This window comes from Homarus americanus, unplaced genomic scaffold (assembly GCF_018991925.1).
Source record: "Homarus americanus isolate GMGI-L3 unplaced genomic scaffold, GMGI_Hamer_2.0 scaffold24260, whole genome shotgun sequence".
Classification (NCBI taxonomy): Eukaryota; Metazoa; Arthropoda; class Malacostraca; order Decapoda; family Nephropidae; genus Homarus; species Homarus americanus.
Genome location: NW_024721079.1, coordinates 2,799,594 through 2,871,682, shown reverse-complemented (window position 1 = coordinate 2,871,682; position 72,089 = coordinate 2,799,594).

Genomic DNA, 72,089 nt, shown 5'->3' with positions numbered 1-72,089 from the left:
TGTATATATGTATATATACTAAAGCATAGAGGCAACGCAAATATAAATCATAAACAAGTATTATCACAACTCACCTGACACTATAAACATCAACAGACTCAAAGGTCATAACACAAACACAGAAACAGTACAAGGGAGAATAAACGAGAACACAGTAGGGGAGGGTGATAAAAGTTGGAGACCCCGGGAGGGACAACAAGGGTGACGAACTATCACCACCTGGGCCCTGTTGGTCACCACGAGGGAGAGGGGCATGGTAGAAAGATTCCCCCCCCCCCCACACACACACTACCAGCTCCTCATTCCCACACAACTCACGATACGCATGGCAGTCACCACCACTCTACCACACCTCCACCACACTAATACTCTGCTACACATCACCACTCTACCACACCTCCACCGTTACCATATCACAGATTAAATTTCTTCCTGTGGTAGAGAGTTTACTTACTGTAGTGTGGTCTTGATTCATTCCTTCATAAACCTGTCCCCTTCATTATTCGATGTTTGTGTTAGAATATATTGATAAATTTTTTTACTTTAAGATCTATCAGTTCAGTTTCGTTTAGATTATTTGGCTTTGAATTATTATACGAGATTAATTATAATGTTACAGTATTATCGAGTAACCTTATAGAGGAAAATGAGAAAGCTGTATTGTTTTATTACTGAGGTATTTAATTTACATATTTCTAGATTGTTCTCCTATTTATCCCACTCAAAATACAGGAAGTTATTCACCTGACATGACTTGTAATCTGTTTTTGATAATGTGTGATAAAACATATGATTGTTTTATGTATTTCATGAGGTCGTGGATGAGGAACATAGTAGGTAAGGGAAGAGAGGCTACTGTAGACAACTCCTGAAGGTCATACATGTAGTGGGGGAAAATTATCAAGTTTAACAGAAACCATAACTGGAAAATATTGACGATAAACATTGAAAGGGGCCATAACATTTACTCTCACCCTTACTGACAGATTTCACATAAAACTCATTAACCATATATATATATTTTACAAACTTTTCTGCTGTTCACTGAGTAATCTGTTATCTAAATCATCACATATAAACAGATAAACTATAGATATAAACTGTATTTTCACCATTATCTGCTGGACGATGTCATAAGAGTACCCTGGTGGGGGGCAACAAAGCGGCAGGTACTACTACATGCATAACATAGCCAATATTCACTGCAGGAGCAAGCGACGTCTCGAGAAATTGAAATTACTTTTTGTGAATCTAAAGTGTTTTCCTTTTTTAATCTGGGTCGTTTGGTGTGAGAATAAGTTATATGTATGAGACTTAAACAGCCTCTGGAGTTGTGTTTTATTTGATATATTTTTTTTTATAATTTTTGCATTTATGATTAATGTATTTTTTTATTATTTATATATATGGGATATTCCTTCTGTTTACTTTTCCCTGTAGCCTACCTTCACCCTTGCTATACTCCCTTACCCTACACCCTATTCTCTTACCCTACATCCTACTCCTTTACCCTACACCCTACACCCCCACCCCTTCACCCTCACCCTTGCCTTCACCCTAACCTTACTCCCTTACCCTACACCCTACTCTCTTACCCTACACCCTACACTCTCACCCCGTCACCCTCACCCCGTCACCCTCACCCTACACCCTCACCCCTCACTCTCACCCTTACCCTACACTCTCACCCTCCTCAACATATTCGGACATATTTAGACGTCAAAGTCAATTCTTCACCAATTTCGTACTAAGTGGTTGAATGTGGGTGCGTCGAGTCCGTAGACTTGCTAGTGCTAGGTGGTGGTGTCATCACTACGTTATAACTTTACTTCCCACTTATCATTGTGTGAGTGATGGTCATGTTACAATTGACCCGAGTTATGTACTGTGTCATAGTTTAGCATTGTTCCTTCTTCTTCTTCTTCTTTTTCTTCTTCTTTATCTCACTGCCCAGGACGTTTATTGTTGTATGTATTGATTTCTCCATCCCTTCCTGGCTCCACCCTTTATCATTGTGTCTTGTTGTATTGTTTCCATTGATCGCTTTACACCCGTCCTCTTCCACCCTCCCTCCCTCCCTCCCTCCTTGAACAGTGTTACCAAACCTCACTGGCAAGACTCCTTTGATTATCTTCAGACTCTGTGGTTGTACATCTCACAAGACTCATTAGTGAGATGATTGATTACAGGTAGCAGGGGGGAGCGTGGTGTGAGGGCTGACCCGAAACTTACCTTGAGTTTTGTTCGTCTGAATTAAAAAAAAATGAAAAGAAATTAATATAAAAATACAGTGTTTTCTTTTTTGCGCGCTAGGGCTTTTGTTTATGAACTGTATATAATGTTTTTGATACAATAATTAGGTTGAAGTATACACACACACACACACACACACACACACACACACACACACACACTTATTTTTTTTTACTAATATCTTTCCTTCCTTTATAATGTCACATAAGTAAGCCAGTGGAGAGTGAGTTATCATCTATTGGTATTCACGTCTGAAAATCACATCTCAGTTCGAAATCTCTTAATCCAATGATATCTCTCTAACTGGTTACACATCACAAATGGAATGGCCTAGGAGGAAGAGGAAGGGGAAGGGGAAGAGGAGGTGGGAGGAGGTGAGTGGAGGAGATGAAGAGATGGGGAAACAGTTAACTGTTCCTTGAAGATATAAAATGACTTCTTAAACCCACAAATTTCTCCATTTAATTAGTAACCTTCGCCTAAGTCACTAAATGAACCTCCCCTCAGAGTTAACCTATGGCCCCTTGGAGAAGACAGAGAGAGAAGGCGAAGATAAAGAAGATAATGAGGAAACACAAAGCCTTTCAAGACAATAATTATGAAGAGCGTTATAATAATAATAATAATATAATAACAACAACTTTTCCACTCCCTCAAGCCTCTAGTCCCGCAATGGTGAAGGGTGGCTGGAATCAAGAGTAAACACACACACACACACAGTAATACTAATAACCAACATAACAGGGAAAAAAGGATACGAAGTGTGTGTGTGGGGGGGAAAACGCTTCAGTCGGATTCACAGCTTTCTGAAGACACGGATGAACCCCCAGACTGAGGGAAAGAAATAGCTCCCATAACTAACACACTGATACGTACCCTTGAAGAAATGTGAGTTCCTTAGTGGTGAGAGGAAAGCGATTGAGATTGAGTGAAAGAGGGAAAAGAGGAAAAAAAGAGAGAGAGAGCGAGAGAAAGAGGAAAACAGATGTGCAAATTTTCCTCCGATGTCATTCCTTGCTTGCACCTTTCCTTCAATGTGGTTCCTTCCTCTTGGTTTGTTATGTAGATTCGATTATTTTGATGTCACCCTTTCATGGCTTGGCGTGTTCTGCATTAAGCATTGGATCTCCTTCTCTTCACATGATGATCGACCAGTAATGTAAAGTGAGGTCTTAGGGCTATAAACCAGACATATATACCCAGACACATCGTCGGTGCAGTGGTCGTGTCCCCACAGCTCAGGCCGTGTGTAATTGTCACTTAACTCACGCTAGATATTATTGTTGATGTCAAGCTTAGAGCAGCGACCTGTTCACAAGTATCTTCCCTCTCACTACTCTGTCTGGTATAGGAAGAACGACAGACGTACAACCGGACTTTGATTTATTATCCGTCTCAAGTCCTTCTGTCACCTACATCTCCATCTCCTTCTTCTTGTGATGCTAAGATGTTCAGAGGATAGTTAACCATATGTGTATATTGTATAAATCCCGGCCAAACTTACTTTAGAGCTAATTAATTCATTATAGGAGGCTTCACCACCAGACTCAAGGATCAAATGTATTGTAGTCATTGATCAGTACAAGTCAGATGATGAATTTTGCAACATCACTCATGGATCAAGGTATTCACAAAGTGTTAATTTTTCCCCTTTTATATTATAGACAACATCACTTCCTAGACCCCCAATATTTCTTGTTTACGACACTTCATGACCTAATAATCGAGTCTGTGAAGTTCCAGTATGTAATATATTGTCTTGTAAAGGGGTAGTAGACCATAATATTCCACGCTATAAATCTTTCACTTTCTAGTCCCATGCATGAACTATGACACTCCCAAGCCTAAAATAACAGTATGTACCTCTTATCACAACTAACATGGTTCCACAAGACCTAATAGGCTAATAATCTGACAATTTAATATTTTCCTGTCTACCTCGATAGACCTATGTCGTTCTCAAGCCATGATACAAAGTTTATATCATTCTAGAAACCGAATATATTTCAGGTTATTTGTGGCTCTGAATCATTTTATCATCACAGTCTGTTTTGTTCCAAAGCTCAAGTGTATAGTAAGCTTCTTAGAGACTCGTATATATTTTGTGTGTTGTTTTAAGCTTAATGTTACACTCTACATCACTCAAGAAGTAAAGCAGTAGTAGTAGGAGTAGTAGTAGTAGTAGTAGTAGTAGGAGTAGTAATAGTAGTAGTTGGAGTAGTAGTCGTAGTAGTAAGAGGAGTAGAAGGAGGAGGAGAAAGAGGTAATTTTTAGCTCAGTTGAGAAAAAAAAGTTACACTTACACGATACATAAGTACACAAGGTCACTTCCACACATATCACAGGTCATGGTACACAGGCCACGGTACACAGGTCACGGTACACAGGTCACGGTACACAGGTCACGGTACACAGGTCACGGTACACAGGTCATGGTACACAGGTCACAGGTCATGGTACACAGGCCACGGTACACAGGTCACGGTACACAGGTCACGTACACAGGTCATGGTACACAGATCACGGTACACAGGTCATGGTACACAGGTTACGGTACACTGGCCATGGTACCCACAGGTCATGGTACATAGTTCACGGTACACAGGTCATGGTACACAGATCACGGTACACAGGTCATGGTACACAGGTTACGGTGCACTGGCCATGGTACCCACAGGTCATGGTACATAGGTCACGGTACACAGGTCAAGGTACACAGGTCATGGTACACAGGTCACGGTACACAGGTTACGGTACACTGGCCATGGTACCCACAGGTCATGGTACACAGGTCAAGGTACACAGGTCATGGTACCCACAGGTCACGGTACACAGGTCAAGGTACACAGGTCATGGTACACAGGTCATAGTACACAGGTCTGTACACAGGTCAAGGTACACAGGTCATGGTACACAGGTCACGGTACACAGGTCACGGTACACAGGTCAAGGTACAGGTCAAGGTACCCACAGGTCACGGTACACAGGTCAAGGTACACAGGTCATGGTACCCACAGGTCACGGTACACAGGTCAAGGTACACAGGTACACAGGTCACACAGGTCAAGGTACACAGGTCACACAGGTCAAGGTACACAGGTCAAGGTACACAGGTCATGGTACCCACAGGTCACCACAGGTCAAGGTACAGGTCACGGTACACAGGTCACAGGTCACACAGGTCACGGTACACAGGTCAAGGTCACACAGGTCACGGTACACAGGTCACAGGGTCAGGTACACAGGTCACGTACACAGGTCACACAGGTCACGGTACACAGGTCACACAGGTCACGGTACACAGGTCACGGTACACAGGTCAAGGTACACAGGTCACGTACACAGGTCACGGTCACACACGGTACACAGGTCACGGTACACAGGTCAAGGTACACAGGTCACGGTACACAGGTCAAGGTACACAGGTCACGGTACACAGGTCATGGTACACAGGTTACGGTACACAGGCCACGGTACCCTCAGGTCATGGTACACAGGCCGATATACAACCACGGAGGGTAACACACCTATCGAAAGTTAATTCATATAAACAAAATTCATAGACACATTATTACTTTACTTAATTTCAAGAGAGTCCAAGTCACGGACACATAGGGCAACTGACACACATAATCACGGACACACTCACACACAACCACGGACACACACGCACACACAACCACGGACACACACACACACAACCACGGACACACTCACATACAACTAAGGACACAGACAACCGCAGACACGCACACACACAACCACGGACACACAAACCACGGACACCTTTCTTCAGCCCAAAATAGATCAAGGACTCAGCAGCCGATGGTAAATGTCATCAGGAATTGGTTTAGTGTCGCTAAGTGTGACCCGCCAGTCAAGGATGGAGGCAAAGATCAAATCACGGCGATTGTCACTCATACTTACCCCACGACGACCATGACCCCCCTTCCTCCTCTTCCCCCCCTCAGCGACGAGAACACCCCTCTCTTCCTCCTTCAGGGATGAGAACATCTTCCTCCTGCTCTTCCTCCTCCAGCAATGACGACTCACTATGTACCACCAGAGAGGGACACCATCCACTAGCTGGCCACAGGGAAATATGCAAATTAACTTGAGTCTACTTAAGGCTTGGCTGAGAGAGAATTTCCCATCCCTCCCTCCTCCCCTCTCCCTCCCCTCCCCTCTCCTCTCCCCTCCCTCCCCTCCCCTCCCTCCTCCCCTCCAGACGTTCACCCTGGCCAAACATCCCGCCTCCTCCTCCTCCTCCTCCCTCTGCTGCCCAGGACGCTTGATTTTTTTTTTTCTCTTGCGCTATTTGTTTTCTTGTTTTTTAACCCTTTATATCTGCTTCCTATTCGTAACGCTTTTCATTTCTAGCATTTCTCTTTGTTTTCCTTTTCTCTTTTTTGTTTTTTATTTCCATTTATTTTTCGTTTTATTTTTCCCTCTTGTTTTATTTCACCTAGCCTACTCCAGCTGCCGCCCAGGAAACTCGACTTTTTTTTTTGACTTTTTTTTTTTACTTTATCTCCTTTTGTTTCACTGGTTTTCTGATTTTTTTCTCACATCTTTCCCCTTTTTTCACCATGTTTTCGGTTCATGTATTTCCATATTGTGTTTTCTCATCTCTTGTGTATTACTTCTAGAGTGGATACAACTCTTGCTTCTTATCCTTAGGGTCATTGGTTCACTTAGGGCTGTATGTACTGTACCCGGCGCCACAGTGACTCTTCTGTGCTAACGACTTTATCTTTACTGTACTGTATCCGTGTAGACAAGCTTCACTTTAATTATTTTTCCTTTCTTTTGTCTTAAGTTTAAAATTTGTCTGTGTCATGTTCTGTTATTTTGATCGTAAAACTTAGGATAAGTTAGTTAGGTTACTAGAAAAACTTCCTTAAGTTCTCGTAACCAGGAAAAGATCTTTTGAATCAATATTAAAAGATATAGAATTAAACCTGGCTTATATTCCTCCCTCCACGGGCCAGCCATGAACACACCCTCACCAGGAATTGATAGATTGTAGTGAACGAAACTTCCTCACTAGGACATGACAAAATCATCAAAATACAGTTATGGAAAACACCTACAATATTGAAGACTATGACTGTTTCCACCCTTACCACTCTGTATATATATTCATTAAATCAGTTTGCATATGGGTGATCACAATACCTAGCACCTAAGATTTTCACAAACTACAAAAAGATGATGGTAATTTGAACTTAATAAAATTTACTAATGTCTCACATGTAGTTGCAAATTCCTAAATATTCAAACGCGATTTCTGGGGAGAGCAAACTTCCCATGGCAATTTCATCATATTCCATAACAGCAGTACTCAGGTATTCCCACCAGACCAGTTTATCTTTTTCCGGGAAATTCTCGCCAATAATAATCTTCCCATCATATCTGCATGAGCGTCAGGATTGGCTGCCAAATACGTGGTGATGAGCCGATTCACAGTCTTGCTCCTGTATACTGATGAATTTGACTGGTGCAATGTTTAGTGAGGTGAATGGTGTGTGTAATGGTGTGTGTGTGGGTGTTTAGTTAGGTTATGTGTGAGATGTCTCTACTACTACTACTACTTATAATAATAATAATAATAATAATAATAATTATAATAATAATAGTAGTAACAAAAATAATAATAATAATAATAATAATAATAATAATAATAAACAATTAATATACGTGTGTGCACTCAAAGGCTGAAAATGTTAAGTCAATTTGCAAAATACTTGTGTACCCGACAACAAGAAATTAACAGTAAGACTACAAAGGAAGTTTATTAAAGGTAATTAGATTATTGTTTATAATTAAACTGCATGGTGATGTTTGTGTTAATGGGATATGATGATAAAAATATTTACTGGTATTATTTTACAACAGAAGGAATAACACTGTTTGTGGCTAATGGTCATACTCTTGGTCCCTGGGAGGCGTTTCAATCGGCAATGTCAATATTTCAGTAACTCTCGCGATGGTCGAGTTACTGGAAGTCTTTGCTTGTTAAGGTTTCTGCAACTAAAATCCAGAACACTAACGAGGTGAATTCTGACACTTGTAACATCTTCCTGGTCTTAAGCCGAAGCCGGATTAACCCTCAGATCTGATTAGTGATAATGACAATGGGTCTCAGGTTCAAGATTGATTAAAAATTCATCTTCTTGGCTATTGATGAAAGCTGTGATGTCCCCCAGTGTGTTAATGATGGAGAATAGTGGCCAGGTAAACAGGTGTGACGTAATGTTTCACCTGATGTCTTTGAAGTTGTCTAATGATATAAAAATGTTTCAAGGATGGCAGTCGAGTGTGGAGAGGTTATGATAGATGGTTACAGAATTATTGTTGATTTGTTGAACACCTTCGTCCTCGGGTTGATGAGGGAGTCGGGGGAAGAAAGATGAGATCCTCTGGTTAAGTTATGTCAAAGGTTAATAATGTAGTGTGTTAATAGTTGAAGTTAGGTTGAGGTGGGGTGTGTGTGTGTGTGTGTGTGTGTGTGTGTGTGTTTTTCAGAAGAATAAAGGGATCTCAAATAAGGACACTGATGAAGTATTTGTTAGGATGTGTAATGAGATGTGATGAGGTGTGCTATGAAGGGTGAGTTCGGGTATGTGATGGAGTGCTATGAGGTGTGTAGTATGAGATATGTGATGAGGGGTGAGAGCCTTTATCACCTTCACACATGGTAGCACATCACAACACCTAACCCGCTTAATTACCGTGAGAAAATAAAACATACCTGACGCATTCATCTTTCCACCGATAATGACATACACTTAATTCTTCGGTCTAATTATGTTCATACTTGTAAAACAATAGACAGACTTCCTAAGGACGTTAACAGACCATATAACTGTAGTTGGCAGAGATAAACAACAGTTCTCAATCACTCCAAAAGAGACTTGAGATAGGACAAACGTCAGAGCTCTCAAACCATAAGATGGAACCACGATAGGGCAGAGAGAACTCATTGTGAGGAGAGTTACAAGAGACAGTGTGAGGGCATAGTCGTAGTGATAATACCTAAGGAAGTGCTTAATATTCTTCTCCAGGAGGTGCGGGTAGCTTATTAAACCATACTTATGAAGAATAAATGTTCGAGCTATAGAAGATGGAGGACCAGTTTTATAGCGCGCGCGTGCACACACACACACACACACACATACGAGGTGTGTGTGTGTGTGTGAAAACATACTAACAAGGTTCAAACACAGCTTTATTTTAATTAAGTCAGTAAACAAGCAGGGTTTGGAGTTAATTACATTACCGTTGATCACTTTTCAGGTTGCCCACTAATTATATCAGTTATATGATATACAATCGCTATCATAATCTGTGTGTTTAATTGACATTTAAAATTAATTTTGATTCAGTAAATGTGATTTTTATCATTACTGCTTTGAAGAGTCAGAGTTGTTAAGACACCTGTATTAACATTATTAGGGACAGGTAAAGGTATTCTATATGTACAGTCACGTTACAGGTGAGGTAGTGGAGAAGGACCGTGTTAAGGGTACATCTTTATCTACAATTATAGAAAAATTGAGAGAAGTTTCAAATTTATCCTGGTGGGAAGAAACACCTGTTAACGACCATGACAACTACCCAATTACCCTTTCTCTTACTGGCTGTATAATGGAACTAATATTAGACCATACAAGGATATAAATAAATAACACAAGAACCGAGGGAAGTAAATTTGACCAAACCATTCAACCCCCAAGAACTTACAAACATTAAATTTCCAATGGTATAAATATCTAATCGAAAGGACAAAAAATTAAAATAAAACGAAGAAACTAACAGGTGTCAAACTTTTCTCAATTAACTAAAACCTTCCATCACCCACTGTCTGTAACGAAGGGTCTATACGACAACGTTCATACAACTTTTGATTGATGGATTGAAAGCAATAATTAAACAAAACCTCCACCACCATTCAAAGAACCATCGAAATATACCATAACTAAAGTGAAAAAAAGTAAACTTGTAAATTCAGGTAAAAAATCATTATAAACAGAGGGAGGGAGGGAGGTGAAGTGTTAGTGGATTATGATGTATATAATGTAGGAGAGGAAAACTAACAGTTGACTCAGATCATTGACTGAATTCCACAAAGAAACAACTGAATAAACAATAAAATCAATTATATAAACATTTAATTTAAAATTTTTGATGTCACAAGTACTGAATCGAGTCACGTAATCAACATAATTATAGATATTCAATTCAGGTGTTGGCTGCTGTGTTACTAGTTCACGCCGCGGTGATGGAGCAGTGTGTCATACCTCTCATTCCTGCTCCCCTTACAGGAGTGATTCAGTGGTTTGAATACCTCCAGCGCCGTTCCATTTAGAGCATCGGTGAAAGCCTCGTATCGTTGTCTTTTGTCGTACACCGTGATTGCTTACGAGGAATAGAGTTTGTGAAAGAACACACGGCTGGAAATCTTTTTTTTTTATTAAGTAAGGGAGCGGCTTTTTTTTTTTTATACTTTTGTCCTGCAACGGTGAGGATGCTATTCAAACATTCACAACGGGACAACGCCTTTGACTATTGTACTCTATTGTTCCTGGTGGTACATACTGTATGTCTCTGTCTGTCTGTCTCTTTCTCATGTCATCTGGAAATAATATGAAAAAGATGGATACCAGAGAATGGATGACTGTTCTCTGTCCCAGTTAGGTACGCGTTAAGTGACTATAAGTGAGTATTAGCAACAGAACTCACTCTTAAAGGCTTGCCACCATCCCCCAGCGAGTCGTCCAAATGGAATTATCGAAAAGTAAACCTCATAGGGACAGCCAGTGCAAAAGTTTCGTTATAAAAATCTCTTAACTGAAGCATCACCAGTAATAACCCTTCACGATAGCTCTCCAAGGAGGAACACCCCCAACAGACCAGCAGGTCTCACCAAGAAGAATTTTCATAACAACCGGCTGTAGTGGGACACATCTATCAGACTAGACCAGAAAGATTTGTGACCGGTTCACCGCTAAACATTTCTCAACTAGCTCACCTAAGATTGATCTTTCCAGTTCAGCGTTGAGGAGATCTCCCCAGCAGGAGCGACTTCACATTAGTCACTACGTTCCGCGTGAGAGCCTCTACTGTGGGTCTGACGAAGGAGTTCTCTATTTTATAGTAATAAGCATGATGAGATATATGTGGCAGTTTTTATTACTACCTGGATTAGGACAAGGGATCACTAAATTATAAGAGTTGTTAATGCTTATTGATGTATATTTCAAATGACTAAAGTTTAATTAAAGGTGAACATGCGACGGAAAAGGTCGAAAATTGTGTATTGCAATTCACAACATCATCAGCGAAGTATATAGCATCGGTAATGTTGGTGTTGAAAACGATGACGTACTGGAAAGTGACGAAAAGGTGAAGAGAACATTGGTAGGACAAAATAATATTAGAGTTGAAACACTAGAAAGAAAGTTGGAAAAAAAAATGGGGTGAAGATAAGAGGGAAGGGTGGGGGGGAGGAAGTAAGTGAGAAACAGTAACAAAAAACGAGTAAAAGAGATTGACAGAAAACGAGTGTAGGTTGGTAAACAAGACGCCAGAGGACGGAGTGGCTGGTCTAATGGGCTTGAATCCTAATGCACTTCAGTCCCAACAGGTCCTAGTATTACTAAGCTCAAGTCAACATGGTTACTAAACCTAATGGGCCATGGGCCACTGTCGTAATGGATGTCAATCCCAATGGGAACCAATCCTGATGGACAGCAATTCCAATGTACAGCATTGCAGGGAGCTCAATCCTAATGAGCTCTGATGCTTATGGCCCTAAATCCCGTTGGAAGAGCTCAGCCAGGTGACGACAGGACCGGCACAAACCTCTAACATAATTCATATTTTATGACACTCACTCAGTGCATAATACGAATCAGCTATTTCAAATGGAGAAAATTGTAGAACGTCATAATTACAAATGAAAATTTAATGCGTTCAATCATCCTATTGACAGACATTCTTTCATCTGAATATCACCAAAAATGAGAATGTAATTACCGGACAGCTCAGACTTTAAGCCGCATATTTTATTCATGGGTAAGATTTGCCTGATGAAATTTAGTGCAAATTTTAAAAACATTTACACGGGCAGACAAATTTTTTTTAACTTGTTAAACCTCGAACCAGGAGGAAAAAATAGTTAAACTCATTAAACCTCAATCAAGGAAGAAACAAGACTATTAAACTATATTAATCCTCTACACAGGCGGGAACACATCAGTGTATGTATATATATATATATATATATATATATATATATATATATATATATATATATATATATATATATATATATATATATATATATATATATATATATATATATATATATATATATATATATATATATATATATATATATATATATATATATATATATATATATATATATATATATATATATATATATATATATATATGCACGCGTGGCTTGTGTTTACTTCATATAAACATAAATTTTATAAAACTACGTAAAATTTTATAAGAGACAGAGAGAGTGGAGGACAATAGCATAACACATCTGTCACACCAGCTGTAGAGAATGAATGCCGGCGGATAAAGGGAAGGTCTGTTTCTGTCTTGATTTATGCCACTCTTGGCCATGGTGGGGAGAACTTGCAAGTCAGTGGGAACACACACACACACACACTCTCTCTCTCTCTCTATATATATATATATATATATATATATATATATATATATATATATATATATATATATATATATATATATATATATATAAAATATATATATATATATATATATATATATATATATGTGTGTGTGTGGTGAGACATACTGCTGCAGGACCGTCAAACATAGGCACATAGGCTGATTAATATGTAAATTAACTCATTTAAGCTGAAAATTTTTTTCGGTTAGGCAGGATCATGTGGTAACGTCATTATAATAATGTGTTCAAATGAGCGAAGGTGTTTTGCAAAAAGAGGCTTTGCATAGTACTGAGACAGACGGGCGTGAGGAACATATATGGCAGACTTGTGACGTTTTCTGGAGATTTCTTTGAATATGCATGAGTTCATATACTGTATAAACAGTTTATATATACACTTAAAATAGCTGGCCTTTCAAATCGATCGAGTAGCCAGTTGTTCTGTAAGACAGTGTTGTGGTCACCCCAGAGGACAGATGATAGTCATTAAACCACAGTAACTCCCACCAGTAAGTCTCAAACACCACCCTAGTGAGTAAGAGCCAGAGGTGCCGCCACTGAGGTAATGAACACATATAAGTACTCAACTGTATAACCTTTTATGCATATGTCATTTACTTTTATCGGGAACCAACTTATCCTTTCCTGACACAATGATAATCTTTTGTTTTTTATAACAAATCTCTTCTATTTACTTGTACATTTATTGTTTAAAATAATTGTAAATTCATTCTTTTTTGTGCAGTTTTATCACTGCTACTGTTCACTCAATGACAAGATAGATGCATTTTAGTATCGTACACAAATAACACCGACAAATTTGGATATTACGTGACGTGGATTCCGAATCAAGATTTTGAAAGTTTTAAAATAAAGTTTCTACGAGTGAATGATAAAAGACTGTAAATCGCAGTAGACTTAAACAGTAGCAAACGATTTCCTCTATACAGGTGTTATTGGTGAGAGAAATGTCTACCATCTACAGTACGTCACCTGGTGTTTACTTAAGCTCATCCCCTTTTACTTCAAACATTCTACTTAATCCATTCCCTCAAAAACCCTTCCTCCCTCCTTTCCAGACCTTCCCTTCTCTCCCTCCCTGCGCTTGGTCACTCCCCTCCTCCTACACCCGGGCCAGGAGGAGGCAGGTGGGTCATACTCACCTGGATTCAACTTAAAGTGCACCACCACCTTCATGTAAGCGGCCTCGCCTCCTCAACTTTAATTTTTTCTCCCCCTTAACCATTTCATTGGGTCGAGCAAGCACTAAGAGAACTTAATTTGTGCAAAGAAATGGATATTGCAGTCTGTCTGCTATTGTATCTGAGAGTTTTATTGTCGATCGTAACTGCTGAGTAGCATTACAGTTGCCAACCCTCAATGGTATTGGAAATTTTCGAAATGTTTGAAAACTCTTACAGGAAAATCTAGGAATCTTTTACAGTCCTGCATCTCTTTACTGTGGTAGTGTGTCCTCTTTACTGTGGTGTTGTGGTAGTGTGTCCTCTTTACTGTGGTGGTGTGTCCTCTTTACTGTGGTGGTGTGTCCTCTTTACTGTGGTGCTGTGGTAGTGTGTCCTCTTTACTGTGGTGCTGTGGTAGTGTGTCCTCTTTACTGTGGTGCTGTGGTGGTGTGTCCTCTTTACTGTGGTGGTGTGTCCTCCTTACTGTGGTGCTGTGGTAGTGTGTCCTCTTTACTGTGGTGTTGTGTGTGGTATGTCCTCTTTACTATGGTGCTGTGGTGGTGTGTCCTCTTTACTGTGGTGTTGTGGTGCTGTGGTGTGTCCTCTTTACTGTGGTGGTGTGTCCTCTTTACTGTGGTGCTGTGGTAGTGTGTCCTCTTTACTGTGGTGCTGTGGTAGTATGTCCTCTTTACTGTGGTGCTGTGGTGATGTGTCCTCTTTACTGTGGTGTTGTGGTGGTGTGTCCTCTTTACTGTGGTGGTGTGGTGCTGTGTCCTCCTTACTGTGGTGCTGTGGTGGTGTGTCGTCCTCACTGTGGTGACGAGTGGGTGGAGAAGTGGGTTGATGACCAATGGGTGGGGAAGGTAGTGGAGGTATGGTTGGGGGGGTGGCAATCATCACACTAAGTCAGCAAGTTATTGGCGGCACCACCAAGGTGTTGTCAGTACATCACCTTAACTTACTTCTTATCCTGGAGGCAGGTGAATTGTGTCTCTTGTTCATATCCCTTTAATGCTGTGTTGTCGCTTGGCTGATTCTTTGTGTGGGAGTCCTTCATTATTATCTCCTCCCATCTGACCTGCTGCTGTCCTCTCTGGCACTGTTTACTTCTGCTGCTGCTGTTCTCTCTGGCACTGTTTGCTGCTGCTGCTGTTCTCTTCTGCACGGTTTACTGCTGCTGCTGCTGTTCTCTCTCACTGTTTGCACGTTTGCTGCTGCTGCTGTTCTCTTCTGCACGGTTTACTTTGCTGCTGCTGTGTTCTCTCTGGCACTGTTTGCTGCTGCCTCTCTGGCACTGTGTACTCTGCTGCTGCTGTTCTCTCTGCACGGTTTACACTGTTTGCTGCTGCTGGCACACTGTTCTGCTGCTGGCACTGCTGCTACTGTTTGCTGCTGTTCTCTCCTGTGCTTCTCTGGGCACTGTTTGCTGCTGCTGCTGTTCTCTCTGGCACTGTTTGCTGCTGTTCTCTCTGGCATTGTTTGCTGCTGCTGCTGTTCTCTTCTGCACGGTTTACTTCTGCTGCTGCTGTCCTCTCTGGCACTGTTTGCTGCTGCTGCTGTTCTCTTCTGCACGGTTTACTTCTGCTGCTGTTCTCCCTGGCACTGTTTGCTGCTGCTGCTGTTCTCTTCTGCACGGTTTACTTCTGCTGCTGTTCTCCCTGGCACCTTACTTAGCACCAACACCTGGTCAGGTCCAGTACCTAACACCTGCTCCACTAGCACGTCTTACCCTGAAAACCTAATCCTCACAACCTTAACTGCCATATGCTTACAGTTCTCTCGAATCCAATTTTGTGTTTTTACGAAAGACTTGTAAGACCCTACGTGACCTGGCGAGGAGCTCCTGCCGAGGGTGGCTAGTGATCACTGCCCCGCTATTTCCTGCCGCTAAGAGGATGGCGATTGTTCCCGGATAATTACCTCTCATTTGTTGGCGACTGTGAGAGGCGAGGGCTGCGCCACAGGAGGGAACCTTTTGTACATTTTATGATAGTTCGATTACCTCCGTCCTCTCACCGTTTCTTTGTCGTTCTCTTTATATTTTATATAATGAAGATAAGTCCCTAGGCCTGACGGGCCGGTAGGGAGAATGTAAGAACCGAGTTTTATCTCTTATTAATTGTTGATGGACTACTATAATAACAAACTTTTTGTCTGCAGTTAAAGACCTGAGTTGTTGAAGCGATAGTAATAACAGTACACCATCATGGGACAGTGTGGATCCAGTTAACTCTATACGAAGTCTTCGGAATTCATGGCGGTAACGAAGCAACCACTTCACTGGACCGCTTTCACTTCACTAACTGTACACTTAGGTACCCAATGACAGCTAGGAGACCTATATTCCTCACTAACCTCTCATGTAATCCTCACTCACCTCTCATATAATCCTCATTCACCTCACATGTATTCCTCACTCACCTCACATGTATTCCTCACTCACCTCACCTGTATTCCTCACTCACCTCACCTGTATTCCTCACACACCTCTCCTGTATTCCTCACTCATCATCCTATAACCATTCTCATCAATTCTCATTAACCGTAAACTCACCTCCACACATCATGTTTCATCACATTATCTTCACTCTCATCTAAGTTTCTTTATGATCGTCTTCCCCTTCTACTTTCCCTTCTTTATCATCTATTCCTTCCTTCTTCCTACACTGAATAGTCATGGTATATTTCCTCTTATTGGTGGCAGCTGGCGGTGATGGCTAGTGTTCATACGGGCGACTCAAGGTACTGATATGCCTTTACCATTGTCACCGTGTAGGCAATCACTCGGGTCACGGAACATTACTCTTGAATATAGAAACAAAGTTATTATATATTTTTTTTTATTCCTCTTGTAGGATCAATTTGAAGATTCTTATATATTTTGTTATTTTTTTTTTAATTTTCATTCCATTGCGTGTCAACTGTCTACTTCACATGTGAGAGAAAGAGTATTAAGTATATACTCAGAGTGTTGGTTAAGTAATTAGCGTCACGTCATGAGCCTTGAGGTGAAGTTCAAAAATATAATTATGGTGAAAATTAAAGTATATATATATATATGTAATGAAACTACCCTGTGTGTGTGTGTGTGTGTGTGTGTGTGTGTGTGTAATAATAAAAATAATAATAATTAACGGTTTATTGAAAAAGTTCTGCAGCCCAAAGGCTGAAAATATACATTTGACAAAAATGACTTATTACATACAAAGACATGAGGTGGGTGGGCCGTTTAACAAAAGCTTTCATTACTGAAAGGAGACGGAACATGAAATGAACAATCAAATTATTATAGTTTACAGCTGATGGTCCGGGCTGGTCTCTTGCCATACTGTGTGAGGCCGTGTGTGTGTGTGTGTGTGTGTGTGTGTGAGAGCTGCCTTTGAGCAGTTTTTTATTCTCTTTGGATCAAACACCACGTAATGCACTCAGCCAGCCATACTATGCTGTTTTATGTTAACGAAGCAGATAAAGCTTATCAGTATGAAACCTACACCCTCCAGTTACAATAATTTCATCACTAAAGTTAGGAGATTGAATGAGATTTCTGTACCACAATTACAAAGAAAATAAATAACTAAATGAAAGCAAAATTGTGAGGAAATAACAGCATCCGAACTAACTAATACGATTTAGTTAACATGTATGTGATCACTATACAATAACGACAGTAGACTTGATCACCTAATTCACCGTCACAAGAACAAGATAAGTTTATCATTCACTTTAATTATTAACTTAATTTAAATCTACACAAACCTGATAAGTCGGAATCCTAATGCTGGGCTTTTGGACGGAGTTGATCTTTAGGTATAAGCCATTACTGTCAGAAGCTGCTTATGTTCATTGTATAGTTGGCTTCTGGATAAAAGTTTGCCTTAAAAATAAACAAAAGTTACGGGGATAATACTGTACAATGAAATACCTTAAAATAGAACAGCGTGGTCTAGGGAACTCCATCATCTCGGAATTATGAACAGCAAACTCACTACACTACAATGTGAGCTTCTACAGCGCCTCCAACTGGGCATAAAGCATGATTAAAGCTGATTCCTTCCATGATTAACTGATATTATTTTATTCCTTGTGATTTAGCTGAACTTCAACAACAGCGTCTTTATTGAGATCCTTCTAAAAGATCAAATGATGGAGAGTCTAGCTCTAGCAGTTGTAAAGGCTGAGTGGAATGCTGTTGTCACCTTAGATTGACTTTCTTGCTGTGTGGAAAACTGGGAAAGTTGTGCCACATTCTGTAACTGTTCTGCTCTTGGCCTTGAACTCCCCCAGATGATGACAGAGGGTATTCATGCTGTAATTCTGGACATATTTGTTCCTTCCCAACGCTACCCAAACATTAGCAGCAGAATATAGAAAGAGAAAGTCGCAGAACACGCCAGCTACACATGCAAGCAAGTGTTAATCATAAACATGTATTCGTTTTTTTTAGGAAATTCTATTTGAATAATAACTTTAAGAACTTACGAAACAATGGGTGTCATGGCCATTAATATCATATCAGTTATGTAACCAGAAATTCTCAATATAATAATCTTTTTTGGTATTATAATAACTACTTCATGTTTTAATCCAGCATAAGGTAATACCGAGGTCATGGATATATTTTGCTGTACACCGTTGATAGAAATGAAGAATTGTGTTCCTGTTACCGTTATCCGTTGAGTTTTTCTGGAACACTCGAGGACAGTTATATATAAACATTTTAAATATGGAAGTGGTGGAGATTTCTAATATGGCGAAATGATCAGAGAGGATCCAGCATTTTCTCAACAACTAACTGAACGAACCTTTTCAAATATTCTTACTGATATCTAAAGGAGTGATAATGCCAAATTTATGTTTTGATCTAGTTTGTAACAATAATTAAAAAAAAACGGGGACAAGCAACACCATTAAAATGTCAATGTACTCCATCTACAGTTGTTACGAGGTATAATGTTCCACCCTTGGTAGTCATGTCAACATCGGAACTAAATTGGTAACTTGATCACACCAGATGTAATTAATATTTTTTTTGTACTCGATTTGTGCGAAGCTAAATGATAGATGTAATATTTGTAAGGAAGCTTCGTCTATGATTACAGTTTGTGTTTTCTTAGACCTGCAGGTGAAGACTCCGGGTAACGTACTGGAGGTGATATACTATTAATTGATGTTCTCCGAGCCTGACTCTCTCAAGGGGCTTTGTAAGTGTCCTGTACGTGTCTATCATTAATTTCATATTGGAGAATTAGTTGATAATGTTGATTATAACCAAGCGGAGGCAGCTTCTTCCCTCTGTATTATAACGCAGGTGGCTGGCATTTCAGACTACATCCTTGTTCTCTCGCTAGTTTGAGTGTATTCACAGGCAGAAGGCTGAACATGTACATACATAAATACATATTTAAGTAGCAACTTCTATTATCGTGTTCGTGTACCACTACCAGGAACTCTTGTGGTCTCGGTAACAATATTATATCCAGTGTTCCCATCAATCCTCAGCTCTCAGATCAGGTTATTCAGAATATATCTTGCTTACGTAATGTATTTTCAAATTTCCTGTATGAGTTTTTACAGAACAGTATCGGAATTATGTGATTAATATCTGCCCCTCTTTTTTTTTTAATACCCTGAAGGCGAGTAACAAATGACCCTAATTAAAATTTTGTCCATTCAGTGACTGACGAAATGATATAGACTCCTCTGAACAACAACTCACAGTAAGACATTCGCTTATTATGTCTGTGAGAGCTAGCCACTTTTATCTCCTCTCCCTCACTAACAACGTGAAGGAAGAAACATCCACACACGAACGTTATGTAGAGGTGAACATTGCCCTTTTTCTTTCTTGTAAACATTACTTCATAAAGTCGTGGATGTTGGTGTAGCTTAATTTAATATTCTATTTCGATATGATCATGACTATATGTGACTTAACCTCGCATACTTCAGCTGGGAGAGGATATATTTATATGCTGTAACTTTGATGGAATAAATTTGCATATATGGAGACTTGACCCCTTGTTGTCTTTGTTATACGTTGACTTACTGCATACATCCAATTATCTGAACTTCACTTTCTCTCTCTTTCTCTCCGTCTCTCTCTTTCTGTCACTTTATCTTCTTTTTATCTATTTCTCTCTATCTCTCTCTCTCTCTCTCACTTTATTAATCTTCTTTTTATCTCTTTCTCTCTATCTCTCTCTATTTTCTGATCATATGCACAGACACACACACACACACACACACACACACACACACACACACACACACACACAGACAGACATACACAAAGCGAATGAAACTTCCAAAACACAGCCTGACAGTTTGATCACATTAACCAAATCTTGTTATAGAGGTGGCTTAAGAATGGTGGAAAGCATGTAGTCTAAAATTCATCGGACTTACGAGCTAATACCCCTTGTTTTACTTCCTGCCTTTATTGTCTTTTGGGGGATTAAACATAATTTTGAGAGAGCTCCATGTAAGTGTATAATCGTTTTGTATTTTTCATTTTTTTTGTGTTTTCATTTATGTATCTTTATTTTTATATCTATATATTTTTGTTAAGTTTATATGTATCTAATTAATTACCAAGTTAATTTATTTATAATTTTATTGATTTGTTTCCGTTCGTAATTGTGGATACTTATACAATACTGATTTATTCATATGTAATGGATTTTGGTTTTTTATTTAGTTTTTATCTATCAAACTCTATGAAAATTCCTGTATATTATAAGGTAGAGTTATGTTAATAATCCCAGTCACTGATTTTGTTAAGATTTTTTTTTTATTCAGTTAATATTTCATAAGTTAGAATTTACTGTTAATGATTGTGATGTTATGTACGGATCACCACGGCCACCATCCCTCGGTCTGTCTAGTCATACTACCTATCATATCTCTCTCTCTCTCTCTCTCTCTCTCTCTCTCCTACCACCCACATCCAAATTAAACCATATTTTTATCAATCATTCCTTCCTAAATTCTCAATAGGTCCTTGCCACACCAGAGAACCCTGATTGGTCTGTCTGTACGATGCTCCTATTGGTTCCATAACTTCCTCTTATTTCAGTATCTGGTATTATTTTCGTCCGATTTAATTGGGTCCCATGAGATGTGCACTCAACCGCCTACACTGTTCCATTTGTATAGTTATGAACCCACTCACAGCAGCAGGATGGGATGAGGGGGTGACCTAGATGAGAACCAGTGAACCAGTGACCCTTAGGAAACAAGACGGGGTATATATCCACTCATCCGTATAACTCAATAACATCCATATCATATCCACATTGGTTCTAGATTAACTCATTAACTTACTTTCTATTTCTTTGTCTATGCTTTGATACGGTGGGTCAGACGTGCCCCCCCACCCACCCCCTCACCTTACTTCATCTTCCTCCCTCTCAAATTTTACACCTTTCTCTCCCTCATGTCTACCCTCACTCCTCACTTATATAGCTCTCACCTTCTACCGTTACTCATCAACTTGGCTTCATCCATCCACCTTCACCCAACCTCTTCAACTTTCGTTTCACTCTTTTTCAACCGCTCCCATGTTTCCCCACCTATCCCACAACTCGACTCAACCCCCCTCTCCCCTCGCGACACATTCCTTACCTCTCCCTCGTCCCTCCAATTTCCCTCCCTCTCTCTCTCTCTCCAGCATCCCTCCCAACATCCCTCCCTCCCTTCCCTCACGGTGCAAAATGTGGTGAATGGACGGGGATCACACTCGACCTCGGGAATGCAAGAAGTCGTCATTGATTCTCATCCACTAAGAGCCATCAAGCGAGCTACGGGTAAGATCTATAAAACTTGTACCAATGAATCACTGAACGATAAAAATATCTCCCGAGAAACTGAATCCTTAAGATCTGCTGTGGTGTTTGGGCCCTACCTGCATCCTAACTTGTGTGTAGGGCCCCACCTGTACCCTACCTGTGTGTGGGCCCCAGCTGCACCCAACCTGTGTGTGGGCCTCAGTTGCGCCCAGCAGCTGTTCCAGAGAGAAAATTTGGCAAATTGCTTGTAAATGCCTGAAGCAAAATATTCAAGTCATAACAGTTATTTCCGGGAACTCAGTGTTGACCAAAACTCTGTGCGGCTGAAATGATTTTACAGTTAGGTGGTAATGTTAATACTGTTGACGAAAATTTTTTCTTTTTTGTATTTTTGCATAGTTTTACAGATTCTGTTTTGTAGCGGATTAATCATTCTGTTTTGTATGATTTTGAGCTGTGTGACCCTGTCATGGAGGTGAGGTAGTATGGGGCAGCTCGGTATAATGTGTATATGACACTAAATTACGCAGTTTTAAATCACTCAGGCCAATTTATGGGAATATTTGAAATTATAAAGGCTAAGATATTGATCATTTTACTGAAGCTATTTTGAAGTCTGTTGGCAATAAATGTCGCAAGACCTTAATTTTTTTGGTAGAGTTTATCATCTGAGTTGTTTTTAATAATAGGATTTTCGGTTATTACTTTCTGCTCGACACAGAGGTCAAGTGAAGACCACACCCTGGGTTCAGTGTTAGATTTGTAGACCGGAGCCGGAGTGTGTGGTATAAATCTTCAATGTTCGCTGAGTCACAGTAAACAACACCCTTCTCACATCTGACCCAAGCGGGAAACACTGGAGCTCCAGTGCCACAGTGTTTCTCTTTTCCTGTGTGGTTTTATATATATATATATATATATATATATATATATATATATATATATATATATATATATATATATATATATATATATATATATATATATATATATATATATATATATATAATGAACATGGGAATATTAATCTTACAAATAATCACGGGAAACTCTCACAAAGTCGAAATGTTCTCTACCTGTATACTTCAATACAACTCTAGCATTACAGAGTAAATGTGAGAAAAGATGTACACATGCAGGATGACTTCAGTCCCTCACACAGAGCACGTGGTTGGGGATTGGTTAACATGACTTGACCTAATCTTACATGGCGTAATTTGACATAACTATTTCCAGAAACACTGATTATCCTGAAATATGTATCTAATAAGTATTGCTTTCTTTATTTAGCATTATACGATGAAAACAATTATCCCAATATCATCAACTTTATACAATTCATCTTTTAAGTTCACTGTTATAATGGCTTATCAGAGATGTTACAACAAACAGTCGGTCAGCCATAGAACTACGTAGTCTCATCAAGTGATCCTAACACCATAATTTTCACCAAGTGTAAATATAGCCCTTATCTCACTATGCACTTTTAACACACTTTCTTGAAATTGATGAAATATGTGACCTTGATTATATAATCTTAAAAAAACCAAAACATAGCAGCTCCGGGGATGTCATAACGAAAGCATCAGTAAAGTATGGAGAATATGACTGTTTCCTTTCATCAGTTATAGTGTGAATAAAATATATAGATTGAGAGATACAGAGTGCACTGTCCCCTCCTACATGCCATGAATAATAGAACGATGTATCTTGGTGAAAATAACCATACATATTCTAGGGGAAAACCCTCGAAGTTATTAAATTTTCATTAGATGATTTACTTCATTACTGACGCACACACACACACACACACACACACACACAGAGGGGATGAAGGGAACACACGCTGAAACACACTACAGGTTTGTCAATCTTGTACATATATATTTGTCAAGTGGCATTTTATCAGCGCCATATCAATCACATGTAGAATATATGTACTTTTTTTCCTAAATCCATTTCTCGCTCCAGGGATGTCAAACTGCCGTAAAAAAAAAAAAAAAAAAACTAATAATTCACGGATATCAAGTCATACTCCAATCCATGTAGAAGTAAAGTAAATTATTATTATTATTATTATTATTATTATTATTATTATTTTTATTATTATTATTATTACTATTATTATTATTATTATTGAAATATGTCAGCAGTGGTCATCAAAGGTTTAGGTCCGCCATGAGGCCCCGGAGAACGTAATGAGGCAGGCAGGCAGGCAGGCAGGCTTCCCCCTCATGTGTCGTGACTCTCTCTCCTCATAACCTCAACTTTCTTAATTAGCGATCGGTTGTTCATGTGACGGGTGATATTACTCCAAACCTGAGTGGCCTTTGAGGGTTTGTTCCATCTCGTTATTTATAAAAGTTACGAAACTGATGTCTAGAAAGAAAATTTCTCTCTGCTAAAAAAATAAATGTAGCTTCTAAATCAGGAAATGTAGGCCAGAGTGGGCTCTTTATTTCTTCATTAAGACTAATCTACTCTATGTAAGCTACTCCAGCAGTTTATGTGTGCTGGCAGCATCCCCCCCTGACCATTCTCATAAAGCTTTATTTTTTTTATACGTCTCTATCTACCATATGAGTCTGGGTTTGTTTTTTGGGGGGGCCGGGTGATTCATATGCTTCCCTCCTCAATTTCTTTTCGTTTTGTAAAATGTGAGTTTTTTCTGAAGTTGGTTTTCATAAATTTTTGATGATATTCTTAAAATATTCGAAAATACATTTAGAATTAGGATTAATTACGTTATTTTGATCTCAGGACAGGCGAGGTGAAGGAACAGTGAAATGTGGTGAGAGAATCCTTGTGCTAAGGAGGACCAAGAATCCGTCATAGGCTGCGTTAAGTCGCACTTGAAAAACAATCCCTCACGTGCGAATGTCATTTTCAATTAAATCAGGAAAGGCGGCAACCGAACTGACGAATACATCAGAATTTGAATATAACGACAACCGTACATGTGCTTAGCAGTTCCAGTGATATAACAACTACAAAGGAAACAGGAGGAAAACATTGATAAAAGACAAAACATACAAATAACACATCACCGAAAACCCTCTGGGAAGCACCGTAAAAAAGAAAACTCATAGAAATAAATCAAAGAAAAATAGGCATGTTGAAGTCGAGAAAAAACCCAAACATGGTAGAACAGGGATGACAACACATCAGTCTGGGCGGGTGAGGCCTCAGACTCTCCCTCGTACACGGAGGACGCCGTAAACTCTGCTCTGTGGGCGTTCGTCTTGTCACATCCATAACTATATTAGCTGCGTCAGCAAGTTCTCTGAATAACAATCTTTGCAGAATCACTGAGCAAGAACTCGGTGTCTGATCTTTGAAAATAAGGCCATGTTGACTGACCTTATGACTTGTATTAATGACTTTTTTAATCTAGATCGAGTTATGTTTTGATTTACCTACCATTTTATATCTCCACCAGCATACAACACCAAAACCTTCGTATCATCAAATACAATCACTCGATCAGCTGTCTGACACAATTTATGAATTAATTTTTCTCACGTTGTCTTCCATCAAAGGATTCTTCAAAATGTGTATTGCTTAGTGGAAGTCAGAACTCTATAATTCATCAGTAAGAGACGGGGAGTAGTCTTATTATCTCGTATATATCTAACGCTAAGACGACGCTGCCTTAAATCTGTTGTAAAATGGTAACATATAGGTGAAGACAGCTGGTATATGAGACAAGGGGACACCACAAAATTCGTAAAACAAACGACTTAAGAGGTCAATAGTGCAGCGTTGGGTGGGAGTGTGTGGTTGTGGTAGACTAGTATGTGTGGGTAGGGTTGGATGGCGGCGGCGGTGTTAGAGAGGTCTGTGGGCGGGACCGAAATGGATGGACGCTGGCAACTAACTGTAATGGACCGAGTCGTGAACCTGCCACCTACACCCATCCCCACCCACGTTATTATCATTGTAACTTTTGTCTGATCACTTTTCCCTCCTTCCCCTCCCTACTCCCTCTCCCTCTTTAACCTTCAGGTATCGTCCACCGTAATTATTAGCTACTCAGTTATCATCTCCGTCTGTAATCGGAATATTTCGTCAGTGGTTAAATATTAGATACTCTGTAAATTACGAGTATCGACTATCGTTCCTATCGGCTATTGTATCAATCGTCTCCCTCCATATAATCTACAATTATCATCCCCCTGTAACCATTTCACTCTATAATTTACAGGTATCGTAGCTATTAGCTCCCTCTATAATTATCGTCTCCTGTAGCTATCATCGCGGCAGCCAGTACACATTTATTGACACTACATAGTCGTCTACGAGATACAGTATATTCTAGTCGTCTTATATAATTTGGTTTATATCAGGATGCTGACGTGGATGTTACTTTAGTTTATCTTCTGTTTACTGTATTGTTCTGCTCTACTAATATAGTTTACCTCATGTTGTCTACCACATTATTCTGCTCTTGTATATTTCCTCTTCTGCTCTATTGTAAGAGCTGTAATAGATCTAATGCTTTAGTTTACCTCTTATAATCCATTAAACTTATTCAGCTTCTTCCTGAATCGTATGGTGTGTTTGTTTTAATTATTCATCATCATGTCATATTCTCCATCATGAAGAAAGACATACAAAGTAGCGTATCTAAGGGACCGACCACAGTTGACTTTATGATCATAATAAAACCAAGGATGTGAGTGATGCGAGGGTGGGTGGGTGGGTGGGTGGGTGGGTGGCAGGCCCAGTGAGGGTCGCAGCAGGAGTGATAGTGAATGTGTCCCAGCGTCACCTTTCATGCGAAAACTTGACTGAAATTTTCACCAGAGCTCAGGCACACAGGGATCGATCCACTCTCAGGTGTGTGATGCGTGCAAACTTCTGTTATTCATGATGTGACTTTCTTTCACTATAGCCTCGTATGATAACGGCTTAATGTGCCAGTTAATTTATAGACTTTATTTTTAAGATGTTCGTAATGGAGAATCCTGATGAATGTGACATTTAGCTTTTTAATTTCCTGATTAATTACCTCCAACGGAAGACATAATAAAACAATGGTTGTATGTCCCACACAGTATCGAGGGACAGTTCAATAAGTCCGTCATGCTGATGGGGCGTCCACTTTGTGGCAGCTGCCCAATGACACCTGATGGACTGGTACTAACTGTGCAAGTGGTTATCACTACGGCCTCAGATACCACAGCCCATCACCGGGGTACATTAATGGACTTTCTGAGCACAACCCCAGTTTCCAATTGACTATGTAATCTCATCTCTCTCTCTCTCTCTCTCTCTCTCTCTCTCTCTCTCTCTCTCTCTGTTTGAATGATTTTTACGAGGCATCACGCCCCGTGGACAAAGGTGGAGGGTTTGTCAGACCACCGAGCAAGTAACCTGCCTTGTTATACCATGAAAAAAAAATATTCTTTTAACTGTTGAATGTATTGTATATTTCACGGTAACAATTATAGGAGAAGAGCAGTAAGGCTAAACTCCAGCCATGAAAATATTGGTGGCCCAAAATTTTGCTTATTTAAAACAAGAAGTTAATCTGGAACATATTAAGATTTAGGACAGGACACAATCCTCAGTTTACACAGAACAGGACACATTGTTTCGTCGGGGTGTATAAAATTTAAGAGTTATCTAAATAATTTATCAGCGACAACAATAACAATATCAACAATAGCATCACCATTACCACCACTAACAATAACAACTACTGCAACAACAACCACCACCAACAATAACTACTACAACAACCACAACAGAGCCCCCCCAAAAAAATCACAGATGCCGCATCACCACCAGCAACAACACCAACACCACCATTATCAACCATCACCAACACCACCATTACCACCATTATCACCACCACCACCACCACCACCAGAGGCTCCAGTGCAAAAGCGGAGAGATAAATCACTTAAAGACGAGACCTGGGCTCTGAGAGACGGTAATGGCGGCCAGAAATTATCTTCCCATTTTCTACAAGGCACTGTCACTCCCCTTGACTTATGGGGGTGTTGTGAGGGTACGAGTCCACCTGCCTCTAGCGGCTGTACCTTCAGACAACTGCTAATATTCCACCAGTCAACAGAGAACGTGTAATTGAGTGAGCAGACACACACACACACACACACACACGCGCGCGCACACACACACGGGATCATACTGGGGGAGGGGGGGGGGGCAAGAAATATGGTTTAAAATGTGCTGTAATACCAAACATAAATTTGGTGTTATTTTCATCATTTCAGGAAAATTGCTTTTGGAATTCATTTTGGTTTTCACATTTCTTCCGGTGCCTTGATATATTGTTTATCAAGCATAAATAAGGAGCATTCTACACAGTGTTAAAAGTAGTGCGCTTGGTTAATCTCCTCTACACGTACAGAAGGCGAGTCATGGATGGGAGATGAAGTATACGACCCTATCCTTTGTTGAAATTATAAAGGACCCGAAATTTATCAGGTACCAACGTGCATATGAGAGCAATTTTTAGGATTTTGTATGACGAAGTACACCGCGAGACGCTGTGGCAAGGCTTTGAGGCAACGGGCTCCCCAGGGGCGTTATTAAGCTGATGTTTGATCTGGCTCATACTCAGAGACGGTGTTGTGGTGCGTATTGTTGTGGTGCTCCGAGCTGTACTGTGTTATTCAGCCCAATACTGTGCTGTTGTGTTGGGTTGTGACACTGAGGCGCATGTGCTCATATATATGTGGTGTGTGTGTATGTGTTACACTAAATAGAGATGTTGCCGATTAGTGATAACATATATGTATCTATTTTCGACACCTCTGACTGGTCATTATGATCATGTAGATAATCATAATTCATATAAATGAATAACTTTATGAAAAACCTTACCTAACCTACTTTAGGTATCATTTGGCTATATTATGATGGTAATCGACGTCTTTAATGAAATACAGCAAATTTTTACATCAACAAATTAATTCCCATTAAAAGTGTATATGAACATTAAAAAAACCCTATGTTTCTCAGTGTACACAAAACCTCCCCTATATTTCAATTAATTATCCATTATTCTATTCACTGACAAATCAACTCCTGGATACCTCACGTCTTTCGTTATTTTATTTCCCCCTATTCTGTTTCCATTCAAGTCGCATCCCATTTCTCTCTGTCTCCCTTCTCTATTTATTGCAACATTTAATTCCGAATTACACACCAGGGTAGTAATACCTTTTGCAAATAACACCTGACCCACCTCCTAATTACACGCATAATAATATCAAACCTACTTACAGCTCTACCACTATTACCACCTCATCCAAGAGTAAATTAACGTCATGCTATCTTTATTAATAAATAATTTCTCTTTCCACCATCCTCTAACTTATTCATCAATCTCTATTTAAAATCCTTAAGTAGCATTCAACTCTTTCCCCAAGTAATCTATTTTTTCTATAAGTTTTATAATGTATTTTTTTTTCCAGAGTAAGTAAATTTGTCTCAAACTTCGAGTATCTTTCACATACGTAGGGGAAAAATTCCATCCATACATCTTTCTTTCTTTCCTGAGCTCACACTGTTCTTCCTATCTCACACACACACACACGCACACAATAATGACCCCTATCAACCACTTTCCTAGGTATACTTAACACACTTCATCCTCCATTGTTTTAACATTCATCTTTATCACCTATTTTCTTTATACAGGTGACCTCCTCTTTACTATTCCCTCCGCCTTGTTAATTGTTTACACTCTTGGTAACCATTTTATCATTCTTACTGTGTGTCTGTTACTTCTCTCTTTATTGCTGTGTGTCAGTTTCCTCCTCATTCTCTCCTCATCCTATACTCTACCTCTCCTCTGTTCCAGTCAGTTGTTGCTCACTCTCTCTTCTCATCTCCCTTTCTCCTTTTTTTATCAACAATACATCCCCCCACAATCATTCTTGACTGTCATTTCCACTCGCTCTGTCGGTTTTCTCTCCCTATTTTCACTTCCTTCCATTACAATTTATTGATCTATTTAAGACTTTGTATATTCGGTTTCCTCCATCTTTCATATATTACAGTTTCCTTCATTATCTTTATTTAGTTTTATAAGTCATGTATTCCTTCCCTGCCTTCATCTCTCCTCATCGTCAGTTTACACTAATACACTACGTAATTTTCTTCTCCTTAACAAGCCCGTTTAATCTATCTATTTCCAATTCATATTGTTTTAGTTTCTTTTATCTCCCGTAGCCACACAAACATCAGCAGCACTCTCTAAAATTGCATTCTTTAACTGCTCCCTGTTTCCTTCTCTCACCACATTCTTATTTATGTGTATCCAGTTTTTCGATTGTTCCTTTGCGTCTCTTACTACCACATTTGTTTCTTAAATCTCGTAAACTTTCATGTCTTGTGTTTTTATTTCTCTGATTTTATTTTGTCGTGATGCTTCTGAGGTCTATTATTCTCCGTACACATATTAATTATCTTATAATTCGGTCTAACACTTGTCTTTATCTTCTTCATTGTCACACTTACATCTCTATGACTCAAATATTTTAGTGACCTCGGTTCATATATAAAGATCAAATGCCACAGAATGTCTTGTGGTTGAATCATATCTAATTAGATAAATTAATAATATAAATCTTAGTGATCATCAGTACAAAATTTATATGTCAGTGGCCTAAGGTTAAAAGTGCTTTGAGGAGTATTTGCGATGGAGGTTGGGTGGGGGTAAGTGGGTCTCATGTTATGCACTTGACCTGATGCAATGCGAGGTCACCCTTCCATCCACCCTTCACCCTTCCACTGAACCACCTTCACCCTTTTCACTTGCCTTTTAGTGAGTTAGTTGTTGTAGCTTTAGTCGCCTCTGAAGATGTCTTGAATAAAGCCGAAAACTAAGGTGTTCCAGTGTTTCCCTTTTCCTGTGAGTTTTTGGCAAGTTTTTCTGGAGCACACATGCACACACTGGAGCACCTCAGCTTTCGGCTTTATTCTAGAAATCTTCAGAGGCAACTGAATTTCCAACAGCCGAGAGAAGAGCTTAAATACAAAAGGTGCCCTCACATTGTATCAGGTCAAGTGAATAATGTGATTTCATGACTCAAGAAACATTTATGTACAGACAGACACAGAATACAGCCACACAACATCTCAAATACAGTTTCATAAACCTCTAGAACATAAAACGATTTACGTATATATTTCAGCTTCATACGTACAAGTATAAGTAAGCGCCAATGTTTGACTTACTTACTAATACCATGTTCAAAACTACGCACACAACACACAAAGAAAATAGTTCACTCCACGCATCACATTATTTGACATAAACTATCTCAAGCAAATATGAATTTATGATACACCAAACTCACTCTCACACACATTACCAGTTGGGAGAGCGATGATGGTTGATTGCAGTGCTGGCCACACTTCCTTCTTGTGTACCGTTGGCTCAGTACTCGGTGAGCTGAATCCCTCCCTTTCCCTTAACGTCCTGTCAAGCCTCTGGGACCCGCTTTAACCTTCCAAGGAACTCAGAAATGCAGACCTAAGAAAACTTCACAAAAACACCATACACATGACCAAACCGCAAAGTAACTGTGACAACAAACACTGAAGCACACATTCAGGAATTTCCGAGAACCACAAATACACGGACACACGACCAGAAATACACAGGAGGTAATACCACAAGCAAACAAAACTGTCCGATGAGAACCACACAGGGAAGCAGGTAAACACACACTATCTCAAGCACAGGTAACAGAAGACAGGCAAATTCACACAAATGTAGAGACACTTGGAGCGCAAGCTAATGCAAATATATGAACACAACCATACAGGAACGTTAATGAAGAGCAAACACGCCTACACCTGACCTTCACCATGAGAAACACAGAAAACAAACACACAAACACACTGACATAAAATCAATAACACAACAGGAACTCATGGAACACCGGGAACATATAAATACAACCTTAACACACACACACACACACACACGTAACCACAACATACACACACACACACACACACACACACACACACGTAACCACAACACACAATAACAAGCTGTACATCTCCAGTGCTCCTGAGTTATAAGTCATGTCGACCCAGGCATGGGAGTAGTTACCCCAGAATGCAAGAGTCTCATGCAACAATTATTGACCTCTGAGGAAGACTGGCAAGAGTCCAGCATTTTCTCCAATTTTGTACTCACACGCACCTGCTCCGGGTCCCTCCTCACGCAACCATTGAAAGAGATATTCGGTGATCTGTCTGAGAATGAATTATAAATGTTGTTGAGATGGTGTAGTAGTTGTTTGTGTCCTTAGCGTGACCACTCAGTGACATGTCAACAAGAGAATATATTCTGTGCCTCATAATTTGTCTTGTGTATTTTAGTTTCACTTTGTTATTAGTAATTTCCTTTTATTTATACTACTGTGAATTCATTTCCTTCCTCGTATTCATATAAAACAAAGAATATATTATACTAGCAAAAATGTTTCATCGAGGTATTGCTTTTTTCACTCGACTTCGGATATTTTTTTTTCGTTATGTTTAATCCCATCTGCCTCAGGACAGGTGTGTTACGAGCACTGCCTTCTCTAACCCTCCCACGCTGAATACCTGACAGTGAGGATAATCAAGGTCATACGTGAACATCTACACGTTCTATGATAAACTCTCTAGTGTGGCTAGTGCTCAGGTGTGATGACAGATGCACACCTTACGTCCTAATTAATTGTGAGAGTTGAGCTCAGGTAATGTCTTCATATAGCGACTTTAAAGAGGGTGACATACACTAACTGTTAGACGTGCATATGTGGTCACGTGGAGCAGTGTTTGTTCCTTGTTAATGTGTTTGTTTTCTTTCTTGTTTGTGTATTTGCTCTCCGGGTGACGTCTCAGGCAGTTTTTGAGGTGGGAAACTGGAATTTTGACACTATATTTATGGCATAGGAGGAGTTTTACTATAGACTGAATGTACCATTACTTATATTCCATTTATTTTATTGAGTTTTTATTTCCGTCATAAACAGGTCTTAGCTGCTGATTATTGACTCTGCTTTAGTAACACTGACGTAAAGTTTCATGGAACACTGACGTAAAGTTTCATGGAACACTGACGTAAAGTTTCATGGAACACTGAGGTAAAGTTTCACGGAACACTGACATAAATTTTTATGGAAAATTGAACTTCTTGTTATATAGAAGCGTCAGTTGCAACCGTAAAGTCCCATGAAGCGAAAAATTATACGAAATGAAGCCATGTAAAATGTTTGTTTATAAAGGACAATGCAACTCTTTCTCAATCGCTCCTTCAGCAATATCTATGTCTCAGATCTTCCATATGATTTTGTGAATGTGTTTACTAACTTCCATTAACCTATTGAACCGAAGACTGAACAGAAAAAGTATATATAAATACAAATAAACAAACCCTTTTCTTTTAATATCTCTATCATATTGTACTCAAGGGGATAAGACATTGTACTCAACGAAATAATACATTTTACTCACAGGGCGAATTCAATGTACTCAGGGGGGTTAACATCGTACTCAAGGGGTATATATAACTAAGTGTATGTGAGGTTGAGTTCCGTGTGCCAGAGTTCTGAGTCATCTGATATATTGTCTCTTCTATACAGTGTGAATGACTGTTGTAACTTCGTCATTAATTTTGTAACACAAGTATATCAAAATAACAAGATAAATAAAGTATAAAATAGGGTAGATGTTGATAGGTAAAAAAATATATAATAATAGGAAAATAAGATAACAAGTAGGTGTTGTATTTTGAATCTTTTTTTTATATAAATGAATAAATTAATAAAGACTGATGATTTTATGGAGTTATTTTTGTAGTGGTGTAATACAATACTAAGCTACGATGGTCGTCACATTAGCATCTACCTGCAGGTGACACGTATGATGGTACTACATGTGTGGTGATAATTCGTTTGAGAAATATTTGGAATAGATTTGTATTAGTGATGGGCAATCTCTTGTAACGACATGAGGGCCGTTCTAATGATTCGGAACAATTAATGTGAGGAGCGACTCAAACATAAAATTTTATGTGAACATGAAGCGCTCTCATAATGGTGCCAGCAATCATAGAAACACAACAAGCGGGACCCTCACGACCTCTGTGGGTAGTGGGGGGCGGGGGGGCTGCCAGGTATTTGTGTCATGAAGTCATAAACACATAAATGTCTCCCTTTATAACAAATAAGGTAACTTTAAGCAGATTATTTGATGTGCAACTCTTTGTTTGTGGTCATAACAACTACTTGACCTTATATTTGTAATCATTTCCAATGTATCGCACAGAACAACAAACAAACATTTGTTTTTAAGTAATTTTTAAAACAAAAGAGTTAAGTGCCTGAAAGGTTTCCGCTATAAACAAACAGGTCGCCCCACAGACACCTGGGCGACGGCAGACACATTTGAAATTGAAAAAAAAATATTCGCGAATGCAAATGTTTGATCGCTTAGTATCGTCGACCATAAACAAGGGTAAATGTTGCGTTATACACATAAATCAAAGTTCTCCCGAGACAGCAATATACGTACCATAAAGTGTTGAATTTATGGCGATAAATGTGTCTATGATCTTATCAAGGGTACGGGGTAAATATTGAAGCTATGTTCTTTATAATCTCTCTCTACTGTATAAAAGCAAGCCTTTACAACTGTACTGTATATCAGGTCGTCCACGTGGGTCTGGGGAATTGCTGCCAACACAAAAGTGAAAAGTTGACTCGCCAGAAGACTGTGATAACATGATCCTTGTGTCATGCCAGCCTACTCTTAGCACACTCTGACCACTTTATTATATAGATAAATAATACAACACCGTTTGGGGGAAGTAGTTTGAGCTATATAAACCAGAGCCACCTGTAGTGTGAACTATCAAGTTATTCATAAAAAGTCTTCTGGTCACTATCTCAGCAGTTGCACTGTTTACACCTACTGCATTTCCCAGTACGAGTAAATTTTAGAGCCAAAAGGTTAGGGAAGAAGTGTTGACATAATATAAACCACTACACAGAGGACGGTGGGTACACAACACATTCTTCACACGAATGGTCAATACGTCAGTTTTCGTGGTCGGGGTCATTATTTATTTGTGTGAGAAATGTTTATGTACTGACCCTCCAGTGACATATGTCAAAAATATTATATTAATATAAAATACCGATTCAAGCAAACCTTGAACTATCCAGCCAACCTTAACCTAACCTGCCTCGACCGCGGCTAACTTTGTCTACCTAACCTGGTTTCAATTTTCGCTTACCTTGTGCTAAACTCACTTAAGTTTATCCCCTCCTCACTTTACCTAAATCCTCTCTACCATAACACAAATTATAAACTAAAGTTAATATAGACTTTGGTACCACATGATTTCCTGGTCCGTCCAAAGTTCTTACTTTATATACTCGACCACAGAGGCGTGATGACCACAAGACCCACAACGGAAAACTTACACCGAATGACCCGGGAAAAGGAAATTAGTACTTCTTGTTCGCTCTTTGCGATATTGGAAATTAGATGAGACATTAAGATATTTAGGTGATATGCTGGGAGACTTTAGTGGACATGGGTGTTAGAGAAGTCGGTAAGCATTTCTCTCTGAGTTATCATCATCAACAGAGGAGTGTATGCTGCTTGAGGGACTAACGAATATGATGTTAAAATAGACTTAGAAGGTGGGAGCACCAACTTAAGTTTGAGGTGATTCATCAAAGTTGCCAAAAGGTTGTAAAGATTTTCAGTTGGGAGGAGTTGGTGGGTGAAACAGAAGCCATATTTACTGTTAAAGAGGAGTCAGTGTTCTTCAATGTGTGTGAGCAATAGTTTGTTTATACCAAATTCTATGACTGGAGATGATCGAGGTGATGGATCTATAACAATATTTCGAGGTTGAGGTTTGATCACCCATCCTGAGAATAAAAAGCTTAAAGAAACCGATATAATTTTTTTGGAAGACAGGGGGGGGTGGGATACCATATGGTCTAGTATTTTCTTTGATAGAAGCTTAGTATGGTTCAAATGAGCAATGTATAAGCTGTATTTAACTGTGTTTTGTTGATTGTTCATATTGTGTGGTGGCCTGAGATGAATGTATACACTGGAATTAAGTAAATATTAAGGTCGTTAGATGGGGAAAATAATTATTTTTTTATCTGATCTTCTCAAATGCTTTAATAAGTTCTTCTATTTGTTTGTTTATTACCGTAGAATAATTTGAACAGGTGAAGTTTTAAGAAGACCAGATTTTGTTCACGGAAATTTTTGGCAATTCCCTGTTTGCCTCTTATTTTTATTCATTTAGTAAACTATACATTTCTTCAATAATCTATGTGTTTAGTTCTTTTTAGGGCAGCTACTTTCTACAACACACCAGACCTCAGTAGTAAAGAAAAGGCTCCTTGTATAATATATGTGCTTCATTTCCTACGTTCATTCTCATTCTAAAGTTCATCTCATATCCACAACTTGACGAGTGAGTCTGTTAATCTAATATCAAACTATGGTGTCTCTACATTCATGATGGTCAGTTGTTGTGAAGTGATCGAGTCTGTGTCATTTAGCCGTGGAGAGCAACTTACTTTAGACATTTCAACACAACAACTCCACAACCCCACCATCTGTGTTAGGAAATTGTTGAGAAGTTGGTCTGTGGTCAGGGAAGTAAATGTATATTTATTTAATGACAACACTAATGTCTCGGCGAGGACACCATGAACATAACAAGAAATAAATGTTCTTGTAGGTGACAGAAATAGTCTAGTGAGGGAGGGGAGTTGGGGGGGTGGGGGCAATGTGAAGGGGAACTACTGCAAAAGTGAGGGTGGAGAGAAAGAAGAAAGGAAAGGTGAGGAAAAGAAGGAGATGGAAGGTGAATGGGATGATGGCAAGAGAAATTAGATTTTTGATGATCGAATATTAAGTTTACGCTCAAGAAAACATTGTCTAGTATCCTGCCAGTAACAGACAGACTACACAGAGGGCAGCTGGACGTGAGGTGAAGCACACGTTCCTCCTCCTAAAAAAATTGAATTCTTTTATATTCGGAATTCCGTTCACGTTCCCGACCATCACTCTCTCTCCTCCATTTTTGTCATGTGTGTAGACTGAACTTACATTACGATGAAACTTCCTCGAATTATTTTACAGAATTTACCGTAATGCATAAGAAAATGGTGGATTATTTCTTGAAGATGCTGTGAACAGTAAATACACAAATTAATAGATTCAGTTCACCGTAAAAACTCTGTGACCTCTCAGACCTTGGCGAGTGTATATCTGTTCTTACGACCGCCGGAGACTTGGATGACGTTCGCAAAATATTCCTTCTTTCCTTCATGAATATTACCCGTGTGGCATAACCGTAATTTCTCTATTTTTAGTAGCGGGCAGCCATTTGGGATCTCCGTCCGTAAAGATATATCAAATTCGCTGTTTCCGCAACTGAAGTAGTGACCTGTACCTAATCTCTTGAGAGCATCAGAGGTTCCTTAGTTCATCAAGTGATATTAGTAAACTATGTTAGTTCTTCTCTCTCTGCTGCTCCCATTCCACCAAACAAGTCTCCTAAGATACCGGCAGAGTCTTGGAATAAAAAAATATGGGCAATCATCATGTTTTATAATTTTTTCTACTGTCTAGATTTTCTCTATAGCCGCGAGTTCATTATAAACGAGACAGGTCCTCCGTAAGAGATGCTGGCCCAGACAAGAAACTCCGTGAAGTGGAGTCTGGTAGGGTGGCAAGGGTGCTAGCCTGGTGGGATAGTTGGTAAGATGGTGGGATGGCAAGATGGTGGGATGGCAAGATGGTGGGATGGAAGGATGGTGGGATAGATGGTAGGGTGGTAGGATGGTGGAATGGTAGGATGGTGGGGTGGCAGGCTGGTGGGATGGTGATAATGATGAAGAACAAACGGGGATGAAAGTAAGAGTTATGTCACACCAATATACGAGTATCAGGATGTCAGAAGGCGTCAGTGTGTGTGTCATAGAGTGTCAGTATGTGTCAGTATGTATCAAAGACCATCATTGCATGTGTGTTTGCAGAGTGTCAGAGTGTGCCAACTGCATTTTTTTTAATGATTATCACAATACATCAATGGTTGTCGCAGGCGAACCAGCAGGCCATAGATTACTAGCATGCCAGTGTGTTAAGTAATGTTAGTTTTTGTCACAGAGAGCCAGTGTGCATCAGAGTGTCATTGTTGTCCTTAGAGTGACAGTATGTATCATAAAGTGCCAGAGTATATCTCAGAGTGTCAGTGTGTGCCACGGAGAGTCATTGTCCTCCTGGCCTCAATGACTCTACCAACTCTTCCTCCTCCATAACAAAACTTCCCTATTTCCGAGTTTTATTAAGTTGCTACCGTGTTGTTTCCTGTTTCCTCGGTGCTGTTCCCTATTACCACTGTGCTGTTACCTATTACTACTATGCTGTTCCCTATTACAGTACATAATTCTCCATTATCACTGTATTCTGAACACTGTCGTTTTGTTGCCTATTGCCTCAGTAGCGTACCCTATATATCATGTGTTGTGTCTCATTAAACGTCTGTATTTATGGAGGATTTTGTCTCTTGTTAGAATATTATTTATCTTATTTCCAACTTGTATTCAACTTTTTGCTTAGTGGGTAGTGTGTTGTGAGACATGGCTGTAGGGAGGCTGGGGCGGTTAATTCTGTGTACTTGTTGAAACACCTGTTGATGATGGAGCGGGTGTAGAGGTTCGTCTTGGTCGCACTACTCATCAAATCTCGCCATCAGGAGTTTCTTATGTTAGTATAATCTTCAATATTTAGGTTAGGTTAGGTTAGGTTAGGTTAGGTTAGGTTAGGTTAGGTTAGGTTAGGTTAGGTTAGATTAGGTTAGGTTAGGTTAGATTAGATTAGGTTATTTACGTTTCGTTGTTAACTTAGATTTTCCTTTTCGTCAGTGAAGGAGAATGAGTGGAAGTGGTGGTGGTGGTGGTAGAGGTGGTGATGGTGGTAGAGATGGTGGTGGTAGAGGTGGTGTTGGTGGAGATACAGTCCTCTTCATCTCACTAGGGGAGGTGTTGGCGGGTGTGGCGGTAAAGATACAGCTGTAGTATCTTCCGCCCCACTGCTCGCTTAGTGTTATGGCCGCTCACAGTACCACGTTGGCTGTAATCTTTCTCTCTTCACAGTTTGTTCCCTATAATCAATCTCAGCAACCTACCTCTAGGCGCGTCAGCAGGCGATTCGGACACAAACAACAGTGATCAGTCAGGGTTACATCACCGACTAATTATGCTCACAGCTGAAACTTTTTTTTATTGAAACGTGAATCTTAGCTAAGTTGAAGCTCATTAAAATTAAATTATTCCCTACAGAAGCAATAATCATTCACTATACCAAGCGAGAATCTTTATGAGATCTCAGTATATCCAGGGAAATCTATCCTAGTGTTAAATAACCAAAGCCCCGTGTTATGATATAGTGTCTACAGTAATGATAATAATACTGTGTTAAATGTGTGGTCGTTGTGTACCTGTGACACCAGACTACTATCGTTAGTGGAGCTGATGATGAGTGTTGCTCCTACCTTGAGCAATACGGCCAGTCTTCAGGACGTCACGAAAATATATACCTTAGCTTACTGGAGCATTATATGAGTACCTGGACACTTGAGTACTTGCTCACGTGTAGGGATGTTTGGTGCTTTGATTGGCTGGTGAATGCCTGTGGATGTACTAGACTTTGATTGCTTAGAAAAGACGGAAGAAGATAAAGGAAAATAATAATAATAATAGTAATAATAATATAATAATATGATAATAATAATAATAATAATAGAGCCAATTGTTTTCTTCGGGAGGCCATCCAACCATGTTATACAGGAACACTTTAATAACAACCATTTCACGTAAGTTCCCTTCCCTGTACGGCGTAACTGGTGGTGGCGAGGACAGGAATAACAACAACACCACGGGTAGAAAACTTGAGCCCGTATTCGCCCTTCTTGTACAAGCCGTTCACACTCGAGTCAAATTACACCCTCTGGCTTTCTCTGCTCTTTCGCTAAGGTAAATGGCCAGCGATTTAGTCCGATAAAATTTCACCGATAGTGCAATTCCATTTTCCTGTGGTGCGCCTTAACTGCCAAGTCAGAAAATTTCACACAAGCATCGCAGGGAAATTTTCTGATATTATACTTATGAGCTTAGCTTTTTACCTCCTACCAGCGAGTATTCCGGCGAAATATTCCTCGTGACGTCGACCATCCGGCTGTTGCTGCTAAACAAAATTTCCTTGATGGCGAAGTGATGATCTAGTGATGTTTAAGTTGTTGATGAATTAATTAAGGTTAATGAATATATACAATAATATGATGAGAAAAAACAATACCGAGTCAGTTTGATCAAGCGGTACGGCGAGAGGGAGAGGGAGGTAATTATTGCACCGAGATGAGCCGATCAGTCGCAGGCAGAGATCAAGATGAAGATAGAAGTTAAGTTGGATAGCCGTGATTGAGAGAGACACATACACAATATTAAGCTGGGAGCAGAAAAGATACGTGGCAGATACGAATTCAAGCAGCCGACTCCTAACTTTTGGGAATGGTTAGAAGAAGATCGAGCATACAATACGTCGTTCCTACTTACTGATCCCACCCGAGGTCTGCCCTGAACACACATACTTCTCCCCACTCCCAGGAAATTTATCAACACAGAGAGCCTTAGAAAAGAAAAAAAACTAACTGTACAGCCTTATTCCATTTAATTGAATTACCGAGCTGACCACCGCCTGAATATACCACCGTAACGCAATTAACCCTTCAGCTTCTCTTCATAGCACTGCCATTCCCATCACATATAACACCACCGTCACCACAGCTTATCACCTTATCACCTGCACAGCCTACCACTGGCACAGCCTACCACTGGCACAGCCTACCACTGGCACAGCCTACCACTAGCGCAGCCTACCACTGGCATAGCCTACCACTGGCACAGCCCACCAATGGCACAGCCTACTACCATCTCCACAGCCAACCTAACAAGAGCATCGCCTTCAAGAAGTCCACCACACAGCGAGCCTTGACCCTCGGTGGAGAGAACTCATTTCAATTCCTGGCCTGGACTACATCTCCCCTGGGCTACGTCCAGGCTACGTGAGGTGGGCATGAACACCTTCATTCCCTCCACGCCCAGCTACTTCCTTGACGAGAATAAGTAAATTATGGCTGAGTAAGATTGGAGTTACGGTGACGTCAGGACTACGTTAGCGGGGGATCTAGTGGCGTCATAGTGCTGGGTGATCCTCTGGTTACAAGAACACCCTGTAGATGGCGCGAAAAGGAAGAATTGTAACCTTTAGTGTAGAAGTCTGTTTACTAAGGCGCGTTTCTAACGTTTTTTAACTTTACATCTTTCTTGGTTCTTAAGATTATGAATTAAGTCAATAAAAATAAAATTAGTATACCAGGAGCCCGAGGCTGAGTCCTCAATACTGATGATACAAAGTGACCCCTGAGCCTACCATCATCATACAGTGGATACGTGAACATCATCCACACTGCGTACAGGAACACAGCAACAACTACAATTGAATTCCAGGGCTCGAGGTCGATCTCACGTTGAGTTAATACTTGGCGAATCCTTTTACATTTTCCGTTTAAGTAACAGCTCACTATCCTCAGAGCGGTGAGTGGTGCTGGGTCTTGCAGGAAATATCACTAACAAGCAAAAGTACAATGCATTCTTGGGACTCGTATATAAAAACAAAACAATCCTTTACTGTGTAGATGTACGATGTTGAATAGTTAATGATTTTGCGTGATATTCTTGTTTAGGATAATTGAACCGGCTTATCTAACCCCCTTGAACAAGATGTCTAAACCTCCTTGGCATGATAAGAGCTCCTTGAGGACCTTTGAATATTAACCATTCATTATCATGACTTAACCCCGTGAATACAAACACTAATGTGAGGCCACTTAAGATATTCAGAAGCATATCGTTATCATTCGAGCAAGAACAACGACGTTTTACCGAGCTTCCTAAACGAGTGTGAGAGATCGTACATTTCCCGGAAGTGGTGCTACATAGTCTAAGATAATTACAAAGGCAAATCCTCTCTAACTTGGCTAAATCCCTCTGAAGTGGGGCCAGTAGGAAGACCTGTAGTATGTGTCAGGAGAAAGGAGATATGCTAGGAAAAAAAAAGAGTGTTCAAGGATTTCTTTGTTCTTGAATAAGTTTTTGGTGCTACTAAGTTCCATCTCTTCCTTAATTAATAATAATAAAACCAAGTGTTGATTTTTGGTATACAAATGCACGACCATATGCTCTTAATTTACAACTCAGTGAAGCGCGTATTAGGGAGACGGCTCATTTTAGCTGTGGACATGCGTTAAAATGTGCAGAGAGCGACACTTTCTGAAACAATTTGCTAAAAGGAGATCAAAGACTGCAAAAGACAATGTGACTCAGAATACCAGACCAGCCACAGTCACAGAACTCTCCTCCATATTCGTGATTACACGTTCCCTTTTCCTCTCTCAGCAGCACCACTACAAAGCCTCTCTCAAAGACTTAACTTCATCATCTCCGAAGCCAAGTCAGTGAACGGACTCCAACTGGCTGTCACATCCAACCGTCCCTATAATATCCCTGTTGTAGTCTACCGAGAAGATCTGGCTACCACGTCTTATGTCTATACCCCAGAAAAGAGAAAATACCCATTCAACCAGAACGAAAGGTTTTCATCTGGGACTAAAAAACAGACAAGCTCGGTGGGGAAGAGACGTTAGACTTGTTATTTGCTGAGTCAGGAACCTCCATGTTTACAGACGGTAAAGAGAGAGACTTTATACCTTGGCCAATGTTTGTGCACATAAAGGTAAGAGCATCATTTCTAAGGCAGCGTAATAAATAAAATACAGCGTCTCTTGTAGCACATTACCTCAAGTGTGTGCCCAATCGTACTAAAGATATTTATTCTTACTTTGGTTGTATCATGATTTTTCTCGCGTCGCCCAATTTCATTTATAGTGACTGATAAAAAAATTTTCTATTTGAGAAGAATCAAACTATAAAATGATGAGTCAGTATACAAACGAGACTTCACACCACTTAGATTTTATATTTCCGAGCAAGGAGAAAACTTTATATAATTAGTGAACCATTTCGTGTTTGTTCACCAAAGATAATATAGGGTTTTCTCTTGAGTTCTTCTCCGCACAAAATTTAAATTCTCCTTAGAGCACTCTTAGCGATAGGCTACTCCCAAATCTTTTTCAAAGCATTTCCCAAGAAATTTTCTAACACTTACTCGAGACGTCTTTCCACAGAGACTTTCAAATCTTCTTCTTGGAACACTCTTCTCAAGATTTTCAGAGTTTGTACACAAAATTTTTCGAAGACTGGCAAATCGTTTCTGAACAACGTTTTAGGAAGACTTTGTAGACCTTTAAGACACACTGCAAAAAGCGTCTCAAAGTTTACACCAAATATATTTCATGTAAGTCCTTCAGGCTTTGTATTTTGCAGGAAAATTTTCAAAGCATCCTCGAGGGAAGTCTTAGTTCTTCGTCAAAACTCTTTCACATTCTTGATCCCCATTTTCAGAGTTATTTTTTATATTAGTTATTGCATTAACGTAATAAATTTGATAAAGGTCTTGTTTTTAAATATATGAACTGATGACTGTAGATTGTATTAACGAACAAGCAAGGAGAAAACTGCAGTAGAAACGATAAGTGTACCTATCTTTACCTCACTTAATCTAGGTAAACTATAATTTAGATAGAGAAGGAAGTCTTAATTGATAGCACTGCTGTACTCACTAGATCAGTCAATCTTCGGTGTCTTGCGGGAGTTCCTTGACCAATAGGAAAACTGAGTATACTCTACACAGTATCGGTGTTCTGTTGGAGGCTGCACAAGAGGCCAGTGCAGATACCTGTGATTAGTGACGTGGGAAGCTTGAGGTCAGTACTCATATTAAAGGTGAACGAAAAATAATCTTCTTTAATCAAATACACGAAATCTGTGAAGAATATTTTCGCAAGATACGTTTATTCTTGTAAAGCCACTTGTGAGTAATATTGACCTTGTAAGTGAAAGCATGGATACTCTTCTGTTTTGGAGTTCTTTAGCTTATTGGCTATATTATGAGGAACACACAACTGTATTCTCACACTAAATATTTGTGACTTATCTCATATTGGGCCACTTTAACTTTGTATAGAACCACCTTAACTACTAAGTAGGCTATCCTTAATTACACAGTAGGTCACCTTAACTACTCCGTGGACCACCCTAACTACACAGGGGCCATATTACCTACGCACTGGATAGGCCACACGCCTAACACGTGAACAGGTCACGTATCATTTGAAGACTTCCCGAATGTACAAAAACAAAAAATGTATATTCCTCGTCAGCGCTGAGGTGAACACCAGGCGACTCCTTCTTCTTCCTGATCCTATCCACGGGACGGACCGATAAAATCAATAAGATCCATTACTGACAACAAAGCCGCTCGTTCACATCCCCCTGGGAGGGCTCGCTCCTGCAGCCGCTTCAGCCAAGTATAAGCGATATGGTAATACTCGCTTTCTTGGAAGTGACTGTGTCGAGTATACCTCCTCAGTATACGCTCATGAAATTTCTATTTCTCATAGTAGTCATGGTCAGACTGCATCTTAAACGATGGCCTGAGTCCCTGTTATATATATATATATATATATATATATATATATATATATATATATATATATATATATATATATATATATATATATATATATATATATATATATGCCACAGTATTCTGCTGATATTAAGATCGACATAAGTACCTGTGTATCTCCGTTCACGCCACCCATGTAAACGGTGCCCCCCTTGACGCCAGCACTCGTAGAGGCGCGGGCTTCTGCTTCGTTGCCCATTGTTCACCGCCGCTATTGTTCAGGCTTGGTTAATTACCTTTCCGACAGTGGGGAGATGCTTCTTTTAGCATTGTTTTGGGTGCACTATAAGGCGATAAGTTCCCCCTCTTTCTATGGGGAGGCCCTACACTTATTCTGGACCATTTCTCCACAAAACGCCAGATTCGAAGTTGACACTCCAGTGCTTTGAGCATCCCCTCACCAACACCTTATTGAACATACTATAATCAGGGATGCTTCTTTTGTATGCTATGTTTTTGACGTAATATCTGTACAGTATGTGCTGGTCAGGCCAACATAAATATAAAGCCTTTACATAACTTCTTAAACAATACTTTTAACTTGGTTTTATTGCACCATGAGAGCCGTAGGAATACATCATTCAAGGTGGCCGAGCGGATACAGCACTCACCACCTGCTGTGTCCAACTGTGAATGGACACCTAACTTTGTAGATGAGGAAGTTGAGACGGTCGAGTGCAGTTCCGGCCACACTAAAGACAAAATTATAGACCATCAATATAAACTACAACAAATGAATAAATGAATAAAACAAAATCTTGAACGACGCCATTGTAATTAATGCTGAGACAGAAAAAAAGACGAACGTTTTCACCCTCAACGTCCCGAAACAAGAAGAAAAAGAAATAACGAAAATACGACAAGCAATTGGGAGACGTCGTCCACCTCTCACAGCGAGAAAAGATCTGTATTCACGTTGCTCCTCCTGCCTCCACTCAGGCTGCACATGCATCATAATACAAATAAATTAATAATTACATCTTACCAGACGTCTTAAGCGCACTTTTCAATACATTTTTTATATATTTTTTTCTTTTCTTTTGATATAAGCTTGTGAGCAATTTTAAACCTCCTTAAATTTAATCACATCTCTCTGGGTCTTTGTTATAAGGAAAAATCTTGTTTAAGAATATTGTCAGATTTTGTTAAATTTCTGCCTCTGTGTTGTAATATCGTAAATTTCTTCTTGTGTAAATAGGATATGTATACAATCATTAATGGGTCTCTTATAGGACCTGAGCTTCATGTTATATCTTATAGGACGTGAGCTTCGTGTTATATCTTATAGGACGTGAGCTTCATGTTATATCTTATAGGACGTGAGCTTCATGTTATATCTTATAGGACGTGAGCTTCATGTTATATCTTATAGGACGTGAGCTTCATGTTATATCTTATAGGACGTGAGCTTCATGTTATATCTTATAGGACGTGAGCTTCATGTTATATCTTATAGGACGTCTTCGTATTATATCTTATAGGACGTTTCATGTTATATCTTATATTTCGTGTTATATAGGACGTGAGCTTCATATATCTTATAGGACGTGAGCTTCGTATTATATCTTATAGGACGTTTCGTGTTATATCTTATAGGACGTGGTTGTTGGTTCATTTATCTTATATTATGGGACGTGAATATCTTATAGGACGTGAGCTTCATGTTATATCTTATAGGACGTGAGCTTCGTGTTATATCTTATAGGACGTGAGCTTCATGTTATATCTTATAGGACGTGAGCTATTATATCTTATAGGACGTGAGCTTCATGTTATATCTTATAGGACGTGAGCTTCGTATTATATCTTATAGGACGTGAGCTTCATGTTGGTTAGTTTTCTATGGTATATCTATGAACAGATTTTGGCCGATTTCCCTAACGATTTTTTTTATTTTCTTATATTTTGTACATGTAATCCATAATGTATGCTGTTCATTAGTACTAATATAAAGGTAATTTTATGCTCTCACTTGCTAAATTGATGTACAAACTATATCATCGACGTACAGATAAATCCAGTAACAACTTGTACTTATAGATTTTGTACTTGTATGATTAGATAGTTTGTGTTGGCAATATGAGAGGATCATAATTATATATAAAAACTCTAAAAGTAAATAAAACAACATAAATTTTCTGAAACAACAATTTCCCCCACACTGTAAACAAAAAAAATATATTCTTTTATTTCTATAAAATCCGTAGCTGGTTATGTTTCTCCTATTTTCACAACGAAAGCGTCTCGATGTCTGGAAACTCCCTTTGTACACAGCTGCCAATGTGAGCGTCATCACGATTTTTTTACGACATTTCTTCACAAAACTTGGTGCATCTTCCGGACGATTACATAGCAAATCTGTGTGAGATGGATGGTACAATTTTACAGTAACGAGATACTTGGACCTTCAGGGTGAGAGGGGGGGGGAGGAGGATATGGGGAAAGGGGAGATGGAGGGAGACGCAATCAGGGGGTAAAGGGGGAGATGGAGAGAGACGCAATCAGGGGGTAAAGGTGGACGATTATTGTGGTTTATTATAATATCTAAACTTTTTTTTTGGGGTGGGGGCAAATAAAGATGGATCCAAATAACAGGATTAATAACATTATAGTGAGGAAGACAGACCAATAGTTATTTATCTTATTATCTTACGCCATATAATATTTTAGACAAGTAAGATGATATTATGGTATATACACGTTGGAGTTGCTATATATATATTAACTGATGTTGCAGCAGAGTTTAACATTTTATAACGTGACATTCATATTATACATTATTTTTTCTATCCATTTCTTTATTATCACACAGATACAAGTACGTACACACACACACACACACATAAAAATACTGTCAACCATGGGGTGTTAATTTGGCGCTCCAGTAGCTGTCTGTGTAAGCCATTCCCACCTGCATCCCCTGACCACCCCTTCATCCACCAGGATATACTGTACTAACTTCCACCAAGAAAATAATCCAAATTTTAGTGATCAGATGGCGACTAATACAAACGTAATAATTCAAGTTAAAGAAAGAAAGAAGTTAATGTTGAACAGTGTGTAAATCTAACAAGTCAATAGAACTCTCCTCGGGTCGCAACCAATGTCTACCTTCCCACTATATCCCTATTATCATCATGTTCACGTCTATCAGTTTGAGACACAGCTGCTGCACCGTCCTCGCTAATGCCAACTGCCTCCTCAAGTAGTTATTTACGTGTTGCTCTTCGACACTACAAGTTGACTCCGTGTTTCTTCGATTTGTACTGAAAGCCTTTGTTAAATGGCTCACTCCATTGTAAAGTTACACCCATTGGATACTACTATTTTTTTAATGAATCGTTACTTATTCTTATAAATACTATTGATATTACACACATTTATATACATATCACACAAGCATATACATAAGGGAGTCGTGATAACCTCTGTGTTAACCATTCACATTAGTTTTTCTCTGCCTCGCTTAACGCCGCCTCCAATACCCCTTCCGGGTCATTGATCTTGTCTTCCATAACAAGTGATCACGTCGTTCAAGAAACATGAGTGAAGCTTCAGTGAGCCGTGAACCATTTATTATAAATTGTATATTCAACGTGTAAATAGTATGGTATCAAATGTGTTTACTGAACTTGACAGCTTACTAGTTATTTATTCAAAAAGTTAGCCACAACATCCTCCTAATTTGCATAAATCATACATGACTAGACTTACCAAAACAAACAAAAATGTAAAATAAACAGAAATAGTGACTTGTAATTATTTTTTTCTCTGTCGACCATCATGTTTGCCTGATCTTACAAATGGACATAAAAAACGCGGATAATACGCTTATTCAACGTAATAACAACCACTCGGCATTTCGATGGCCTCTCACAAGAAACCTTCATAAAAAGTGCTTGGCATCCCTTGGCATCCAATTACCAATAGAACCTGCTCAGCGCTCTCCACATCTTGCTGATGCACCGACTCACATTGAGGGCAACAAGTCCTTCGGTCCAGCCAGCTGAGGAAGCCAGCACTCATCGCCTCTCGTGTTTACCACCCTCCCCCCTGGTGGTGGCCGTGTTGAGTGCCCTCCTGATCTTGGTCACCATAATGCCTCATACTGGTAAGAGCCATTTATACCATCGATATTTTTATTATCTTGAGTGATGTTGTGGTTGAGATTATTCGTAGTAAACCATTTGATTAAATAAAAAAAATATGTATATGAATTCTAATTTAATATCGTCATAGGAGTTTTTATTGTCCATAATAAAAAGAACCTTCTGAAAACACGTGGTTTTATGAGAAGGTGAGATGAAGTGGATGAATTTTTGAAGTAATTTTTGTTAAAGTTGTTGTTCGTTGATGAAGAGTGTAATATGACGAGATATTGTCTGTTGTAGGGTCGGTCACACGTAGGGACACACTTACTTAACTCTATGAAATGTTAATAGCTGAGTTTAACATGTGTCTGAGTGTAATGAAGTGTTTTATCCTACGTGTTAATGTGATTTTCCTCATGAAGCAAAATTCAAAAGCATTTCCTATCTTGGTAGTTAAAAAGAATGTCAAGATACACGCGCAGTGCTACTGGTATATCATCCCTCTCCCATCAGCTGGCCCATCACTCCCTCTCCCATCAGGTGGCCCATCACACCCTCTCCCATCAGCTGGCCCATCACACCCTCTCCCATCAGCTGGCCCATCACTCCCTCTCCCATCAGCTGGCCCATCTCCCATCAGCCCATCAGCCCATCACACCCTCTCCCATCAGCTGGCCCATCACACCCTCTCCCATCAGCTGGCCCATCACACCCTCTCCCATCAGCTGGCCCATCACTCCCTCTCCCATCAGCTGGCCCATCACACCCTATCCCATCAGGTGGCCCATCACTCCCTCTCCCATCAGGTGGCCCATCACACCCTCTCCCATCAGCTGGCCCATCACACACACAACACCACACCGTTGTTGGGTCGCCTCTGCTAACCAACATTTTTTTGTGCTCACGAGAATGAATGCGTCGTTATAGTGAAAGGACATTCTCCAGCCAACATTTATATATATTCTCCCAGAATGAAGGTATCCGTCTGGTGAGGTGGAGTTGTCACCAACACCAAGCCTCACTACCGCGGAAAATGAGAGCGGCGTGTGACAGGCGTCTCACTAGGGCTACATGGACACAAAGCCTCCCTCGCGTCTATTCAGACCCACTGCCGCCAGCAACACGCCCCCACCTCCCTCTTCACCATCCCCTTCTCTATATTACGATCTCAACTTTAATCTTTTATAGCTTTTGTTTGTGTTCCTATGTTTTCCTATTGTCTTCTTTCCTTAAAATTGTTTATTGAAACAAAAAATAGTAATACCGACTAGTAATGGATGTCACATCAATATCTAGATGACATTTTTATATCCCACATATAATGTCAAGATGAAGCGTCTTTAATACATTGCCAACGTCTTCCCCATCCACCTGACTGCTACTGGCTAACCAAATATATCTTTGATCTCATTAGCGTCGAATAAAAATATTGGTATCCACATGACGATGGTCAATAATGTTTCTCTTGAAACAATAAGATATTATAATCACAAGAGTATTTAAAATAAAAAAAATTTACATGGCAAGTAAAAAAAAAAAGACTAGCTAGATTATGACCCTTAGCGTATCTTCCTTCCTTTTTAAATTGTATGTCTTTTATAAACAGGAAGAAGACTTTTGTATCCCATAGATATTTGTCAGTATTTCTAAGCCAGATTTAATATAGATTAAACCAAACCCGGGGAATTTTGAAACCAATTTCTGTTTTATATTCTACCTGCCAAGTGATCTCACAAAATTCAAAGTGAACGACTGAAAATGAAAGTGTTTGAGTGTAGCACCAGGATACTCGCCCCTCAGGCTGTGGAGGCGCTCATACGCCTCTTGTTGTCAGGAGAAGAGAAATAACAGTAAAAGCAATTTGCCACTCAGTAAGGGAGTTCTAATGGTAGTTTTGTCTACTTCCATCATAAATAGTGTACAGGCGATGAAAAAGACTAAATTTCACCTTATTAAGTTGTTGCAAAAAAAAAAATTCTTCCAATTTTGTAAAAAAGAAAATTTACAGGTTTTTAAAGCTTAATCGGTGGTTATCCCTATCTAGTATGACACACACACACACACACACACACACACACACACACGGAGTTGTTATTGAGTCCTCCAGTTACATCAATAGCGACATCTGGTGGAATAAATGTACTAGAATTAAATTTCATCCCCACGTGGGACAAGCGGGACAGTGTGACTTCCACCTTACCAAAGTCACGCAAATCACAATCCGCCTAGGGGGTGAGTAACATGACGGGCTATCAAGTCAGAAAACAGCTCTTGTTAAAAGTTTTATCAAGTAGATTCACAACAGATTAACGAATACAGTTTTGCTCATATATGTAGTTAACTTCTTCCCTCGTCTTTAAAACATATAAAACACCAGGGAAATATAAACTAAAACATAACTCAACTTAACAAAAAAATAGCAAAGGCGAGAAACAATAAAAGGATAAGAAAAAAAATCATATTGACAAACACTCGCTCCAGGCGGCGGTGTCTTTTGGTTTATTCATGTTATACCCAGCTGAGACCCTTAACCTTCATGTTACGAAAAACACTTCAGGAATAAAGAAAAAATACGCCAAAATCAATCACAAAATTTTTATAAACACTTTTTTTTTACAAGTAACCGAAAACATTTGATAAACAATACTACATCCGTATACCTGAATGTTTTTCTTTTTCCGGAGGGCGGCGATGTTATACTTAGTGACAATAGCTACTTTTAGAAAACGGATCCATTAAAACGCGCATTCCTGCCATTTTCCCACAGAGCTTCAGGTGATTAATAGTGATGAACGAAAATTGGTTATCAGTTTTGGACAAAATTAACGAGCACGCTATATGACCCATCATCCCCTTCCCCAGACACATACACTCTCTCTCTCTCTCTCCTCCACACACACACACACACACACACACACAGACACACACACACACACACACACACAACTGATTTTCTCTCACGGGCAGGCAGTTATCATCGTGTGCATTAAGACAACCGTGTGTCTCTTGGCGATAATAAACAGCAAGAAAGAGGCCAAATACTGATGTTAATATTATCTCCTTTTATATGTTTAACCCACGTCAAACTTCATCATGGAAATAACCAAAAAAATCGTTCACTAAACAGCTTATTATAGTGAGCAAATATACTCTGCAATTTAATCTGTTGATCAGTTTTATAAGTGGACGCGGAACGAGATTGCTTTGTTGACTCTTGAATGTCCTACTTGATAATGCAAACTGGTGTGTGTGTGTGTGTGTGTGTGTGCGCGTTGGTGTGTGTGTGCGTTGGTGTGTGTGTGTGCGTGCGTGCGTGCGTGTGCATAATGTTATAATATTATGGGATTAAATTGTGCTCTTCACTTTATACTGCTGTAAACTCTACGGTACTAGAAGTATATTTTGACTGTATGATTTTGTAATGATATGACAGAATTTTTATTATATTTAGATTTTTCATGAAAATATGATTAGGAAAACGACTTTTTTTTACAGAATATGAGAAGAAAGACAAACGAACAGAGAATAAAAAGAAGGGGAAAATATACAAAAAAAAGTTAAAACAAAGAAGTAAAATCATTTCACCACAGCTCTGGAAGTGGACAAAGAGAGAAATCCTGTAATGCTCACAGTTAAGGATCGTATAAGCTTCGTATTGTAAGCATATTAGCGTCGGGAATTGTATTCGATGACCTCTTAATTTATGCTTCTCATTTGAATTTGTATATCATTTCCTTTATACTTTTTATTTTATTTTCGGACTGTACCAAATGTGATGTTGCCTTCCTGCGCCACCCATTTTCTTATTGCACGTGCGAGGATTACATTAAGATAATTTATTAACAGAACTGAGTGGTACTGTTAATACGAAAATTACCATACGAAATTACAAATGTAGCTTTTCATGTTTATATTATTTTGCTTCAGAGGAATTCTACAAGTCGTAAACCTTAAAACTAGTCATGGAAGGCATCAAAATGGTGATGCCAATTATTAAAATTAAGAACAAAAAAAGAATATACCGGAATCTGAATATTTTATTACAGAACAGAATAATTTAATGCACCATTACATTATAATGACAGGCGAACTTGTTCTCTGAATCTGTCAAACTAATGAACTTTACTAATTGTAGAAGTGTTATATTACACAAACACATTATATATATATATATATATATATATATATATATATATATATATATATATATATATATATATATATATATATATATATATATATATATATATATATATATATACAAAGTTGTAGTAGTTGAATAAGGGTGCGCCAAGTCCGTAGACTTACTATTGAGATTCTGTATCTCAATAGCAAGTCTACGGACATGGCGCACCCTCATTCAACTACTACAACTTTATATATATATATATATATATATATATATATATATATATATATATATATATATATATATATATATATATATATATATATATATATATATGCGCGTGCGTGCGTGTGCGTGCGTGCCATGTACTGTGTAGATCCACAATGGAAACGTGGACAAGATAAATCTCGATAAAACCACACAGGAACAGGGAAACACTGGAGCACCTTAGCTTTCGTCTTTATTCAAGACATCTTCAGAGGCAACTGAAGATGTGTGTGTGTAAAGTTTATTTAGTGCCATTAGATAAACTTATTTAAATAAGAGCTAGACTAAAATACGTTGTTTACGGCTGAGGAATCAGTAGAGCTGTGGCCGCTGAGCCACCCGCAGCGTGTGACTGAACAGATAACACGTTCATTTTGTTGTTGCCACTGGTGATAACGTCACTGGCAGCTTGGTTGTTCTGTCCTCCATCTTTACTTCCATTGTTAAGAGGAGCGAACCGCTTTAGTTGTTATTACTAGAGGCTAGAGTGTGTCCTGGAGTCGCCCGTCAATACCACACACACTTTTACATTTGGAAATAACTCTAAACAGAGACAGGAGACTGATGTTGCATCTTTCCTTGACATTTTCACTCGTAAAGCTTTTCTAAGATGTCTTGTGTTTTAAGAGTATGATCGAGTAAACATTATGATATTATTGAACACAAAGCTCTTTCGGTTCCCTGGTTAATATCTTAGTGTAATCATTCAGTTTATAATTTATAAAAACAAAAATAAGCCGATGTTTGTCTAACTTCTATTCTTATTCCACTAATATTTTTTTTTGCCTGAGATTTCTATTCCATCTTTAATTTTGATTCGGCTAAGGTTTGGAAACAAGCTGTATAGCCAGTGCCACGGTTTACAGCAGTTGAAGCTAGAGGCACAAGGTCAGCTTTACTCTGGGGTAAGTGGCAATAACCTATAATATGATCAGTGCGGCAGGTAAGACTCCAACTCTATCCAGTGTAAGTGAATTTTGGACACATACCAAAAGTTAGGTTTGTAAAAGTCAGGTCTTGTATATGTGAGCATTTGTTCTTTATCAAGACGTTCTTCCAATCGAATTCTGAAAACCAAAAAGATTCAACTATTTGGAATTAAACTGTCATGTCATTGGGTAATTTGTTTTATGATAATTTTTTTACGTTAAGTTGAGTCACTCGGTACTATAACACTGTACAGGCGGTAAAGGCAGGGCTCCAACCACACTAACACGGCCTTGTGTCTGGTGACAAATTCGCTGGTGTGATCCTTCACTGGACGAATCCCTTAAACAGACAAAAGCGATAAGCGACTTTAATTTACAATGTATCTAAAACTAAAACCTCGTTGTAACACTGCTGGCTTGGACACGGTGGGGCGGGGGGGGAGGGCAGACAGTTATATTTGGACACCTACTCCAAGTTATTTTTCCTAGAAACGTTTCCAGTTTGGACGTGTTTCATTTTATTAAGGATATGTATTTATATATATTTACTCGGGTGTTTAAGGCGAGATATTTACTTAATATACTTTTACGAGGTACATTTTGGCCACTGAAGCCCGAAGGAGGTGTAGTCATACTAAAACTTCATTATGACTAAGATGCTTATATCATATTTGAAGCTACATACAGCCTCAGGTAGTAGCATTATTGGTATAAATGCTGTACAATATATACCAAATAACTTTGTTTGTTTCCGAAGTATCATTCTATATTTGCTAACCTTACTCCTTAAAGAGAAACTTAATCCATTTACTGAAAATCGTCGACATATATTATTTCTGTTTCGATGACTCAAATTCACCCTCTACGGAGTTGCGTTATAATCAATCCTCGTCACACTTAAAGAGCTTGGCAATCAATCAATTAATTTCTGAAGGGAGTGACCCCACCTATGATGACATTAGCCATAGTCTAAGCGTCATGTGCTTCAGCTGTACAATGGTCAGGGCGCCTATAACTATCAGCACTATTATTTGTTAAGACAGGAACTTTGTTTGTTTATGTTTGTTTATGATTGACGAGGGTGCTGACGGGTAACTACCGCCATGAATCTAAATAATAAAATTTAATGGAAAAAACTCAAATTTTAATATATAGGCAATTAAATTCAGGGCATTCTCATACGGTGACCATTGTATTTATTCTGTACATATGCGGGACAACAAGGACTCAGGAACATAGGGGAGAGGACGCTGAGGAACTAAGAAGTATGGGGTTTGGGACTGTGGGGAGAAGAGCAAGGGAGGCGAGTGATGACTGAGACTAGAAATTAAATGGGTGATAGTAAGGAAAGCTGTATGTGCGGTGTGGGGAGAATGATGGGTCGAGATGGGATAACTTTGGCGAAGGACTAAAAAAATCAAGTAGTAATTGTATCCATTGATTAAAATTTATTAGTATAATTTTGGGGTTTTATGTAGTTTTTGGTGTGATAACTATCATTAATATCACAGAGATGTCTTTTTCATCAAGAGTTGTCCATTGACCATAAAATGTTAATATTTGTTATCCCAACGATTACGGGGCCTGTACTGTACAGTACCACTATAAACCCTCCCCTCACTAACTAAACCTTCAGGGGGGGGACTTTTTCTTCCACGAAATATTCAAGCTAAGGTCGTCCAGTTCTAATGCTGGGTCTTAGCTTCTCTCTTTATGAACCGAAGGATTTTTTCCCTCATCTTTATTTGTACCGTGTCTTCCCTGTCCTCGAGGAGCTCGTCTCGAGAGAACGAGGACGTCCTCAGGAGTCTGGTGCTTGTCTCTTATTGCATCGACGTAAGAGGTAGAGTTTTTCTCTTGTGCCAATTCGCTTGATGGATTTCAGAAGACAAATATTTTGTTATTTTGTGTGTGCATATATATATATATATATATATATATATATATATATATATATATATATATATATATATATATATATATATATATATATATATATATATATATATGCAAAAGAAGATAAAATGTTTGTATGTATATGGTTTATGTAGATCCACAATAGAAACATGAACATGATACATTTCGAACCCTGGTCATGGAAGGTGCCAATCCCAGGTGCTTCTGCTGTACCACGGGCCACTGAAAACCAACAACTAATTAAGTTTTTAGCTGTGGCAATGAACAAGAAGCTCTCGGTGTTGGCACGTCCCGTGACGTAGGTCGGAATCCTGAATGAGGATACCTGCAATTATTAAATTAATAGATATATAATTAAAAGTTTCAAGGACGTCGTGTTTATTAACTTTCTAACAATGAGTTTATAATCTAAGTAAAACAGAACAACATGTAATTAAAACCGTCGGTGGTCCTTAGACTGGCAACAAGCGGTAAAGTTCAGTACTAATAAAGTGGTACTCACAGTTGAAGTAGAGGATGATGGCCGCCACTACTACGAACACCACCACCAGGAGGATGAGGAACAGGATCACCAGGGAACACCATTTTCTCTCTCCCTCTACACCTCCATCCTCAACTCCCTCTCTCCCTTCTCCTCCTCCTTGGGTTCCTGTAACTCTCCTTTCCATTTCTCTTTCCCCATTGTCCTTTTCATATCTCCTTCCTCCTCCTCCTCCTGGTGAAACTCCTCCTCTTCTAACTACCATGTCCTCTCCTCCTCCTCCTCCCCCCCCTCCTCCTCCTAGCCTGAGATCGTGGTCGTCCTCGTCACCGTGAAGGTAGTTGTGAGGAGTTTGAGGCTGGAGGTGGAGGCTGATTGGAGATTTGGCAGGGGGGTGGTAGTCGTAGTCATTGTAGCCAGGTACGGGGTCGTAGGAATAGTCGCAATAATAGTCGTATTTGCCGTTGGGCTGACTGGTGCCACGACTCATTGGTATTTTTTCCATGACTTTTCTAAGGTAGTATCACTATCACACACGACACTATGATGATGTCACTAGGGCACTGTGATGGTGACACCGTGGCACTCCACTCAGTGTGAAGGTGAACTGGCACTCTACATACCGTGATAATGCCACTGTGGCACTTGACACAACATGTAGGGGTGACACTAGCACTCGATACAGTGCGGTAGTAGCACTAACACTCGACACACTGTAGTGGTAACACTTAGGCATTCGGCTCTGCGGTTATGTTACTATAGCACTCGACACATTGAGGTGGTAACACAATAACGCTTGACTGGTTGTGGTGGTTAGGTTAGGTTGCACACTTCACCACATCCACTAGCACAGGCACTATTCGCTGCAAGATTCACCTAATGAGTCTACAAGAATATTAACGCTATATTCATCACCTGATCTACAGACTCAATTCATGCACGACGAGCTTACTGCAGTCAACAGGTGATGTCCATTATTATATACTGGCACTTCAGTATCAGGTTAATTACAGGTGTCTAGAGTTGCCTTAAAAACTACAGTTCTCTAACGTATAATCGATCAAACTTCTAGGTAGTCGACAACACTTAGATCACGACACAAAGGTAAGTTCCGCACTGTATTAACTTAGGAATTTTTCAGAGTTTGTCCTTCACTGCACACATGATCGGAAGGTATTGTCTGTCTTCTCTTTTCTAATAATATGAACTGATACATTTTCCACACAACACTTTTTAAAATGACCTGCAATTAAAAAATATATATATATTGATTATTTGTGGATCGGTCCATAGACTGAAAGAAAGTATTATATTATAATAATTTGAGGATATTAGGGAACACAATGTGACATGAATAAAGCAACACAATGTTTATTATCGCTGAGGCTACTTCGTCTTCTCTTCCTTGAATGTCCTAAAACTGGATTGAAGAAAATTTAAAAAAATTATGTCAGTCCGCTTTATGTGAAATCAAAATGGGTAGTTAATATTCTTACAGTAGAATTATTCTATCAGTTGGCTCTAACAACAGTAGCTATTGCATGTATAACATCATTAATATGGGAAATGTAAAGTACTTAGCCTAGGAGATGTAAACAGAGAAACCAGATATCAGATGAACAACATTCATATAAAGAAATCCGTCTGTGAGAAAGATTTAGGGGTAAGATAAGTAGGAATTTTAAATTAAGACAACAATACGTATTTGCTCGAAACAAAGCTAACAAAGTACTTGTGTTCATACAAAGGTGTGTTAGTTACAAGACTAGCGAGGTTATACTAAAACTAGGATTATGCGGTTAAGTTTTGGTCACTATGCTACAGAATGGATATCAAATTCTTAGAAAGCAATCAGAGGAGGATGACAAGGCTAATCCTGGGCATGAGGAACCTCTAGAGACGTAGAGTGAGGGGCAATATGATCGAGGTGTGTAAATGGAAGCTTCTTAAACAAATGTGATATAACAAAGGTACTTAAACTATCTAACCTGGAGCGAACTCGTAGCAATGGTTTTAAATTTGAAAAATTTATATTTAGGCGCCAGATAGGTAAGAACTTGATTAGAAATAGAGTAGTGGATGAGAGGAAATTGTTACCAAACATCATCATCATTAACTCGAACAGACTGGGAAGCTTCATATATAAGTTGGACGGATATATGAGCAATAAGGGTTAGGTGTAAACGGGGCTGCCTATACCTGTAGTATGGGCCAATAGGACCGCTGTACTTTCCTCCATTTCTATGTTCTTATGCTATGTGACCGTGATTATGTAGAACACCTCTACCTCAAATTTTACCTCTCAGTGGCCAAGCGACAAACATTTTAAGGTTTTACTCACACACATTTTCGAGTGAAAAACGTGTTCCACAATAGTATTCCTCCCTCTGTAACAAGCGCTTTCCCACACGCCACAGGGTCGCCCGAATCAAGAGCAACACACAATCTCCTATCATTTTCTGCTAGTGTTCCCTTTCCACAACACAGCCTCAAGATCTCCTTCTGGTTTACTCTTGTTGCTTCACATAGTCCAGCATCACCCATCAGCAGCAAGTCCATACTCATAAAACACTCTACATCACAGTGTCCAGACATGCATGGACGGCCTTCTAGATGTCCATCCACTACCTCACTCACTCCGTCCTTCCACTCTTTTATGATTTCCTCCTCCTCTTTCTCTCTTCTTCCATCCACTTCTGAATCAAGTTTTTATTTTACACAATACTTTGCCTTTCATTGTGGGACTGTTAACAAATACGAGTTGCCTGCACGCTACGGCGGGTAGATATATTTTTCTTTATTGCTGAGCCAATCATTGACAAGCTTTCTCCTTCACTTCGATTAATTATGGTTCAGGAAAATATAGTTTACTTTAGATTAAGAAGGTATTAATGGACAGATAGGCAGGCACTCCAGGCAGGTGTTAGAAGTTTATCACAGAGAAATGAGGAATGACTGAGTAAGAAATTTTCTTTCTGTTGTTAAGTAAACGAGGAGGCGGGTGAGTGACAGTGGTTTATGTAGCTCCTCTGAGAAGGAGTTAAAACTATTTGTTAGGTAACTGTTTGTAAATTCAAGACTTACAAATGGAACTTGTATATATATATATATATATATATATATATATATATATATATATATATATATATATATATATATATATATATATATATATATATATATATATATATATATATATATATATATATATATATATATATATATATATATATATATATATATATATATATATATATATATATATATATATGTATGTGTGTGTCTATGTGTGAGAGAGAGAACACATGTTAGCGCCTGTGTGTTTTAGGATTTGATAATTTAATTAATTATCCAAGAAGTATTTTTCTCTCAAATAGAGAAGTTACCCCAACGAGAACCCCCCCACTATTCCGTTTACTGGTAAACAATTAAAGAAACATAAACTGTGAACTGAGGTGTAGTGCAACCGACAAGTTCGTGACCCATGTTCCCGCTAGACTTACTGTGTACACTAAGGATAATAAAGGTGATAATGTATAACTTAGATGTGAGGTAAGAGGTGAGTTGTAAGGTGGGCGTGTAAGGAAAGCCGTGAGAAAGTAGGGAATTCCGTACTGGAGAAATTCGAGATGAGATTTGACCAAAATTCGGCTTAAGGAATTTACACGAAGCAGTGGCGGCACTGTGAAGAATAACGTGCTTAATATATGGGTGGAAAGGTAGAGATGATAGAGTGGATATCATTAGCACACTAATCATGGATACAACTCTGGGAAAGTGAAAATGAAGGGGAGGTAAAGGGAAAGTGAGGGGTTGTATGTAGATGAGGCGAGAATCTCTTGACTAAGGTAATTTTACTCCTTGTTGATAATATAGACAGTGGAACGCCAGACTACATGTCGTTTACTCTATACAGTCTATTAGAGTAAGAAAATATACAGAGGGAAGCATTAACAAGCCTGAAAAGGGAAACTTAGTCCTTCAGATGCAACGGTAGAATGTAGTGAGTCCAGAGGATTACTTGTTATAGTGAGACAAGAGATATTAACATTTTTAGCAGGTATAACGGGGATGTTCCTGCGTGAAAGCTGAGACCGGTAATGATTTTGTTTGACAGACACTGTACCAGTTTGTGTTCTTGGTGACATTGAATATAACAAGGTGTAATGTGACTTTGCTAATTCCGAAATACAAATTAAGTGGAATGAATAAAAAAAAATTCTATATATTCGAGGTTTATTATGATATGTAAATTGGATTACAAAAGTCCAAGATATGGGTTGGGGTGAGATAAATTACTAGAGAGACAGATGTGGTGTTTGAACCTGTCGAGAGGATGGTGGGGAGGCAGGACAACACAGAGGGTGTACGGGAGGGCAGTGATGTGGGCTACAGGGCTACAGGGAGGGGAAGGCAGCCAACACTCTGAAAGGGGAAAGTGCGGGAGTCCATCAAGAAAAGCCTTTGCGAGTGTGTGAGAAATGGAACAGCCTTCACCAGCCATGGGTGTACAGTACAGTATACCAAAAGATTTTTCTGTCTTTGCCAACTCTGAAGAGAATTCCTAGAGGGAGCGATTCATTATTTTTTATCGGACTGTTTTAGTTAACTGCAAAAAAAAATATGTGTATTAAAGGACTATATGGCGGTGTTGTCCGTGTTACACTCACAGTTGTGTTATCTCCATCATTATTTATGTCCTAATTATCACACTCCTGACGATTTACGGCCGCCTCAAGTTTTCTCTAATCATTCCCCTCGCCGCTGACTCCCGTGTTGGTTGCTCTAGTTAGTCAAGACGAAACACTACTTCTAGTTTAATGTCTTTGTGTAACAGTTTTGTTTAGCTACTGCTTATCACTAGCCGTAAGCCCGGGAGAGATAACAGAGACTAGGACGGACAGACAAACAATCAGACAATGAATGACGCTCTTGCATAAGTTAAAACAGTCACAATAAAAATAGCTAATAGTTTAGTCTTTTTCACCTCAACACCAACATACACCACCCGCTCCAACGTAACTAAACGTGTATTTACTCAGCCTTGCCTAACCACAAACCCCAACGTACACCTTCCTGGCCACCACAATACACCTTCCTGGCCACCACAATACACCTTCCTGGCCATGACCATAACCCAACATAGAGCCTCTCATCCCTGAATCTATTTATTAAAATTAGAATATTGCGCCATAAAGCCAGTTACAAGAACAGCAATAATGATAACAATAGTAATAATAATAATAATAATAATAATAATAATAATAATAATAATAATGATAAATCACCTACAGGTTAGACACCCCAGCTTATTTCACCAGAAGATTAACCATCCTAACACTACCTGAGGGCTTAGGTTAGGTTAAATTAGGTTAGGTTAAGTTAGATCTCAACAAAATCCATGAGAGAGAAGAAAGAGCAGCGGTGAGAGAGCGTGAACTGGTGTGGGTAGCAACACACTGTCTCAGGTGGTGGTGAAGAACACGTGTATAGCTTTATACGAGTCACCCTCCTGGGGACCAAGAGGTAAATAGCCTCGTGTTTCTCCCAAGTTTCCACCAAGTTTACTGGCTGTGTAATATTCAGCCCTTGTTATGATGCGAGACGTGTGTTATCTGTAATACTTGTCCTTGTGCAAACTAAAGCACTTACACAAACCATTTGGTAGATGTGTTTTTTTTTGTCTTACTGCCGTTGTCTTAAGATATAAAGTTGGGAAGGAAGGATATGTTTTCCTTGCTCATTCATGGGCTCTAGGTAGTAGTGTTTGCTTGTCCATGGCTCAAGATGACAGTGTTTGCTAGTCCATGGCCCAAGATGACAGTGTTTGCTAGTCCATGGGCTTTGGTGACAGTGTTTACTAGTCCATGGCCCTTGGTGTTTGCAAATCCAATGCCCAATGGGGCTGTGTTTGCTAGTCTATGGCCCACGGGGATGTGTTTGCTAGTCCTGGCCTACTGGGTTGTGTTTGCTAGTTCATGGCACAAAATTGCAATGTTAGCTAGTCCATGTCCTATGTTAGCTTTAGTTTAGGGCTTAGGGGGGTAGAGTAGTTTAGAGTTCTAGGGTGACAGATGCTTATGTCCCTTACTCACATGTCAGTGAGTACTTATGAAGTCCCTGGGTTTATCTGTTATCCCCAATATTAGCGTCGACCGATGAAATACAGTGAGCAATCAATTCACAGATAGGATGTCATTTACTGTTACTAACCACCAACTAGTTTTACGTTTTGGAAATTTTTGTTTAATTCCATTTATTGTTTTGTGAGTGAAATAAATTCACTTGGGTGCATTAAGACTAACTTTGATGTATTCAGTATTAATATTGTGTGATTAATTTCGTTTCTTTAACAATATACTTTTACTGAATTTCAATCTAATATGAGAATGGGATATTGACAAGTAAACTTTCGACCAGATGCAACATTAATTTGAACTCCAGTAGAATTTCAGGCATAGCCAGGCACTGGGGTCCAATATTGTGTCCCAAGTATTTTTCAAGACTACAGCTTATACCGTAAAACAGGAAATTCACACTACCAAGCTGGCGAGCAACTCTTGTGCCGCTGCCAACACCACCTGACCTATGTTAAAAGTTCCAGCCGGTCGTGTCATCAGAACCAACAATATTCTAAGTTGTATGACGAATATTTTCTTTACTCTCTCGAAATACTTCAGAAAAAACTAATTATTTTACATTTGATTAAAAGAAAAATACTTGGATCTTCAACTTTATATATCTCAAACAGTTTTCTAGAATTTTGCCACTATATTTATTTCAAAATTTCTTGCTGGTCTCACTGAATACCATCTTTGTCACATGGAAAATAAATATCAAGATATATCTATTGAGCTGTACGGTGTGTGTGGCATGTAAGAGGGGGAATTAATGGACGGACTTGCAAGAGTGTCGAGAGACCCTGATCAGAAGTGTCTAACTTTCTTTACAAATGTGTAACCGTTTCCAGAAGTTTTCTAAGCTTGTGTTTGTTGCGTCCTAAATAAGGCTTCTCGGTGTTAAGAAGACCAATAGGGTGGGGATATGTCCTGTCTTCCTACAGTGTTAGTACTTCCCCTTATTCACTGAGGACCAGGAGACTGACACTGAGTTTTCCTTGTGTCTCCGTCTCAATCCCAGAAGACAAAGACAGCGTTCTCCTCACGTCTCCATCTCAAGTCCAGGAGACCAACACGGCGAGCAAACAAGACTGGAACAAAACACTTCACCAGCATTCCAAGTGGTGGATGTTTTCACCGACAGGATCAAGTTGGAGAGAGAAGGGGTAGGTGAGAGGTCGAGTCGAGGGGAGGTTGGTAAGGGGTGAAGGGGAGGTGGGTGAAAGGTTGAATTGAGGGGGGTTGGTGAGGGGTGAAGGGGAGGTGGGTGAAGGGTTGAGTTGAGGAGTTGAGGGGGGTTGGTGAGGGGTGAAGGGGAGGTGGGTGAAGGGCTAAAGGGAGGGACAAAGAGAGGGAAACTGTAGGACATGTAACTTGTTGCATTCATTTGACACTTGTGTTTTTTTTTCAAGCTAAAGACACGTATTTGAGCTAACAGTAGGACACGTGTCTAAGACTAACCATAAAAACAAAATAGAGATGAGCCTTTGGAACCGTATCTTCGACTAACCATCAGACCTTCACTTTGAAATAGTTATTAGACAAGTATCTAAATTAACTACAGTATATAAAACGTATTTAAAAGAAACCTTACGACACGTTATTAGTTCTTAAAAAAAATCATAAATAGGCCTTTTCTCTTTTGTTACTCCAATCACTCATCTTATTTTTTCAATCACATTTGTCCCTGTTATTCTTCGTCTTCCTATATTGATCTTTCCCTCTATCGGCATATCAATTGCTCTTTTTATTTAAATCTCCATCTCCATCCTAGTGTAATATTCCTCTTACCTAAGCACTTCCAAGTTGAATCCAATATGACCGGAAAGTTGAAAATTCGCCCCTTGTGGTCAATGACAGAACACAGTGACCACAGTGGTGTTAAAGTTATCGGTCTGGTGGCTTGATTCGGATATTGGGAAAAGCTCTATGATTTGTGGGTGGCGGGTTATGTGGGGCCGTTCCGCAGTTTTCTTATTATTTGGACTTGCTATTGGAAAAAATATATGGGATAAGCCATAAACCATATATTTTGGTAGAAGACTAATACACGTATTTAAACAAGACATAACATATACATAAGTTTTTCATGACGATTAATTTGGAACTAGACATTGAACACATCTAATTAACTAGCCATATAGAACGTTACAAACAAGCCATAACACCCACACTCAAGTAGTGGAGTAGCCATAAGTTACAGTGGGCTGTTATGGGTCAACAGATAACCCGCCCACCGCTGGGAACAACACCAAATATATGGCCATGTATTTCAACACAATTGACGCAACATATATAGATTGTTGTGATTCATATATATTTTTTTTTTCCTGCCCATTGTAAATTGTGCCGTCACCCCAATTCTGCTTGTGTATGTTTTGCTGGAGCCACAGAATTGATGGTTCCGCTCTAACTTGTCGACCCATTTACGTGTTGGCGCAGTTGTCATGACCAAAGATAATTTCTGTTAGCAAACTGCCCGTGAATTTTGACATTTGTTGGGTTGATATTTTTTTTTTTTTTTTTGCGACCTATAATAAAAGTTATATTGACGTCATGAGTGAAAGGCCGCAGTAAAGTACAGAAGTGCATGAGACCGTGATTCCCCATGTGCTCTCTCTATGTGGGTGTTCAATAAATATATGAAGTTGTGGGCAAAATTCCTGGAAACTTTTGGTAATATATGGCAGAGTAGAATATTTTTTTTTTTATGATTTTAATTCAGGCGTAATGTATAGAGAGGAACACCGTTTAACCAGCAATATCCTAATGTATTATGACCCACGGTTAGGTGTCAGATACTGTCAGACGTAGAGGATATCTTGTCCACACACGTACTTACGTTAATCGTCGTAGGTAGTATAATCTTCTGCAAAGATTGTTCTTCAAAAAATGTTCTTAAATGTTCTTTAAATATGTTCTTCAAAAAATGTTCTTGAATGTTCTTTAAATATGTTCTTTAATAATGATCTTCAAAAATAATATTCCAAAATGTTCTTCAAAAAAAAATATTTTAAAAAGTTCTTAAAAAGGTACTCTCATTTTCAGGATTGTGTTCAAAATTTCGGAGAATTTTTCTCAACATCTCTTAAGAATTTTGCCCCCTAACTCAAAATTTGGCCGAAAAATTCTCGAAATAAAAAAAAATGCTCAAAATTTATTCAAATATGTCACAAAATTCTAACAATTTTGCTTCAATGTTCTGAAATTTTACCTCAAAAGTCTAAAAAAAATTGCCACCAAATTCTCACCATTTTGCCACAAATATCTCAGAATTTTTGCCAAAAGTTCTTAGAACTTTACTCAAAATTCCAGAAAATTTGTCCCATAAATTTCAAGATATTGGCCCAAAATTATCATAATCTTGCCTAAAAATTAATAGTTTTCAGAATTTAAAAAAAATCTCAGAAATTTGCACCAAAATTCTCAACAAATTTTCGACAAATATTAAAACAAAAAAAATCCCCCTAAATTCTCAATTTTGCCCAACTTTTCTATTTTTGTCCCAACATGAAACTTAGGCCAAAATTTCTCAGGATTTTGCACAAAAATTTCTAATTAATGATCCTTTCCATTACTATTCATTTCCTTTAATACTCTAGAGTTTAATACAATCTTGTCTTTTCTTGTATGTTGTCAAGGCCATTGAAGAAAGGTCAAATTTCTCAAGTGCGATAAACCAAACCCACCATCCACCTTCCTTCCTTCCTTCCTTCCTTCCTTCCTTCCTTCCTTCCTTCCTTCCCAGATGGTGGAAAGGACGTCAACACCGTCATGCACCAGAAGTATTAACTTTGTCCCTGAGTTTGACCTGATCTGACCATAACGTAATCGGGAATAAGATGCGAGACTCAATATGTGAAGGACCAGCTGGGTGTTGAGGGGGAGGGGCTGGCGGAGGTGTTGAGGGGGGGTGGGGATGGCGGAGGTGTTGAGGGGAAAGCGGAGGTGTTGAAGGGAAAAGCGGAGGTGTTGGGGGGTACACTGACACGGAGATGAGACTGAAGCAAATAACCCGTGAAGAGTCTCAGCCGAAGCTTAAGTGCACTGACAACAACACCAAATTCAGTAGAAAGGATTCACACAGAAAATCAAAAGAAACACATCTCTTGTATGCTAAGTGTAGTGTCATTCATGATGTACTGTACCTCAGGTAATTGTGGGTGGACAGGTTTATTAACACATTGTAAGAAAATAACAAGTGTCGGGCTGATGGCACAGTTTTGATTAATAAGAATAATAATCGATGTTTTATATTTGATCTAAATACCTCTCCCACTTTTGTTCACAGTCATACTCGGGAAACTATTTTCACTACAAATCTGACGTTCGTTCTTACTAACCTTGTCTTTATACACGATGACAATATCAGCCTTCTGTTTTCCGATTTTTCAGGCAAATACAAATTTCACAAGTCATTCAACCATAAAAAAATTCCTTGTCTTTAATTAAGTCTTTTGCCACTTCATCCATACACGAGCACCAAAACTATGTTACAGTAATAATATATATATATTCTTAACAGGGATACCGTGGGAGAATGTGCGGTATAGCCAAGATTGGGCAGCCAAACTTGTTCTCGTTGTATTGATTATACTTGGCCAAAGTTGCACTACTCGTTCCTTGGCTATTGTGAAGTCAGCAATTTTATAGTTATGAAAGCATTTAATTTATCTGAGATATCTTCAGTTGCCAATCCTAGCTGCATATTACGATTATACAGGTTATGTATATATATATATATATATATATATATATATATATATATATATATATATATATATATATATATATATATATATATATATATATATATATATATATATATATATATATATATATATATATATATATATATATATATATATATATATATATATATATATATATATATATATATATCATGTAGATCCACAATGAAAACGTGGATAAGATAATTTTGATAATCATTATCTTTATTCAGACATCTTCAGAGGCAACTGTCTTGAATAAAGACGAAAGCTAAGGTTTCCTTTCGTGTTTCAAGATATATATATATATATATATATATATATATATATATATATATATATATATATATATATATATATATATATATATATATATATATATATATATATATATATATATATATATATATATATATATATATATATATATATATATATATATATATATATATATATATATATATATATATATATATATATATATATATATATATATATATATATATGCGCATTAGGCATAGCTGACTACAAAACTTTCCTAATATATTCAGTAGAGCAGTGTGATAAATATTCATATTATGTACGTTCATAAGCTTTATGTGTTGTGTTAAAAGGATGACCATGTGCATATATAATTAAACAGTATGATAATTTGGCAGAAATTACAATGCTAATGAATTTCCTTCTTTTCTTAGATATTGAAACACAGATAGAAAATTATGTATACATATTAAAGGGATACAGACACCTCGACGAATACTACACATAGTGTACACGAAAACAAACAAAGGTGATCACCACCTTGTTATTGGAAAATACTGTACATCCCTGGGTGGTCACTGAGTTAACTACAACAGCCAAAAGTTACGTCCCCTCCTGAGAATAAATATCAGAATGAAATTGGAATGAAGTAATTTAATGAGCTTTTAGACTATTAATAAGACTTTAGAGCATTTAGACGCAGATTATCTTCCTTACTTTGTCCCTGGCTTAATAGTCATTCTCAGCCTCAATTTACCAACATTAACCTTCACAGTAATGATAAGTCTAACCTAACCTTTCATTTGTGGTCACGTAAGTTGAGTTCTTAACAAATTTCTTCCAAACATTACTACGAATAGAATGAGAATATATGATTATGTTTTTTTGCTATTGTTATTTTCATTGTTTTCTTTGTTATTGTTTTTTGTTTTTGTTTTTTGTTGTTGTTATGTTGTTATTGCGAGTGTTTTTTTGTTGTTGTTGTTTCGCTGTTGTTGTTGTTGTTGCTGCTGCTGTTTTGGTGTTGTGGTTGTTGTTGTTTTGTTGTTTTTGTTGTTGTTCTAAACGAGTTTGTATAGAAACCTGGGACTAAGAGACCTCTGTTTCTTCCTCTACAGTATGTAAGTGATCAGTGTGAAGTTAAATCTTAAAGAACAACAGGAATCCACTAACTGAACAGCGGCGATTGATTGATTCACTAACCAATGAGAGATAACTCATAATCAGTAATAGAGGAACGAAAACAAAACACAAATCATTATTGGTTATGGAAACATTACACTCTTGCATATCTATTGTGTATTTATAAGACAAGAGGAGACCAGAGAAAAAGAAACTTTCGTTAAAATAATCCCAAAGTACGGCAGTGTAAGGTGTACAAAAAATCCCACCTTTATACTAGGATTTCTATTTAATACATAATCCACTTCTGTGTAATGGTTGAAAATGCCTCGGTTAACCGTCTCAAGATTACACTTCTTAATACCAGAAAATGACTCTGTGTAGTATCAGATAACGACACACCGTTCTCTATTATGCTTAATTTAATTGTTAGTACTTGAAAACGACCCTTTTATCCCTGACAGACGCTCTGTTTAGTGGATGAAAACATATCCAGGACTCTGTTTTTCACGTCTTTGTTAACACCATTTAAACTTCCCCCGTTTGAGCCTTAAATGTGTTAAATGAATGAAAACTTCCTCTTATAAATACTCGAACATTTTTCACTTGAATCACCGGCCACAAGTAGAAGGATAAAATATTCTCCGAGTATCGCCAAGCAACGTGGGGATGAAAACAACGATACTAAATTCTTATGTGAATACTCAGTGGTATTATCAAGGTAGCACTGGCAGGCACGGCACCACAACCAGCGGAAGGAGCAACATGCATATTTAATAAACAATAGCTTCCCTGATTTCCACTTAGCTAGATGAAAATTTTGACTTACTCAGACCGTCGTGGACCTCCCACTGTGAGTACTGTGCCTCTGTTCATTGTGACTCTGTTCATTGTGCCTCTGTTCACTGTGCCTCTGTTCACTGTGCCTCTGTTCATTGTGACTCTGTTCATTGTGCCTCTGTTCACTGTGCCTCTGTTCACTGTGCCTCTGTTCATTGTGCCTCTGTTCACTGTGCCTCTGTTCACTGTGCCTCTGTTCACTGTGCTTCTGTCTGTACTCTACCCCTATGTACTATATCTCACTGTGTGATATGATGACGAGAACGACAGGTTGTAATTTGTCCTTATATTGCATCATGAATCTAGGGAGTTGTTTTGTCTGTTACCTTCAAATGTGTTCATCATTGAACACTTGCTGTCAACAATTAATAATTAAAAAGACAAATATTAGAGTATAGAAATGAACACCAGAGCATTTGCATTTCACTTTTATAATATTGTTTGAGTTTCACATGCTTCTTTAACTTTTATTCGTAAATTATGAAAACTTTCTTCACATTTTACAACAGAAATATACAATATTTAACGTCGTATTACCTTTATTTCTTACACGAAAACTGGCCTTGTTGAATTTGCTGATTCTGCTTCACAAAACAATCTTATTTTAGCCCGAGGGCTTTACAAGTAAACAGTTTGCACAAAGTGAGCTTAATGAAACAATCCCATGTTTCTACCAGCGCTGATACTGGCCATCCTCCCTCAGGCGAGCCTCACCACCTCCACCCACTCACACGGCTTTGTTACCAACTGAGAATTGATTGGAAACTGTGGAAACTGTGCTTGTATTATGAACCAGAGAGCAACAGCAAGTATAGCAGAAGCATTACTTGAGATATCGGGTGAAGTGATGATGCCATTATCGATCTACTGATAAAGTGAGCCTACGAGACCAGCTGAGTCTCGTACTAGTTAAGCCTGTTGGGTCACATCTGTGAGAATATGTCAGCAAAGACGAAATAGAGTATAACAAATCTAAGGAGATCTGCAACACACGTTTATATGGACATAGTAGTTATGTATAAGTTTATATGGACATAGTAGTTATGTATAAGTTTATATGGACATAGTAGTTATGTATAAGTTTATATGGACATAGTTGCTATGTACAAATTTAATAATGGGATTCGTTAAATTAGGTTAGGACAGATTAAAGTAGGTTTCAACTTCCTATTTATTGAATATTTGGAACGAAATGGAAGCTTGTTATTTTCAACAGCCATAATTGTTATTTCTATGTCATTATGTAGTTCAGTAATTAAGTACGTCAACTCAGATGACTCATACGCTAAACAACAACTATTAGACAAGATATTCAGAGTTACTTGTACATGTGTTGCTGAAGGTAAACACATATTGACGTCGACCTGTTCCGATAATCTTTACAAATTTTCACTCAATAATTTTTATGGTGGTTTCTGTGATATTTGAGTAAATTATATAAATAACAATAGAAATTTGCATCTGAATATAAATATTTACCTTTTTTTTTACATGTTTTCGTGACTATTTTATGTATTTTTTTAGCTCATTTATATAAGTTTGATAAAACACACACACACACACACACACACACACACACACAACATTAAAAAAAAAACTTCGGTTGGGTGTACAAGGCTCTGGGGCGGCCACCTTTAGAACATGCCAATGCAATACGACGTTTCTCATAAGATAGAAGACGTCCACGCAATCGAGAATGTTCAGAGGAGGACGATGATATTGATACCTGGGCTGAAACACTCGAGTTACGATATACCTCAGCATAGGTGGAGATATGTTGGAGGTCTTCAAGATGATATGAGCGATATAACATGAAGAGGTACACCAATATAACCACTAAGATTCGTGATAGCAGTGCCAGAGGTCATAGTTTTCAGTTGTGCAAGACTCGACAAAACTCTCTATAGGTTGAGACGAAACAACTCTTCACTGCATCTAGACGGTGTATGGTCCATCCCCCAAATATGTTGACCTTAGAGAAAAGACTGGATAAACACTAAGAAGGTGTAGATGCAATGAAAGAGTTCTAAGCTAATTACACACACACACACACACACACACACACACATATTCTCGATTCCACCAAGCTCCTCGACGTCACCAGAGATAACAAAGTGAACTGGAAAGTACACGTCAATACAACTATCAAATCATACAGTTATTGTTTCCACATCATCTGTCGTCTCTACTCCCCCCAGCGTTCTTGTATCTGATGTCTTGAATGTTTACACAACACCTAAGCTTCTCGTGCCTAGTCTTTCTTACGATCCCACCTATACTCTGTCCAACTCTCTCGACCGTTCTCACACTGTCATGACTTCACCTATGTTGTCATTACTCTTTCTGTCATCTGCTCCCTGTATCCACACCATCTTAGAATACTTTCATTACTTTCACTATTCAGAGACTTAATAACTCTAGACTCAATCATGTCTTACTCTCTTAGGTTAGGTTAAGTTAGGTTAGGTTAGGTTACGCTTAAATAGAGGTAATTGAAGGTAATCAGAACCGTTCTAATTACGACACAAAGT